Genomic DNA, 72,089 nt, shown 5'->3' with positions numbered 1-72,089 from the left:
TGCCGTTGTAAGATAAACAGGTTTCTGGTGGTAATCATGTTATCCCAAGTAACTAAAACACAATTCTCTCCACCATATATCATGAAACGTGACAGTTAAATTATTACCATTAAGAAAATATGCCGAAGAGCAATCTAAAACAGACTACAGGTGAAGAACAAACATTTTATGCTGGAATTTACAACATTTTAAGGTATTTCTTGTCAGCTGTATCACTGCCTTTCCCTGCAGCTCCCAACAGAATTTTTGCTTTCACTGTTGAACAAGATCTTTGACATCCACACCTTATTACGGGTCATTGCATGACCACCATGGACAGATGATAACACTGTCCCATTGGTTGATTGTGTACTTTCCGCTACATTTCCCCATCTAAGCCCCTACAATCATAGAATGACCCTTATTATCAAGTCTCACCTTCAAGTTCTTGCAGCTCTCCTCTCTTAAGTAACTTCACCATTCTTCATTGATGTTGAAATAACTCCACCAAGGCAGGTATCCAATCACCAAGTCACCCTTTATTTATACATGGAGAGTCCTTGACACTAATCCAGCTCCCTCAGAGCCAGCTCTCAGAGTGAACAGGATGTCCAACACTTCTGTTCTTATCTGTCAGCCAGGGCTCCCTGATTGGACCATGTTAACAGCCCCAACCAGGGAACTCATATTCTGAGTTCCACTTGGCTGACCTTGTTACACCAGTCACCTCTCCCTTAAAAAGACTAGAACTGAATTGAAAAAATACTTTTGATGAAATAAACTGTATAGCACGTTTGATGAATTTTAATGCTTTAGCCAAATAAAGGAAGAGGGAGGTCTACAGGGTGACCAGAGCTTTAATTATTCAGCAATTTTACTATTAAATATTTTTGAGGTCTTCCTGATTCAGACCAAATGTAAATCCTCTGGTATTTCTTGATGGAAAATCATTTTGTGAATGATATGACTCATTAGAATCTGCAAGCTTATTTATATTTTTAATATGTAACATAATTGCCCAACTTACTTGTACATCAATTAGGCTAAAAATCACAAAGAGATTGTGTGCTGGACTGCTGGAGAAAGTGCTGGAGAAACTCAACAGGTCTAGTAGCATCTGTTGACAGAGAAAGAGAGTTAACATTTCAAGTCCATCATGAAAGTTCTGAGAAAGAGTCTAAAATTCAAAATGTTGACTTTTTAAAATAATTTCACAGTATCATGATTGGTGAATTCAAATAGAGTAGATATTAAAACTGAAGGTTTGATCTAATTAAAATTAGACTCTGTCAAAGCTTTGATTCCAACAACATGTCTTAGTTTTTCCATACAAACATTCATGAGCTGAATTTCCACAAAGATATAACAAATAATATTTATGCTATTTTTCAGAGCTTCTATTAATTTTCTGCTAAAGTTACAGTCGACAAGCAGGACTACAACTTAAACATCTTAAATGTAAACTGAATTATTTCTAAAACATAGTTGCCTGTCCTATTCTAAGAAAGCATAGCTTTTATTTTATTCAAAACAATTAAAATATATTTTTAAAAGTTCACACAGTTTTATTCCACTGGCAGCTCATTCAATTTTTCTGATGCATTTTACATCTAAGGTCTTTCTCATGAATAAAAGCAGCTATGCAAAAACATAATGTGACAAAGCTCCACATGCACACAAAAGCCAGATTTAACTAAATATGTGCAATATTCTATAGAAGGTCATAACTTCTTAAAATTTATATACCAAGAATTCCAGTGCTTGGAGTGGAGACTGAGAAATTCCAGAGGCAATTATGGGTGGCTCTAACACTTACAGATCTACTTTCAGGAGGTAGGGTTGGGGAACTTCAAAGGCTATCCTGTGTGCCTACTCATAGTTCCAACAGAAAATACAAGTGCTGGGAGGTAGGGGTGTTCAAATGCACAAACTTGCAAATATTGTGCGTGCAAGCATGTGTTGTAATTAGTGCTTAGTATTTATTTCAGTTAGCAGGGAAAGCAAATAACATTTCATGTCAGCAAAAAGGAAATAGATGACTGAGCCTGAACATAGCTGGCTCTGTACTTCTCCTCTGTTCAAGCTTCAGTCCTGATAATTGTGGAGTAAAAATGTGAAATAAATAAAATGAAAGCAGAATGCATCATGGCAGCTTTTCTGAGAACAGATCTTTCTGTCCAACTCCCACCTTCTGTGGAAAACTGATCTCCCATTCCCTCGTTCCACTAAGACATTTCATGGAAGCTGAGGTGCAGGTCTTCAGAATGAGAAAAAATTCAAGCAGTGACCGATCACATCCTGAGGATAGCTGACATGAGTACAACAAATGAATTATTTCGGAAGTGCTGTTGATATATTGGTGAACACAGCAGCCTATTTGCCAAGAATAAAATTTTACATACCACAAGTGAAAGGATAACAAAGATAATCTATTTTTAGTGAAATTAACTGAGGAAGGAATCTTGACCTGATTACTCTCTGTTCTTTTACATAGTGCTAGGAGATCATTCGGCTGTGCAGGTAAATTGGATCCAACGTAAGTCGCCACTACACTACACAGATTAATGCTGGCTCACAAAGCCAGGGAGTACATGGACAGCTTTTGCATGGCATTTGTCATTAATATCATTGAGGACCCCTGTGTGGTAATGGGTGGAGGCACTGCTTGCCCTTAAGAATCGACAGAAGTCTATATAGCAACTGTGGACCAATTTCTCTCTCAAAGTAGATCAATGAGCTCTAAGCAGCTGATATGATGAGCAGATATCACACACTGGAAGCATTCTGCCTGTTATATTCTGAAAGGTAGAACAAAAGGTGTCCAGCCAGGGACAGTGCCTGACACAAGCGTTTGGCCCTTTACGTATGCAAACAAGAGCTGAAAACTTCTTTGAGGTCCATTTATAAAGGTTTTGTTATCAGCACAACCATTGAGAGAGAATTAATCAACATAGAGGACAACAAGCAGTGAGTAATAAGGACCAAAAAAAAGTGCTATGAAAACTCAGCTTAAAAAAATAATTATAGACACCTGAATTGGAGCTGGAAAGAACGCTAGTTTTCCAATTGGCTGTTTGTAATATGAGGAATTTGTAGGCCTCCATTTGGGCCCATTCCAATCATCCTTAGCCTCACGTCCAGGTCTCCTGATTGCTTCCCACCTCATGGCCAAGGCAATGCCGTGGACCAGATTCTAGGAGCAAATTACTGCAGATGCTGGAATCTGTGCTGAAAAAAAAACAAATGCTGGTGATCACAGTGGGTTAGACAGCACCCTTGGAGAGAGAGCAAGCTAATGTTTCAAGAGTAGATGACTCTTCAGCGCTCTGATGAAGAATCATCTAGATTCGAAACAGTAGATTGCTCCCTCTCCATGGATGCTGCCTGACTCACTGTGATCTCCAGCATTTGTCTTTCTTGGGCCAGAATCTAGTGTCCATTTGTAGACAAGCAGCCTGGTGATGCTCAGCATGTATCTGTAACTTGCAGGTCTCAGCTAAATGAGGCTTCAGGTAGCACTGAAACTAACTGAAGTTGTCCAATCACATTCCCTGCATTCAATTCAGCCAGTGTAACCTGGTCATTATCTTCAATATAGTCAATATCTTCAAAAATGTCAGCTCATCTTAATTCACCAAATTCATAGTGAAACTTAGAATCACAACCTCTAACTTTTATCTTCAACTTTGTGACTCAGAGGAAAATAGTCCACGTTCTTACAGCGATTTTCTTCACCAAGTCAGTTATTGCTTTCTCATGTTCTTAATGCTGATCATAGGGGAGATGATGAAACAGTGGTAATGTTATCTGACCAGAAATCCAGGCTAATGCTCTGGTTCAAATCCCACTACAGCAGATGGTGAAATTTGAATTCAATTATTAAAAAAAAATCTGGAGTTATAATTAGCCTAGTGGTGAGTATGTAGCCACTATTGATTGTCATAAAAACCCACCTGGTTCATGAATGTGCTTTGGGAAAGAGATCTGCCATCCTTACCATGTCTGGTCTTTATATGGCTCCAGACCCACAGCAATATGGTTCTCCCTTAACTGCCTTCTGGGAAAATAGAGAAGGGCAGTAAATGGTTGTCCAGCAACAAATTAAAACGAGTCATCCACAATTTTGACTAGTGGATCAAAAATCCAAGTACACTTTCATCTGCTTGTATCCTCCAGGCTTCGGTCATGTTGCAAGAAAATGCTGTGGCCCTTTAATGGCTGTAATTGCAAAGGTTGTGTCAAAATGCTAGATGGAATCTTCCAAGCCCCTCAATGCTGTAGGCATTGCTGATTATTGAGAAAATATGGTGAGATTGGCAGAAATGAGACTTCTCAACACTAAGAAAAAGAACAGTCTGATCCAACCACCAAATGTTGAACAGTGAGATGAGCATCTCACTAGGAAGCAGCGAGAGGCCTGTTTCCATGTTATTGTTTCCTATAATCTCATGCCATGAATACGCAGTTTCCGATTCTCCCATTGGATAGAAACTTTGCTGCAACCATGAATGCCAGAGCAGGTATCTTGTGGCTTCTTCTCTGGGATAGCAGTCATTAACATCTTAGGTCCTGCTCCATGACTAACGACTACCCAAATTCCCTATCCACTATTGCATCAGACACATACCTGCCTTTCGACACCCTCATGGCACATCTCTGATCCACTTACATTACTGTTCTGTTCTTCTATGCTGCACCTTCCATTACAATGATACTGTTGGGTCACTTTGAGCACAGGGACAAACCCCCAGCTCATGGATTTGACCAGGTTACACTAAGGACTCTTTGGTTGTTTTCTTAGCACTTACCACACCTATTTATGCTCATAACATCTCTGTTTTACTTTTTCACACTTCACTCAGAATTAAAACATTTACAATACTTCTGTGTTGCCTTGTCATTTAGCACAGACCCGAAGCCAGGCAGATTTCCAAAGTTGTCAGCAGTAATTAGTCAGAAGGGTGGACCTGTTGTACAACATTGTGCTGCATCAATGTTATATCTACACAGCGTACCAGCAATGTGCATGGCATATACACTGTATGTGCTGCAACCAAACAACCATGCCTCAAAGGCTAAGGGGATCAGTCTTCAGCCAGGCCAAAGGAGACAGGCATCAGTCAGGCGTCCCAGCGCAGGAAGTCAGGCAGGTTGTCCGTTATCAGTCCAGGAACATAGGCATGTTCAGTCAGCATCTAGTTGTGGTTAGGATCAGTGGGTTCATATCCCTACATTCCAGAGAGTGGGCTACATGATATTCAGGATGTGAAGTGTAACCACTCTGAGGAGTGATGGTAAGTCAGTCAGGAAGCTGTATACAGAACTGTCAGGGTATGGACCATAGTCAGTCAGTTCAGTGAAAATCAAGGAGTGTTATCAACGGATCCTATGTGGCTGTGAAGTTAGAGAAGTTAATTCTGGGGATTAGATGCAACAGTTAGATGCAGAGGGGATAGTAATTGTAAGGCGACAACTTAACATATAAGGGGGAAAACATAGTGCAGTGGAGGACATGGAGTAATGCAGCAGGGGACCATAGATGGTCATCCGTGGGAGGGCAGTAATTCACAAGGCTCCTCAGACAGCACCTTCCAAATCCATGTCACTTACATTTGGAAGGACAAATGCAGCAAATACACACCACCTGCAAGTTCCCCTCTAAGCCACTTAACATTCTCACTTGGCAAAATAGCACTGTTCCTTCAGTAACGTTGGGTCAAAATCTTGTGGTCTACCTACACCAAATGGACTTCAAAAATCCAAAAAGAAAGCTCACTACCACCACTTTCCCAAGGACATGTGTAATAAATGCTGGCCGATGATTCCCACATCCCATGAATGACTAATAAAGAAACAGTGCAGCACGATGGCTGTTAGGAATAAGCTGTAGGTCTGGGGCTCAGGGGGTGATGTTTGGAGATGAAACTGTAATTCAAAGAGTGTGTAGCAACATGTAGAGGCTCAGTACTGCAGCGCTCAATATAATGTTTAAGGAAGAAAGGAGCATAGAGATTGATGGGTCCCATTGTTTACTAGGCTGAGCCTGAACTCACTATACCAAGTGTGACCTACCTTACTTTCCATACTTACTCAAATTGTGAATGTACAATAGAGATGGAAAATGGCTATGGCCACAGACTGAGTGAGTGAAGCAGACTGTTTACTGTCTGAACTTGCAAGCTTGACTTGTGAGCAATGTGACACCCAGTAAGGAGTAATAGCATTAATCAGGCACTTTCATAGTACAGGCTAAAGTTATCTGTGGTTATAGTATCCTGTGTATAGTCAAATGCATAGTACCTAAAATGCCTGCACTGTAGGATACAAATCCTGGTCCCAGCCAATCTTGACCATGGTAGAGTTGTAGCATTGTTTAGTATGGAAACAAACCCTTCAGTCCAACTTGGCCATGCCAACCAGATATCCTACATAAATCTCGTCCCATTTGCCAGCATTTGGCCCATATCCCTCTAAACCCTTCCTATTTATGTGCCCATCCAGGTGCCTTTTAAATGTTGTAATTGTATCGTACTGCACGAGTTCCTCCGGCTGCTCATTCCATACACGCACAACCCTCTGTGTGAAAAAGATGCCCCTTGAGTCCTTTTTTATACCTTCACCTTCTCACCTTAAGGCTATGCCCTCTAGTTTTGGACTCCCTTACCCTGGGGAAAAGGCTTTGCCTATTTACCCTATCCATCCCCCTCATGCTTTTATAAATCTCTATAAAGTCACCCTCAATTCCATCATTCAAGGGAAAATAACCTCAGCCTATTCAGCCTCTCCCTATAGCTCAAACTCTCCAACCCTGGCAACATCCTTGTAAGTCTTTTCTGCATCTGTTCAAGTTTAACAACCTCTTTCTTATAGCAGAGAGATTAGAGTTGAATGCCATACTCCAAAAGTACCCTAACAAATGTCCTTTATGGCTGCAACATGACATCCCAACTCCTATATTCAATGTACTGACCAATAAAGGCAAGATTTTTAAAAATTCATTCATGGGATGAGGGCATTGCCGGCTAGGCAGCATTTACTGCCCACCCCTAATTGCCCAGAGCGCAGTTAAGAGTCAACCACATTGCTGTGGGTCTGGAGTCACACGTAGGCTAGGCTAAGTAAGGATGGCAGTTTCATTCCTAAAGGGCATTAGTGAACCAGATGGGTTTTTCCTGACAATTGACAATGGATTCATGGTCATCATTAGATTCTTAATTCCAGATATTTATTGAATTCAAACTCCACCATCTGCCACACCAGGATTTGAACCCAGGTCCCCTGAACTTTATCTGGGTCTCTGAATTAACAGTCCTGTGATATTACCACTAGGCTATTGCCTCCCCGCAAATGCCTTCTTCACTACCCTGTCTACCTGTGACTCCACCTTCAAGAAACTATGAATTTGCATCCCAATGTCTGTTTGTTCAGCAACACACCCCAGGATCCTGCCATTAAATGTACGAGTCCTGTCCTTATTTGCCTTACCAAACTACAACACTTCACATTTATCTGATATTGGTTCATCCAGACTGATCATTGTCATCTCTGTGAAGCAGAAGTAATCACTCGCAACATCAACACTGTCATCTGCAATTCACAAAGACTATTCGAGGAGACAATTCAAAATATCATAGGCTCCACAAAGACAAGGGCATGGAACTGATTTGTTCTCACTTTGAGCTGTACTTAGGGTGCTGTGAGGAATGGGGTTGGGTGTGGGCTTTAAGGTATCAGTAATCATATAGCACTTTCCATCTCCTATTGTAATCGTATGACATGGCTTATGCTGCATTCTTCAGAATAAGGTCCCTATGGCAAGGGCTCATGAGGAGGCATTTCATGGCCCTCTTTATGGAGCCTCTATGTCCCATTCAATGGTGGAATATAATCATCCACCATCTGTATGTGATGTAAACGCTGACATTTCACATTGGAGAGGACCTTTCCTGTTCCTGCCGCTCCCCACACAGGTTTATTCCAACCATGATCGATAGATCCAGACACAGCAGGGGTCATCATTGCTGTTGCTGAGATGCAACAAAAATGCAGAGAAGTTGAGGAGGAACAGATGTCCCAGCAAGCCCAGGACCAGAAGAGGTTACAGCTGTAAGTCACTTCAGGATGTGCTGAGGTTCAGAGTCTATAGTCCTGAATGCTGTTGTCTTCAAATGAGTGAAGCACAGTGTCACCAATGACTATGAATGTTCCAGGACTCTGCCAACAAACTATGCCAACTGCTGAAGGATTTGGTGGCCATCCTATCGTAGGGGTCTTCAAGGTGATAGTTGTGCTGTGCTTGTATGCAACTAGCAGTGTCCAAGGTTCCACTGGACCTTGTGGGACATCACTATCCTCAACGCACCATGGTATCCAGGCTGTTATCGATGCAATTTATGTCAAATCACTCGACTTCAACTTGTTTTCCACTGACGAGGTCAGTGTTGCAGCCTAGGCAATAGGCAGTAGTACATCCCAGACAGAGTATGCTGAATAATCCTAATATGCTGTGCTCTGAATATCTGGAGCAGGAAAGAGAAAATATGCTGGAGTCTGAAGGGCTGGGAGAACAACTACGACATTTTGAGGAGGAAGATGAGGATTAAGCAGGACTTTTTGCTTGATAAAGCACTGCAGGCTCAGGCAGAACAAGCCAGAGGGGACTTACTTGATACCCCCACTCCAAAAGTTTTCATTTGGGTGCAGTGATCACCCACTGACTGCGCATTTGTTCCTGCTTGAAAGGCAGGTGTGTCTGCTACTTTTGCAGTTTTTGTTTGCTTGCTGTTGCTGAATAAAAGTGAATATTTCAACCATTTGAATACTCTGCAGTATGTGATGGTCCCACATTGAACAATGCAAAGATTTTAGGCTGCAGTGGATATTAGCAAAAGAGTAGCATTCCCTTAGATAGGGTTCTAAGATGAGATGACACTAAGGAAGGTTAATCTGTGTTGTTTGGTTCTTAAATAGCAATACATTTACAAATTTGCATTAAAGTGTCGGCCAAGCCAATAATGGCCCCTCAGAAACATCTGTTTATTATCCCCACTCACTAGGTGCACTCCAGAAGAAGGCATTTGACGTGGTGTATGTCTGAGTTTTAAAAATGATGCCTATGCCGATAGCACAAGTGAAGCACCAGTGAGGGAAGCTGCAGTGAATGGCATGAGGAAACTCACTTGAGTTCATTGAGAGAAGCCCTCCATGAAATGCCTTGAAATTGATGTCTGGTAAAATTCAACCCAAATATGTTCTTCCCGCTTCATGGCACTAGACCAATGGAGAAATATTTTCTGTTCTCCAAGCTACCTGTACGACTAATTGCAGGTTCCACAAAGAGATTGCAGTGGGTTGGTTGCAGTTTCAAATTGGTGAAGAACAGCATGGAGTTTTGGATTTCTCATCCAGTAATATTACCAGTATTGCACTGCCTTCCCAACTGTAGGGAGAGAGAACTGATGAGCTAGAAAGTTAGCTTTATTTTTTTCCACAAGTCTAACTTGCTGAATTGTTATCGTATTTTCTGCTTGATTTGTAGCATTAATATTGTTTTCTTTTTGCTCTACAATTTCATTTGTTGTTATGTTAAACTATGAGTCATATCTGACAATGAAACACGACAAAGAAGCAAAAGTTAAACATATTCCATTAATGACTTTACCAGATGAATTGTGATAAACTTCTCTGCTTTATGTAACAGCGCCATCTCCTGATGGAACTAAGCACAGAATGTACATTTCGGAGCAAATTACTACATATTCTGGAATCTGTGCTCCATGGATGCTGTCTGACCCACTGTGATCTCCAGCATTGGGTGTTTCCAATCATATTTGTACATTTGATCACTACCTAGTTTTCATCTGTATTTATAACCTGATTGTGATTTTTAATATAGTACTTGGAGTGATTTTTCACAAGGCTTTTCTTTTAACTTTATTAGAAGCACAAAAAAAACGGACAAAACAAAATAAAGAACTGCAGATGCTGGCAATCAGAAACGAAAACAGAAGTTGCCGGTCAATGTCTGAAGAAGGATCACTGGACCAAAATTATTAACTCTGATTTCTTTCCACAGATGCTGCCAGATTTGCTGCATTTTCCAGAAATTCCTAATTTTGTAACAAAACCTTTGAAAAAGACATGAACATCACCAGTGAGAGAATCCATTTGCATTTCATGTTCAATAGTGGATCCCTCAGGGTTTACACACAGCAAGTCGGAATATTCGGTTGTCTTCGTTTCTTGCAATGTCTTTCTTCTGCTGTTCACTCACTTTCGCTTTATCCCTGTTTCTCCACTTTTTCTTTCTTCTCTAACTTCTCCTCTCTCTGTCTTCTTGTTTTGTTTAATTTCGATTTCTTTTCAGGTAGGAGTTCATGGGTCATGTGTCATGTTAAGAAAGGAAGGAGTCCACACGTTTTAGTCAAAGGTGGAGAATGCCTACTAGAGAGCATGGTATGTACAGGTCAGAAGATTATGGGTGAAGGGAGGGGTTTAGGCTGGAATGCAGGTCTACTTTCAGATAATGAGTCACAGGAGCAGAATTACTGAATAGCAGGTACAGAAAAGGGTCAAACCAGGGTTTTCTGAGAGACAGGTACAGGGGATGGGTGTGAGCACACGAGGTCCATGTTAAGAACTGGAAAGGCTAAAAGTATCTATTGGAAGATTCTGGCCTGCACATCCCTGGATACACTGGGCAATTTTGCATGGGTAATCCCCCTAAACTTCTCATCTTTGGACTGTGGAAGGAAACTGGAGCACCCAGAGGAAACCCACAGAGACACAGGGGGAATGTGCAAACTCCACACAGACAATCACCCAAGGCCAGAATCAAATCTGGGTCCCTGGTGCTGTGAGGCAGCAGTGCTAACCACTGTGCCATGGTGCAACAGCATTATTTTTTAAAAAGAGAATCAAAAATTAGGAAATGGGTTAAAGAGAATGGAACACCTCACAATAGTGCATTCCTGGATACCTATTATGGCGAGTGTGGTATAGTCGTACCTGACACATAGGAAGATGGTTGTGGTTGTTGAAGATCAGTCATCTCAGCTGCAGGACATCTCTGCAAGAGTTCCTCAGGGTAGTGTCCTCAGTCCAACCATTTTCAGTTGCTTCATCAATGACATCCCTCCATCATAAGGTCAGAAGTGGGGGTGTTCGCTGATGATTGCACAATGTTTAGCACCATTGTGACTCCTCCAGTACTGAAGCAGTCCGTGCCCAAACATGGCAAGACTTGAACAATATCCAGGCTTGAGCTGAAAAGTGAGAAGTAACATTCATGCAACAGAAGTACTGAGCATTGGCCATCTCCAATGAGAGACAATCTACCTTCCACCCCTTGACATTCAATGACATTACCATCACTGAATTCCCCACTATCAACATCTTAGGGAATTACCATTGATCAGAAATTGTACAGGACTAGCCATATAAACACAATGACAACAAGAAAAGGTCAAAGGCTAGGAATACTGCAATGGGTAGCTCACCTCATCACTCCCCAAAGCCTTTCTACCATCTATGTGGTACAAGTCAGGAGTGTGATGGAAAACTCCCTGCTTGCCTGGATGAATGCAGCTCCAACAACATTCAAGAAATCTGACACCATCCAGGACAAAGTAGCCCTCTTGATTGGCACCACATCCACAAATATCAATTAGCTCCAACACCAATGCACAATAGCAGTGTGTGTATCATCTGCAAGATAGTACTACAGAATTTCACCAACGATCCCTAGACAGCACTTTCCATATCTACAATCACTACCATTTGGAAGGACGTGGGCAGCAGGTACATGGGAACACCACCGTCTGCAAGTTCCCCTGCAAGTCACTCATCATCCTGTCTTGGAAATATATCACCGTTTCTTCAGTGTCTTTGGGTTGAAGTCCTGGAATTCCTCCCTGAGGGCATTGTGCTAGGAATGAACAATAACGCCTGTCCCAATTAGTGACACCCACATCCCATGAGGGAATATAAAAAATCACAGCATGATAGAAAAATAAGATCTGCATTTATATTGCACCTTTAATGTGAAAGACACTTTGTAGCAGTGTGATCAAACAATATTTGACACTTAACTAGATAAGACGTATTAGTCAGTTGCAAAAAAAGTTTAATCAAAGTGGTTTCATAACACATTTTCATAGTGAATATATTAGTTTCTGTTGTTTAGCCAGTGCAATAATGACCAACACTGGCAGTAAATATGGAGAAATCTGCAGCCCAGATACTTTTGCTTTTTTGGCGGATGAATGAACAGCAATAACATAGTCAGTAAAATACATTGAAGATACAATTGCATTTCTTTGGCTTCTACTCTAAAATTAAGTGGAATTTCCTGCATTCCCTTGCAACCAAACAAGAACATGCACCATAAGCAAAAGCAGTAGAGGCCACAATCTTGCTTTATTCTCAGTGCCATTTTGATGTATGAGCTGATGCAAACTGTTAACAACATGAAAAGTGATCCCTTTTCCCCAACTTGCATTGCCTGTCGGGTTGTCTTACAACAGTCACCTTAACACATTGCTATGGCAGAGTTTAGAAGGGTGTATAAATTCTTTTCTAGTCTTATTCTTCTACTTGCCATTCAAGATTCCTAATCCTTGCCATCCTTTTCCATCATCCCACAGGAACAGGCTGGTCCTGAACTCTGATCAAATTTGCCTTTAAAAGACTCTCCACTTTACCTTTAAACAGCTGCCCCTGATCCAAATTCTCCAGTGCCTGCTTAATATAGTTGTCATTAGCCTTCCCCCAACTTAGCTCTTTCAACCGAGCATTAGTCTTATCCTTTTCCATAACTATCTTAAAACATACAGATCACTGTTTGCAAAATGCTTCCCCCACTGAAACTTCGATCACCTGGCCGGGTTCATTCTCCTATACCAGGTCCAATATGGCTGAATAAGAACCAAAAGAACTGCGGATGCTATAAATCAGAAACTAAAATAGAAATTGCTGGAAAAGCTCAGCAGGTATGGCAGCATCTGTGCGGAGAAATCAGAGTTAACATTTCAGGTTGAGTAACCCCTCCTCAGAACTAATATGGCCCTTTCCCTAGTAAAAACTATCTATATATTGTTCTGGCTACATGCACCAAACATTTTCTGCCTTATCTAAGTCCCTGGAACTAAAGCAGTCCCTGTGAATAGTGGGGAAATAAAAAAACACCCAGTACAGCATTCCTGTTATTTTTACATCTTTTCATGATCTGCTTACATATCTGTTCTCAATTCCCTACTGGCTTTTGGGAGGTCTATAGCATAACCTCATCACTGTGTTTTCAACTTTATTATTCCTAACTTCTACCCATATTCCCTCATTGTGTGAACCCTCCAAGATGCCCTCTCTTAGCACAGCTGTGACATTCTCCTTAATCAGTAAAGCAACTCCTCCACCCCTTTTCCATCCCTCTCTATCAGGGCTGTAACATCTAAAGGCTGGAACGTTGAGCTGCCAGTCCTGCCCTTCTATCGACCAAGTTTCTGCAATGGCTACAACATCATGGCCCTGTGATCCAGGCTCTAAGTTCATCTACATTATCTTTATTCTCTTTGCATTAAAATAAATACTTTTCATACTGCTAGTCCCGCCGTTTTCTTACCTGGCCCTGCCTGTTCTTACAACTAGACTTAGTTGATTTAGCCCCTGTCTTCTCTTGAAACACACCACAAGCTGAACTTCTGCTCTAGTTTCCATTCTCCTGCCACATTAGTTTAAACCCTCCCTAACAAACTGGTGCCCCACCAGTTTAGATGCAACCAGTCCTTCTTGTACAGGTCCCACCTTCCCTGGAAGAGATTCCAAAGACCTAGATATCTGAATCCCTCCCACTTCCACAAATTCTTTAGCCACACATTCAACTGTATTTTCTTCCTACTTCTGGCCTCACTAGCACACGGCACAGGGAGTAATTCCAAGGGTATAAACCTAGAGGTCCTGTTTTCCAACACTCCTATCTAAATCCCTGATTTAACTTTACAGGACCTCACCTCTCTTTCTGCCTATGTCATCAGTACCAATGTTGTCTGGCTAGTCACCTTTCCCCTTCAGAACATCCTGTGTTTGCTCAAAGACATCCTTGACCCTGGCACCAGGGAGGCAACACACCATCCTGGAGTGTTGCTCACAGCCATGGAAATGCCTACCTGTGCCCCTGACTATAAAATGCCCTATCACTACTGCTCACCTACATTTCGACCCTCCTGCTGTACAACAGTGCCAGTCATGTTGCCTCTGATTCGGCTGCTGCGGTTTCTTTCTCCTGAGAGGCTTTCCTCCCAAAAATTTCCAAAACAGTGTACCTATTTGAGAGGGAATGGCTACAGGGGACTCCTGCATTGCCTGTCCACACTTACACATCTTCCTGGTGGTCACCCAACTCTTCTCTGTTTGTATAGCCCTTACTGGTGGTGTGACCAGCTCGCTAAAAGTGCTATTCACAACCTCCTCATGGATGCTCCATTGTGAGTCCATCTGCAGCTCCAGCCACTCCATGTGACCAATCAGGAGCTGCAGCTGAACATATTTCCTGTATAAGTGGTCACCATGGACACTGGAAGTGTCGCTGATTTCCCACATCTTGCAGGAGGAGCGTTCCTCGGAGCTGGGTTTTCCTGCCATTTCGAGCCTTATCAACTGCAGACGATAATCTGGGAACTAATTACTCAACCTTATCCATGACTCGCCAAAATCAATTTTCACATTCTCACTCTCTATTCGTAACAAACTGAAAATCACAATAATCAGTACTTTACACTCTATCGACCCCTGGACAGGACTCACTCAGTCTCTGGACCTGGTTCCTGAGCAGCCAAGCCTACGTCACTTTTTGAGCTGTGACATCACATCCGGAGCTGTACCTCTGGATACAGCTGCACTCCCGCTGCCACGTCTCAGACTAAGCTCAATCCAGGCCCAGGTATTTATCGCTGCAATATTCTCTTCTATCGCGCTTGGTATTGCTCTGGAGGTAGAAGGCAGCATTTAAAATTTAAATAGACGCCAAATACTGCAGATGCTGTGAAGCCGAAATAAAAACAGAAAATGCTGGAGAAACTCAGGTGTCCTTGAAATATTAAATCTACTTCTGTCTCCACAGATGCTGCCAGGCCTGCTGAGTTTTCCAGGATTTTCTGTTTTTATTTATAAAGTAAACTCTGGTGATCCTCAAAATAGGACAATTTTAAGCATTGTTATTCTATTCTTTAAAAATGTAACTGACGTTGAGAACCAACAAATCGCACAACAAAGGGACAGTCATCAAGGCCTATTGGAGTTAATTCCTGTGCCATATCCAGATGAAATTTCCAGGAGAGGTTAAGAAATCTATGATAATTATTGAAGTAACAAGATCAGAGAACTGACCAGAATTAGGATTGCATCTATGTGAAAGATAAAATTGATGCTACATCTCTTGTGATGAATATTCAGTCCCTACAACCCAAAACTTGCTTTATTTAACATTCATACGGGCAGATTTTATATCTTCACATTCTCAGCATGTGCTGGGTGCACAATGGCAAATTGCACATGCCAGCCTCTAAACTGATCATTTTCAGGTAAAGAAAATGACGGAAAAGAATAACTGGAGAAAATCTTTCTCTTTTGATTGATGATATCTTAGATGCTCTGCTTGAAGAAATGCATCCACTGTTCTTGCCCTTTGCACACATCCCTTTTTTGCCAAATGACTGAAGAGCAATTTTTTTTTTGTAGAGCACAATTGATAACTTGTGGCTATCTTTTGCATTCTACACAGAGTGAGTACATTTGGCAGGGTATCTTCCAGTTTGACAAGAACTATTCACATCTGAGGATATGGTACTAAGTTTCTTTCAGGAATCTGTTGAAATATTTGGGCAGGAAGAGTCTGAAAACATGTTGCCACTGAGGTATGCTTCCGTTCTTCATCTCAATTTTATCCTCTCTCTCAATACAACTATTAGACAAAGGAGTCATTCAGCCCATTGAGTCTGCTCCACCTTTCAATGAAATCATAGCTGATCTGATGATCTTCAAATCCACTTTCCTGCCTTTTCCTTATAACCCTTGATTCTCTTACTGATTTAAAATTTGTCTTAGTCCTGAATGTAGCTAAAGACCTAAGTATGTTACATGTTTCAATAAGATCACCTCTCGTTCTTCTAAATTCCAATGAATACAGACCCAAACTGCTCAAATTCTCCTCATGAAACAGTGCTTCCATACCGAGGATCCTACTCTGGATTTCTTCCAATGTCACTACATCTTTCCTTAGATAAAGGGCACAAAACTGTTCTCAGTGTTCCAGCTGTGGTCTGACTAGTGTTCTATAGTATAACTTCTCTATTTTTATGCTCCATTCCCTTTGAAATAAAGGCAAACACTCTATTTTCCTTCACTATTACTTTCTGAATTTGTACGCTAATATTTACTCTGACATTATTTATTAAAACCACCTCATTGTACATTACTAGAAACAAAGTAGTCAAATCTTTGTTGGATCCATAACATATTGTTCTAGAAAACGGTCTTGAACACACTCCAAGACTCTTCCTCTTGGCTACCTCTGACAATCTGGCTATCTCAATCTTCATAAAGGTTAAAGTTGCCCATGATTAATGTACTGCCTTTCTACATGGTCTTATTATCTCCTGACTTAATCACAATCCTACTGAATGGCTATGTTTAAGAGGCCATTAGACTGCTCCTATCAGTGTCTTCTTGTTGTTTCTTACCTCCACTCATACAGATTACATATCTTTTGATCCAAGAGCATTTCTAGTTGCAGTTTGTATTTCATCCCATACTAACAACACTACCCCAAGATAGAGTTGTAGAGTCACAGAACTGTACAACATGGAAACAGATCCTTTGGTCCAACACGTGCAGGCTGACCAGATATCCTAAATCAATCTAGTCCCATTTGCTAGTATTTGGCCCATATCCCTCTAAATCATTCCTATTCATATGCCCATCCAGATGCCTTTTAAATGTAATTATTGTACCAGCCTCCATCACTTCCTCCGGCAGCTTGTTCCAGACACGCACATCCTCTGCATGAAAAAGTTGCCCCTTAGGTGCTTTCTAAATCCTTAGCCTCTCACCTTAGACTAATGCCCTCTAGTTTTGGACTCCCCCAACCCGGGGAAGAGACCTTGACTATTCACCCTATCCATGCCCCTCATGATTTTATAAACCTGTATAAGTTCACCCCTCAGTCTCTGACGCTCCAGGGAAAATAGCCCCAGCCTATTCAGCCTCTCCCTGTAGCTCAAACCCTCCAAACCTGGCAACATCCTTTGTAAATCTTTTTTGAACCATTTCATCCTTCCTATAGCAGGGAGGCCAGAATTGCACACAGTATTCCAAAAGCGGCCTAACCAATGTCTTGTACAGCCGCAACGTGACCTCTCAACTTTTATACTCAATGCACCGACCAATAAAGGCAAACTTACCAAAAGCCTTTTTCACTATCCTATCTACCTGCGACTCCACTTTCAAGGAACTATGAATTTTCACTCCAAGCTGTCTTTGTTCAGCAACACTCCCTGGGACCTTACTATTGTGTGTGTAAGTCCTGCCCTGACTGCATTCCAAAATGCAGCACCTCACATTGATCTAAAATAAATTCCATCTGCCACTCCTCGGCCCATTGGCCCATCTGATCAAGATCCCGTTATACACTGAACCTTCTTTGCTGTCCACCACACCTCCAATTTTAGTGTCATCTACAAACTTACAAACTATACCTCTTAGGTTCGTAGCCATTTCATTGAAATAAATAATGAAAAGCAGTGGACCCAACACTGATCCTTGTGGCACACCACTGGTCACAGGTCTCCAGTCTGAAAAACAACCCTCCACCACTGCCCTCTATCTTCTACTGTTCCTTTTCATCATCCTATCTTTTCTGCCTGTCCTCCCAATAAGTCATTTAGCTCTGTACATACATTTCCCAGCTGTGATATTCTTGTAACTGTGTCTCCATAATAGTGACAAGATCATATCTGTTAACCTATATTTGTTCTGTTAATTCATTTATTTTAATTTGAATAGTACATGCATTCAAGTACAGAGCCATTAATTTTGCTACTTTACCATGTTTTGCCCACTGCGGCCCTATATATTACTGTTTTTATGCGCTTGTACAGTTTGTCTCTTCCTGTCCCACTTTGAATATCATTGTCCAAATTGCTGCCCTGCAATGCTTCTTTTGCTTTATAAGCCTATATATTTCTTCTCTCAAATGCTCCCCATTAGGTCTGCTCTACAGCCTTAGTTATTCGATTCACCAGGACACTGATCCCAGCATGGTTCAAGTAGAGTCCATCTCGTCGTAACAGGTCCCTTCTATCCCAGTGCTGATGCTACTGTCATTGAGTAGCAAAGAGGCATGCATTGCATAATGGCAGAAGAACTCACACTATTTTAGCATCTCATCTCTCTTTGTATTTAAACACTATGGAGACAGAGCCCAGGTTTAGCATCACAAGTGCAGTCTGCAAGCATAGAGGTCTGAAGGCAGTGAGCTCATGTTCCAAAAAGTAATCTTCATTAAAATCACATTTATTAGCACTTCAGGTATTCTGAGCTGAAAATGATCAAAACTGCCAAATGATTTTAAGATTATTGCTAATAGGATTTAAATTGTGAGCAATAAAAAGCTAAACTCATAAACCGATGAATGTAAATCATAATCCATTCTGAATCTGTCACAATAAGCATAAAACTAGCAAGCATTGCAAGCAGCAGACTGCTGTGTGATATTCCTTCCTATAAAACCATTCCCACAATAAGATTACTCATTTCTGAATGTTGGTTACAACCCTGTTCAAAAATCAGGGAGATATACCTTATGACTACAAGCCAATCACACTAACATTAGTGCTAAGCAAACTCTGGAGATCATTGTCAAGGAGAAAATTACCTCTCACATGGAGAAACTTGAGTCATTAAAGGAAAGCCAGCATAGATTTTTAAAGGCAAAACAATTCTGAAAACCTTAATTGAAATTTTTGTTCCAGTGACAAAGAGGCATATACTACAGGCATTGCAGGGACGGCACATTTAGTGAACCCAATTTGTTTTCTTTTATAGCAATCTGGGAACTTTCTACAAGTCTACAAATTACTAATATTTTAACCTCAGGAGTATTATCTAGGTTAAATACATATTCCCATATTTAGGCAGAAATGTTCAAAGTTCAATTTTCAGCTCAAAATTTCAACAGGGAACGCAATTGGTCAGAAGCTGGCAGAACAGGTTCCAGCCAAATTTCCATCTGCCTGCCTATTATGCCTGAACTAAGTAGAAACAGTGGCTCAGTGGGTAGTACTGCTGCCTCACAGTGCTAGGGATCTGGATTCAATTCCACCCTCAGCTGCCTATCTGTGTGGAGTTTGCATGTTCTCCTTTTGTCTGTGTGGGTTTCCTCCCACAGTCCAAAGATATGCAGGTTAGGTGGATTAGCTGTTGGAAATGCAGGGATGGTAGTGGGTCTGGGTGGGATGCTCTTTGGAGGGTCAGTGTGAACTTGATCAGTTGATTAGCCTGCTTCCGGACTGTAAGGATTCTATTAGGATGGGTGCAAAACAATCCTGCCGATCAGATTTCTAAACAAAGAGATTTTTTAAACAGTTCAAAGATAGCTTCAAACATCATAAAGTACATTTGTAAATTATATATACTGAATGCACTGGGATTATTTTTTAATCATGTAGTTAGGTAAAAACGTTTCTCATTATGTTAATCATTAAGTCTATTGTAAATAGTGCAGTTGATTATCTCAGAACAGCAGTACTCATGCTGACTCCATAATTACATACAAATGTGTGGTTTCATGAACTAAATGCTTTCACTTACTTGAATTGAGAAAAGCGTAAGATGGCAAACAAAAGCACAAATGCAACAACACAGGATTAAAGTGTTACTGAATGTTTGCAGTGTCATTGACTAACAAGGAAAAACAGATCAATGCAATGCAGTTATCATGTAGATAGGCACATTTATTGTCTTGCAAGTGCAGATCTAGGATTGTTTCATTATCAGTACCGGAATCCATTTTTAGTTACATTATAGTAAGTATCTGACTTTTTAATTGTTCAAGAATTGTTGATGCTTTATTCTGCACGAAGAGCTCTTGATTTACTGTACGCACATAAAATGTGCCTGACTGTTGAGATACTATAAAAGAACTATAAACCATTTTGAGGATCAAGTCATCTGAATCAAATAAACAGTTCATTGAAACAATTCATTTATCATTAATATTCAAAATTCTGCCTCTTTAGTTATATCAGAAAATATGATTTTGAGTAGAAACACAGTGTTGATTTTGAACTATATCATGAAACAACATTATAGTCAAGTCTTTTGAAGTAATTTGTTTTATAATATGTTTTTCTTTACAAATTCCGTCTTCAATATAATTGATTACAAAATTGATGTATAGTAAACATAAAATCCTTAAAATTTGATTTTATTACGCAGTTAATAGAAGAATGTAGTTTTCATACATGGTCAGTCTGATGTTTGTACCTTTCCCCTCTGTTCATTTTCAAGAGCGGACCCCAGTCAGGAGCAGGTTTGCACGATGCAATAAATTTCTGTGCAAAGAATAAGAAAATGCTTGATAATTGGTAGATAATTTTTATTGATCTTAGCACCTAACCAACAAAAAAATCCTGATCAGGTCATATTTTAATTTATTCAAACTGATTTCTCAATGACATTTGAACAATCAAATACCCATAAAAGGCTTTCTCTATTTTCACAAGTAACTCGACTGTTCCTGTCAAAGTTCTAGGTAATAATCTCAGGATTAGTGGTAATGATTCATTGGGCTCCATTCAGTACATTACTAACCACACAGTAAGACAGAGAATAAATTAAGAAATAGTGGGAGTTTATTAGAAAGGTATGGTAAAGTAGGGCTGAGTCAGCGCTGCATCATGAAGTGGAGTTCATGCCTGAAAAATCTGTTAGAATTATTTGATGAGCAAATTAGAGCCAGTTGGCATTATCTACTTGGATTTCCAGAAGGCATTTGACAAGGTACCGCACAGGAGGCTGCTAAATAAGATGGTGCTAGGGCAAGGTACTGGCATGGCTGAGGATTGGCTGACTGGTAGAAGGCAGAGAGTGGGGGAAAAGAGGTCTTTTTCAGGATGGCAGCTGGTGACTACTGGAATTCCTCAGGAGTCGTCGTTGAGGCCACAACTATTCACGTTATACATTAAGAATCTGGATGAAGGAACAGAGAGCATTGTTGATAAGATTGCAAGTGACACGAAGATAGATGGAGGGACAGAGGGTGTTGAGGAAGTGGGGAGACTGCGGAAGGACTTAGCCAGACTTGGAGAGTGGGCAAACATGTAGCAGACAGAACACAATGTGGGAAAGTTTAAGGTCATGTGCTTTGCTCAGAAGAATAGAGACATAGACTGTTTTCTAAATGGGAAAAGGTTTTGGAAATCTGAAGCACAAATGGTCTTAGGAGTCCTAGTTAAGGATTTTCCTAAGGTTCACATGCAGGTTCAGTTGGCAGTTAGGAAGGCAAATTTCAATAGGGACAGAATACAAGACAGGGAAGTACTGCTGGGGCCATATAAGACTCTGATCAGACTGCATTTTGAATATTGGGAGTAGTTTTGGGGCCCATATCTAAAGAAGGATGTGTTGGCGGTGGAGCGCATTCAGAGGAGTTTCACAAGAATGTTCCTGGGGATGGAGGGCATGTCATATGAGGAGCGGTTGGTTCTGTACATGATAGAGCTTAGAAGGATGAGGAGGTTCACATTAAAACTTACAGATTACAAAGAGGTCTGGATATACTGCATGTGGAGAAGATGTTTCCACTACTAAAAGATACCAGGTCCCGAGCACACGACCTCAGAGTGAAGGGAAGACCCTTTAGAAATGAGGTGAGGAGGAATTTCTTCACCCAGAGAGGAGTGAATCTGCCGCAGAGGCCTGTGGTGGCCAAGTCACTGAGTGTATTTAAGACAGAGATAGTAAGAGGGTCAAGGGTTATTGGAAAAGGTGAGGGTTGGGAAACATATTAGCCATGTTCAAATGGTGGAGCAGACTCGATGGGCTGAATGGTCTACTTATGGTCTTAATGTATGGTAATAATCATAGAGGACACAAATCTATATAAAAATTGGGGAAAAAAATCTGATGGGCAAAGGTTGTTTATAAAATTATTAGAAAACGTTTTTAGGATAGTTTCTTAGAACAACATATTTGGGAGCTAACCAGATAGCAGCCTATACTAGACCTAGTATCATGTAGTCAATAGGATAAATAAACATGGATAAATAAATAAATAAAAATAAAAAAGGATAAATAGGATAAATGTTGCTCCTAGGTAGACACTTATAGGACCAACATTTTAAACTTAATGAAGAGCAATTTTAAAGGTAAGGAAGCAGTACATGCTAACTGGCAAATTAGTTTAAAGGATAGGTCTGTAGTAATTCAGTGACAAATGTTCAAGAGGATATTTTAGAATACACATACTAAATACATTCCAATGAAAAATTCCAAGGAAAGAACCACCATCTGTAGTTAACTAAAAAAGTTAAAGATAGAATGGCAAATGGTATGTTGGCCTTCATTGCGAGATGTTTCGAGTACAGGAGCAGGGATGTGTTGTTGCAGTTGTACAGGGCCTTGGTGAGGCCACACCTAGAATACTGTGTGCAGTTTTGGCCTCCTTTTCTGAGGAAGGATGCTCTTGCTTTTCAGGAGTGCAGCGAAGGTTTACCAGGCTGATTCCGGAGATGGCAGAGGAAAGATTGACTAGGTTGGGATTGTTTTCGCTAGAGTTCCGACAAATGAGGGGGGGATCTCATAGAGACTTATAAAATTCTAACATGACTGGGCAGGGTAGATGCAGGGAGGATGTTCCTGATGGTGGATGCATCCAGAACCAGGGTTCACAGAATGAGGATTCAGGGTAGACGATTTAGGATGGAGATGAGGAGAAATTTCTTCACCCAAAGAGTGGTGAATCTGTGGAATTCATTACTAAAGGCAGTAATTGATGCAAAAACATTGAATGTATTCAAGAGGCGACTAGATATAGCATTTGGGGTGAATGGGATCAAAGGTTATGGGGAGAAAGCAGGGTTAGGCTACAGAGTTGGACGATCAGCCCTGATGGTGAAGAATGGTGGAGCAGGCTCGAATGGCCGAATGGGCTTCTCCTGCTCCTATCTTCTATATTTCTATGTTTAAACTTTTCGAAAATGTATTTAATTGTGCAAAGATTAGTAGTGAGATAGCAGATTGGAAAGAATATAAATAAAGAATAATAAATGACTAAAAGATAAATACAAAGGGAAATTTAGAATAGAAAAAAAAGCTAGCTAGAAATATAAAAAGTTTCTAACGGTATTTTTTAAAAAGCGTTTAAAAAGTGGGCATTGGTCCTACAGAATGTGAGACTGGAGAATCAAAACAGAAAATAAATTGCTGGCAGATGTAATGAACAGGTATTTTGCATCAATTTTTACTATACAGGATATAAGTGTTACCAGAAATAGTAATAAATTTTGAAATGGAAGGAAAGGAGGACCTCAACAAATTATAATCACCAGAAAAATGTTAGTTAGTAAACTGTTGGAGCTGTGGGCTGAGGTGTCAGTGAGTTCTGATGGATTTCATTCTACGGTCATAGAGGAAGTGGCTAATGAAACAGTTGATGTGCTTTAATTTTCAAAAGTTCACTGGATTCAGGAAAGGTTCCATTATATGGTCAATTCATGAACAAATCTCATTTGCTGAAAAAAGAAACCAGAAAGCAGGAAACTACAGCCAATTCACTTAAAATCTACCATAAGTAAATTCTTTGGTGTTTGCATCAAAAACATCACTGCAAAGCTCTTAGAAAAATTCAAGATAATCATGCAATGTCAATATCATTTTGTGAAAGGAACATCATTCCTAATATCATTTATTAGGTCGATCTAGGCTGTGGTGGTCTGTATCTACCTCACATAGGCTGCAGCAATTCAAAATGGCAGCTGCCCATGAGTTCTCAAGGACAATTAAGAATGGGCAATAAATGCGAGCCCTGCCAGCAACACCCAAATCCCATGATCAAATAAACTGAGAGCTGTAAAGTGAGATTATGCCCGCTAGCAGTTTTTAAACCGGCACAGTAAATGGGCCAAATGGTTTTCTTCTTCAGTGTCATTCATTTCTCAGATTCAATATGAATAGTTGTTTCATACTTAAGATAGTTATACGGTTACCTCATAAATGTTGGAGCCCTTAGCTTGGGTAATTTTCACAATTGCCAGAATTGGAATCCAAATAATACAGAGGAGAAATATACACCAGCCAAACAGCACTGTCCACATTGGGTACTCAAACGATCCATAGCGTGGTTGGTGAAATGTGATAGACGACCAGAGTAAGATTCCCTGTTTGAAATGATTCCACAAAGATTAGATGTAGAATAAGCGAGCACGTGCATTGAAACAACACCACAAGAGCCAGTATCCCGTCATTAAGTCACCCTTTATTTAGACATGCTTAGTACATGACACTGACCCAGCTAGTTCTAAGCTGGCTCCAAGATGAGCAGAAACCCTGACACTGCTGTTTTTATCTGGCAGCCAGGGCTCCCTGATTGGACCAAGTTAACAGCCTCAACCAGGGAACTCATATTCTCTGAGATCCACCAGGCTGATATTGATCCAACCACTACACATACACATTCTTTTTTGAATCTTAAATCATTAAATGACGTAAACTTTCTTACCGTTATCAGGCAAGGAGTAATTAAAAACCAACATATTCTCCACCACAGCCAGAAGTACCAGCTCTTTTTACCAATCATCATTTCAATGTCCTCAATGAATCTGTTTCCCCCTGTGAAAGATAAGAAGGAAAAGATAATCACCATCTTTCTTTTTCAGGTGACTGCTTACTTCGGTTGTGTGACCTCTTTGTATAACACAAACATACATGCAAGAAAACAGTTCATCAGGGCTGCTGGAAAAATAACAGTGTACTTGTACTGAATACTGTTCACAATGCTTGAACCAACCAGCAACTTATGAGGTAGAGATACCATGTAAATATCTGTAAGTTATGATGTTTCTTAAATTCCTGGTGATGTGCACTGCTAAAGTAAATTCATGAAACTGACATCTTAGGTTAACCACTGCATGAATTTCACAAAGTTGTTGCCTGTGCACATTAACAAAAACGTAATTGTCTATGGCATATTTAATTTAAACATGAGTAACCTTTTAACAATACAATCACTAATGATTACCAAAGAATGTCATGTCCAGAAAGTAAACAATTAATTGTTGGAATCTCATTTCTTCACATTATGAATAATTTTAAGAAAGATGGTAAACATTAAATTTTAAAACTTCTTTTTTACTCTTATCTTTTAAAATTTTATCTTCCTCTTAATTCAATTTTAATGCCCTCTCTGCATCTGATTTGACATTAAATTTGCTAGCTTCTATTGATCCTCCTTATCAGATGTTCCTGTTTATTTCTCCAAATTTAATCACATTGAAGGACATACACAGCTTGCTCTGTTGTTCAGGTTTCAGCTCTTGCCACAGTATCAAATGGTTCATATCAAACACACAAATGATACCTCATGTGACAGAGACAAAGGCAAACTGACTCTCCTCATTTTTTGCAAACTATCTGCAGCTTTTGAGACCGGTGTCGGCATCCTACTTTTCCAATACCTCCCCATCATAATTCAGCTGGATACGTTTGCATTCGGTTCCCTTATTACCTATCCAGTTGGAGTCAGCACATCACCTCCAATGATTTCTATTTCTGATTATACACTACTAGTTCTCATGTCAACAAAAGGCACATCTTTATATGCTTCACATTTCTCATCTCCAGGCAGTTCCCAAAAATATTATCCAAAAAACATGTCAGGTTCTACTTACACAATCATGACAACCAACTCTAACATACCATCACTTCTCTCCAAACTCCATAGCAACATTGAGTGCTGGATCAGCTAAAATTTCCTTTAACTAAATATTGGAAATACCAAAGTCATTGGAAATACCAAAGTCACTCTTGGCCTCAAACTCTACTCCCTAGCTATGAAACAATCCTTCTCCCAGGCAACTGTCTGACACTGAACCAAATTATTCTTGTTGACCTTCCAATCATATACCCATCGCAATGCTAAAACCACTTCTTTGAACCTTCATTGTATAGCCTCACTCTACTATTACCACATCTCATCTGCTGCTAATATCCTTATTCATGCAGTCCGAATGATCACATCTAGAAGGAACAATGCATTCCTGATCAAGTTCCATAGTTCAAACCTGAGGCAATCTAAAATATTGCCCTCCCCATATCCTAACTTACATCAAATTTAATTCCCCTATCATCCCTGTGGTCATTGATCAATATTGGTTCATGATTAGCACCGCCTTAACTTCAAAACTCTCAACCTTAATTTCAAATTCTTCAATATCCTTCTCCTTCATATTTCTATCCTATTTTACAGATATACAATATTCTTAAATGTAAGTACTCCTCACTTTTTGGCTTTTGAATTTCTAATTTTTATCAGTTGCCATGGTCCCACACTAAATTCCCACCTTAAACTTCTCTTTCTCTCTTTCTTCCTCCAAGGCATTCTTATAACCTACTTCTTTTGCCAAGCTTCTGGTCATCCTTCCCAAGATCTCTGTATATGGCTCAGTATTTTTGAAGAACATTGAGACATTTTGAATGTTAAAAGCACTCTATTAATATAAATTGTTGCTTTTAATATGTGCCAACAGCAACTCTGCAGATACTTCTGTTTTTTAAAATTTAGTTGTGCATGAATAAGTCTAACGGGACGATTCAGTGAGATAGTCTGTACCATCAATTTCTGGAAAACATTTTAGATTGTTTTGTCATTAGAAACCCTATAGTGTGGCAGCAGGCCATTCAGCCCATCAAGTGCACACTGACCCTCCGAACAGCATGCCACACAGGCCAATGCCCCTACCCTAATCCTGCATTTCCCACAGCTAACCCATTTAACCTACACATCCCTGGATACTATGGGCAATTTAGCATGTCTAATCCACCTAGCCTGCGCATCTTTGGACTGTGGGACGAAACTGGAGCAGCTGAAGGAAATCCACATAGACACGGGGAAGATGTGTAAACTCCACACAGACAGTGGCCTAAGGGAGGAATTGAACTTAGGTCCCTGACGTGAGCCACTATGCTGCCCTGAGAATTGTAAACTGATATTTAGCAGTCACCAAACTCAGTTGGCCTATCTATTTGATTTATTCCAGCCCTGCAGAGGTAAAAATAAATCTTTGCATTGCATGGTACTGCATTATACTTACCATAAATGAAGATTATACCAACAAGTTCCAACGCAGCTGTTATAAGTAGAGTCAAACCAGTAGAGTAATGATCAAATAAGTGCACCCAGTAAATACCAGCCTAAAAACGTAATATTGGCAAAAATGTTAAGAAAGTCACACTATTCAAAATATTATATACATTGTACTTTACCAAATAAAAAAAAATGCTCCTTTGGGCTATGCTGGAGAACCACTGGCACATGTTTATCAGTATTCTAATATTTTCATTCGGGTGTCAAATTATTTGCTGTGTTTCTCTTCTGACAGACAGCACAGCACTTATAAAGCTAAAATATTTAGCTTGATTGGTTTATTTCAAGTCAATTTTTGTCAACATCGTGGAGCACTTCCTCTAGCATTAAATTCCATCATGATTCTCAACTACTCATAGTTGATACATCAAACTATGCAGAAAAGCTGTTAAATTGTCAGAAACTGCTGGAGAGCTGTTAATATTTATAATTAATGCATTCAATAAGTATGGAAGAACCAATGATCTACAAGGGGAGGTGATGGCCTAGGCTATTAATCCAGAAACTCAGCTAATGTCCTGGGGACCTGGGTTGAATTTTGCTACAGCAGATGATGGAAGTTGAATTCGATAAAAAAAAAATCTGGAATTAAGAATCTACTGATGATCACGAAAGCATTGTCAATTGTCGGAAAAACCCAATTGATTCATTAATGTCTTTCAGGGAAGGAAACTGCCATCCACACTTGGCCTGGCCTACATGTGACTCAGACCCACAGCAATATGGTTGACTCTCAATTGCCCTCTGAAATGGCCTAGCAAACCAATCAATTGCTACTATGTCTCAAAGAAATGAAACCAGATGGATCACCTAGCATCAACCTAGGCACCAGAAAAGACAACAACAGAGACAGCTGTCGACCCTCCTCACTAACATCTGGAGGCTAGTGCCAAATTTGGGACAGCTGTCTCACAGACTAGTCAAGCAACAGCGTGACATAGTCATACCCATGGCATCATACCTTATAAACAATGTCCCAGACACCACTATCACCATCCCTGGATATGTCCTGTCCCACCGGCAGGACAGTCTCAGCAGAGGTAGCAGCACAGTGGCATATGGCCGGGAGGGAGTTGCCCTGGGAATCCTCAACATTGACTATGGACTCCATGAAGTCTCATGGCTTCAAGTTAAACATGGGCAAGGAAACTTTCTACTACTCGAGCTGGTTGGGTGCTAAAGAACATAGCTGCTAGATTGAGTCTGCGGCAGGTGGTGAGAGAAACAACAAGAGCGAAAAACATACTTGGCCTCATTCTTATCAATCTGCCTGCAACAGATTCATCTGTTCATGACAGTGTTAGTATGAGCGACCACCGTACAGTTCTTGTGGAGACAAATTCTCATCTTCATGTTGCGAATAACCTCCATGGTATTGTGTGGCACTGTCACCGTAGTAAATGGGACACACTCTGAACAGTTCTATCAACTCAAGACTTGGTATCCATGAGGTGCAGTGGACCATCAACAGCAGTAGAATTGTACTCCAACACAATCTGCAACCTCATGTCTCTGCATATCTTCCACTCAACCATCACCATCAAGCCAGGGGATCAACCCTGATTCAATGAAGAGTGCAGGAAGGCACGCCAGGAGCAGCAACAGGCATAACTGAAAATGAGGTGTCAACCTGATGAAGCCACCAAATAGGACTATCCAAAGAGTTTGGATGCCAAATAGCATAAGCAGCAAGTGATAGGTACAGCTAAGTGATCCCACCTCCAGTGGATCAGATCTGAGCTCTGCAATCCTGCCACATCTAGTCGTGAATGGTGGTAGACAGTTAAACAACTCACTGGAGGAGGAGGCTCCACAAACATCCCCATCCTCAATGATGGAAGAGCCCAGCACATCAGTGCAAAAGATAAGGCTGAAGAATTCATAGCAATCTTCAGCCAGAAGTGCTGAATGGTTGATTCATTTCAGCCTCTTCCAGTAGCCTCCAGCATTACAGATACCAGTCTTCATCAATTCGATTCTCTCCATGTGATATCAAGAAATATTTGGAGACAATAGATACTGCAAAGCTATGAGCCCTGACAACATTCCAGCAAGAGGATTGAAGACTTGTGCTCCAGAACTTGCTGCTTCCCAAGCCAAGCTATTCCAGTATACTACAATACTGGTATCTATCCAGCAATGTGGAAAATTGCCCAGGTATGTCTTTACACAAAAAGCAGGACAAATCCAACCCAGCCAATTACTGCTCCATCAGTCTACTCTCAATCATCATTAAATTGATGGAAGGTGTCATCAATATTGCTATCAAGCAGCACCTGCTCAGCAAAAACCTGCTCAGTGACACTCAGTTTGAGTTCCTCCAGGGCCACTCTGTCCCTGACCTCATTACAGCCCTGGTTAAAACATGAACAGAAGAGCTGAATTCCAGAGGTGATGTGAGAGTGACAGCCCTTGACATCAAGGCTGCCTTCGACTGAGTATGGAATCAAGGAGCCCTAGCAAATCTGGAATCAATTGGTACCAGGGGGAAAACTCTCCAGTGGTTAGAGTCATACCTGACACATAGGAAGATGGTTATGGTTGTTGGAGGTCGATCATCTCACCTTCAGGACATCTCTGCAGGAGTTCCTCAGGGCAAGCGTGCCTGGCCCAACTATCTTCAGCTGCCTTATCAATGACCTTCTCTCCATCATAGTCGGATGTTTGCTGATGACTGAACAATTTTCAGCACCATTTGCGACTCCTCAGACACTGAAGCAGTCCATGCTGAAATGCAACAAGATCTGGACAATATCCAGGCTTGGCCTCTTAAGTGGCAAGTGACATTTGCGCCACACAAATGCCAGGCTATGACCATCATGAATAAGAGACAATCTAATCATTGCCTTTGACATTCAATGGTGTTACCATCACTGAACCCCCCACTGTCAACATCCTGAGGGTTACCACTGACCAGAAGCTCAAGTGGACTCACCACATAAACACAGTGGCAACAAGAGCAGATCAGGGGCTGGGAATACTGCAGTGAGTAACTCAACTCCTGACTTCCCAAAGCCTGTCCATTGTCTACGAGGCACAAGTCAGGTGTGTGATGGAATATTCCCCACTTGCCTGGATGGGTGCAGCTCCAATAACACTCAAGAAGCTTGACACCATGCAGGACAAAGCAACTCGCTTGATTAGCACCACAACCACAAACGTCGACTCCCTACACCACCGACGCTCAGTAACAGCAGTGTGTGCTATCTACAAAATGTACTGCAGAAATTCACCAATGATTCTGAGACAGCACCTTCCAAACCTATGACCACTTCTATCTAGAAGGACATGGGCAGCAGATATATGGGAACACCATCACCTTCAAGTGCCCCTCCATGTCACCACCATCCTTACTTGGAAATATATCAACATTCCTTCACTGTCGCTGGCTTAAAATCCTGGAATTCCCTCCCTAATTGCATTGTGGGTCAACCCACAGGAGGTGGACTGCAGCGGTTCAAGAAGTCAGCTCACCACCACCTTCTCAAGGGCAACTAGGGGTGGGAAATAAATATTGGCCAGCCAGTGATGCCCACATCCCACAAATGAACTTTTAAAAAAGTGGTTTTATCCTAAAGTAGTTGTCATCGGCAGCAATCACTCTCTATTATGCACGTTTGCCCACCTAAACTATCAATCATTCAACTATAACTTTGTTTTATCTCTCCTTAATAATCATAGAGGTACCATTATATTACAGAATGTTTCATATCAGTCACCAATTAATGGGAAAAATATAGTGAAGCACATTTTCAGAGTTCTGCCAGAGTAGATGGAGAGAAATATTTCCTACTGATGATGCGGCTGAGAAGCAGAGGAAGGTGTTTTAAGATAACTGGCAAAAGAACCAAAAGCAATGTAAATTTCATATTTTCTACAGTCAGATCTTGGAATTGGGAATGCACTGCCTGAAGTTGTGTTGGGGGCAGCTTCAACCATGATTTTTGAAAGAGACCAGAACCATTAATGAGGAAAAGGAAGGGGAGTTGAACTATCGAAATTCCTCTTGGCCTCAATGGGTGAAATGAACTGCTTAATGCTGTAACCATTCTGTGGTTCTGTGATAATCTTTCAAAAATAATAGCAACTATCCATATTACAGATATTTCTACTTTAAATTAATTCTGAATCTGAAAATAATTTATATTTACTGTCTGGCATGGAATTTGCTACAACTTGCATAAAGAGGAATGGGTACTGACACTCAGCTTGTTTACTCAGTTGCAACACCATGTGGGACAGCTATAAATGCCATATATCTTACATGGATAGAATTAACATACCTGATTTCACTATGCAGGACATATTCATTGAACTATATAAATATTTGAGTTGATTTTCTATGAGCAAATTTTCTGCACTTAATCAATATTTTTCATTCTCTTCAAGTAAACATGTCCACAAATACTCCAGGGTAGAAATCACTGTTAATGATATTGCTAGATAAATAATTAACCCCACTAAATTAACGTTAAAAATTGAAGAAAGCACATTAGGTCTTGTACAATAACAATAGCTTTCTGCTCATATATCGAATGCATATTTAACGATTTCTAATTGCCCATTTCTTTCAGCTAATCTCAGCGGAACATGCAATAGATCTGAAATGGATCCCTGTGAATGCTGGCTAATAAAGGGGCACTGCCACACATTAGTTATGTAAGCCAACAGGTAGAAATCAAATTGTGGCAGATTAGCCTAAACGGCAACAGAAGCACTTTAGAAGAATGGACCCAGACTGATAGAAAATCTTGTTACATCTAATACTTAAATATATTCCCAAACAAGCATCTGTTCAAATTTTTCAGATATTTCTGGGTGTCAGTGGGACAGCAAGTTGGTAGGGTGGGTATTTATCAGGAGAGTTGAGTTGGGGACTGAGACTGTGAGGCCAGAGGAAGGGGAGGAGGGTTAAGGGAGAGCGATTGGTAGAATGATGTGCTGGTGGGAGGTCGTGGTGGGGGAGATGCCTCTGATGGTCACAGGTGACTTCTAACAGAGGTCCCCTATTGCCCAATATCAACTGCTCCAGTAAAGGCTGCCACAGTACCCTACTGGTATGGACTGTGGGAAAAGCAGTGACAGAGAGATAAGCATTGGGGCAGCTGGTTAGATAGATACTACATTTTACGAGTGCCTCCTCACCTATCAAAACTGCCAGTGAAGTGGAAGATGGGGGCAGCACGTAGACTCTGAAATTTATTTGCATGATGTAATACATAGATTGAGAAATAGTGGGGCCAAGTTTGCATCATGGAGGGCCTTCAAACATCTGCGGACCTGTCTCTGGCACCCTCTTGTGTTTCACCTCAATAGTGTCCATCAGATGTATTGTCTGATAGTATGGAGATTTTTACGTGCATGTGGACGACACCCCACACTTTTTCATCATTGCCTTTGTCAACTCTTCCACTGTGGCTAAATTATCAGATTGGCTTATCTGAAATCCAGTACTGGATGAACAGCAATTTCCTCCAATTAAACATCGAGAAAACCAAAGCCACTGTCTTTTGGTTTCCGCTCCAGGCTCCATTTCCTCACTGAGTGTATCCATCTGCTGTTAACAATGTGAAATTAATCTAGTCTGTTTGCAGCCTTGATCATAAATTTCTGATCTCATTTTGGTGCCATCATTGAGACTGCCCATTTCCAATTCATTAAATAACCTGACTTTATCCCTGCCTCAGCACATTTGGAGCTGAAACCCTCATTCATGCTATGTTACCTCTAAATTTGACAATTCCAACTTACTTCTTGCTGGTCTCCCATAATAAATAATAAATTGAAGATTATCTGATACTCTCCTGTCCCTACCTTCACTCAAAGCGGTGGATAGAGTTGTTAAGAAGGCATATGGTGTGTTCGCTTTCATTAATAGAGGGATTGAATTCAAGAGCCGTGAAGTTATGCTCCAGCTATACAAAAGCCTGGTTCGGCCACATCTGGAATATTGTGTCCAGTTCTGGTTGCCTCATTACAGGAAAGACGTGGAAGCGTTGGAAAAGGTACAGAGGAGATTTACCAGGATGTTGCCTGGAATGGAGGGAAGGTCTTACGAGGAAAGGTTGAGAGAGCTAGGGTTTTTCTCTTCAGAATGACGAAAGATGAGAGATGACTTGATAGAGGTGTACAAAATGATCAGAGGTATAGATAGAGTAGACAGCCAGAGACTTTTTCCTAGGGTGGAGGTAGCTGTTACGAGGGGGCATAGTTTTAAAGTGAGTGGAGGTAGACATAGGGGAGACCTCAGAGGTAGGTTCTTTACTCAGAGAGTGGTCGGGGCATGGAATGCATTGCTGGAGAGGGTAGTGGAGTCGGCCTCATTAGGGGCATTTAAGCAGCTATTAGATAGGCATATGGATGATAGTATAACGTAGCGGTGGAGGTTAGATAGACCTTAGGATTAGGATAAAAGTTCAGCACAACATCGTGGGCCGAAGGGCCTGTACTGTGCTGTACTGTTCTATGTTCTAAAGCAAGTCTAGTTACTTCACGTTCCATCTACTCATTGACCTTCATTGACTCCCTGACAAGCAGTATGATTGTTTCCAAAGTTTCATCCTTATTTTCAAACTTCTCCATGTTCTCATCTCCCTACCTCTGTAATCTCCTTCAGCTCCACAATACTTTAAGATATCTATGCTCCTCTAATTCTAGTCTCTTGTACATCTCAATTTTAATAACCCAACTTTGATGGATATGCCTTCAATTACCTAGACCCCAAGCTTTGGACTTCCCTCTGTACAGTTCTTTGCCTCTTTACCTCATTTTTCTCATTTGACTCTGACTCCAGCATCTGCAATTCTTGGTATCTTTGAGATCTTTCTCCATTAAGTCATCTCTTTGACCAAATGTTTGGTCCTCTGATCTAATATGTCCTCATTTAAATTAGTTTCTTATTTTGTGATGCAACTTGAGACCCTGCAGTACATTAAAGGCACTAGACATGTAAGTTTTGTTTTAATGACATATCAAGTTGATCATGAGCCTGAAAATTCTGATTACCATGTCATGAAAGATAACACCAAATGTTCGGGAGGCATTGTTGCAACAATATAAAATAAATAAAGTTTATTCAAAGGTTCTCCATCAGCAAAACCAGATATTAAACTATGTTACTTATAGCCAAAACACATGTGGTACAGTCAGTGACTAGGCAAACTGCAATCATACCAGCCTCCACTTGATTCCAGTTATATCGTAAATTGAAGATTATGCCCTAGAGAAGCAGAGATCAAGCTCTCATTACAACTTCCCAAAACCTATCTAAATTTCCCAGTGCAGTTGTAAATTAGTATGTGAATGAAGTCAAACTCAAAAATTGATCACTATTATCAGAATATTATAGTAGCCGATTCCACTTCAGTTCGAAAACATTTTGAACTGGCTCACAACTGAAAAATCACTAGCTACCATCAGTTCTGAGGAAGAGTCACTTGACCCAAAACGTTAACTCTGATTTCTCTTCACAGATGCTGCCAGAACCACTGAACGTTTCCAGCAATTTCTGTTTTTCTTGTGAAGAATCCCTGTGTGGTGATGGGGCAGCAGATGTTTGTATTCATTCTGAACGTATAATTCGTGCCCACGGTATGTGCTGTTTTCTATGTCATTTATCCTTTACTCATGTTTCACCTTAAGAAGTTCTTAATGCAAAGAGGTTCTCCAGTTTTCCTGAATTTGTTCAATGGGGATTTTTTATATTTTCTTTGGTTTTACCTGGGTGTGAACATTACTGAAGCTTGCTGTGAATGGTACAGGATTACAGCATTAAGAGGTATTGTAACCATTTATGCTCACTTTCCTCATTTATTGTTAAATAAAACATTCTCTGAAAGTGGATGATGCTGGGCATTTACTGCCTAGCCTAATTGCTCTGAGAAGGGGATGGTGTGCTTTCACCTTGAATCATAACTGTATTTATGCTGATGATGTTCCTATGATATTGTTAAGCAGAGGATTTTGCCTGCGTAATCCAATGTTTCTCTCTAATGTACACTTGTCTTTGTCAGTGACACACTTTGTTAGTTTTTTTTTCCCCATTTACAATGCATCATATCACCACAGAGGGTCTCAGCACATGTTTGTGTGATTATTACATCAGCTTTAACTTGTCATCACATAACTTGACCAAATAATATGCATATTATAATTGCATGAACAATTTGCTAATTAGTGGTCACTTAAGTACCTTTTCACTGTGTCACTGTTTTTCTCACAGCCTATGCTAGTAGGGTACTGTGGCAGCCTGTATTGGAGCAGTTGGTGTTGTAGCTCTATATATGAACTACACGGTTTATCAGCCATTGAAAAAGTACTAAAGAATAGCATGTATTTTTACAGGTGGACCTTGATCAGTTATACTTATCTTAATCTTAGCAAGTGAAATCTCAAGAATTGTACCTTTCAAAGTCACATTTTCATTATAGCAGATTAGGCTCACTTTTATAAAAATATTATGTTTTAATACACACTATTTATGATCATTATATTTTTGATTTTAAGAATGACGTTTTATTAAAATGATTGGATTCCATACCTGTGTTGCAAATATGAGACCAAGGAAATAGAATGATAGACAAAGGACGATTACCACAGAAAGGTATCTTGATTGCATAAAATTAGGCAGTGCATCTGCTATACTTGTTGTAATTGTTTCTGGTAAAAAAAAATCAAATATCAGTAATTGATTCATATTCTAGATCATATGTATATTTACTGCTCTTTCTATGTAATCTAAAACAATGCAAACTGGAAGACAGAATGAGTTGCCTTGCCAAAGCCCAGAGTTCATTCCTCAAAACATGAAAGAATAGTCAGTTTTCATTTTATTACATTGGGGTTTTCAACAAGGGAAAGTTTCCTGGAGTCTGCCAAAATATAACTAATGTGCAGAGTGTGGTCATTGTACAACTTGTACTTTGTACTTTCAAAATTACATTTTCTGGTTTTGATTTTTGACATTTTTTGAATTTTATATTTACTCACCTACTTGTCATGCTTCCTGTTCATAATGTGCAAGACTTTGAATTGAAAAGGCACTTTCCTCTCAAGAACGAGTTTGACAGGTAGAAGTACATTTCACATACCTCCCGGGGATTGACTGAAAGGGATGCCAATGTAGCAGAATGATCAAAAGAAGCTGATTTTGTGATGCATAAAGTTGGCGTGTTGAGCAGGGGAAAGAGGTCGGGTCACAAGAAGATCACTGTGAATAAATGACTGAGTGTGTCTATGCGAGTCACATAAGCCAGCAACCTCTAAGCTTCTCACCGTCTCTCAGATGTTTGTTTCAGCTTCACGGTTTGGGGTCCCCAAGCTCTTTTCACTTTTATTTATATTGTTGCTTATTCCTTTCCTTCTTTCTTTCTCAAGTATAAGTTGTATCATGTGGTCTCTAGAGTCTGCTTCTTCTGCCTATATTGAGATATTGTGATTTTTTTTTAACTCCTGCCTTCAGTTTGCCCAGACTGCTTGTGTTTTGATCCAGCTGCTAATGATACTGGGATAAGCCAGGTCCCAGAGTGAGACCTTGGCTTTTATTTTTGTTGCTTTTAACCATGATGATTGGTCACTGAACATATTCACAAGTAGCTGCTAATGTAATTTCCACAAAATAACATCAATGTTCATTGCACATAAAGGGAAAAAAATGAACTACTTTTCACCATGAAATGGTCTTGTTACTAACATCAGAAATGAAATTTCAATCCTTTTACCCTCAGCAACAATCTTACAAATAGTCAAACCTCAGTGAAGGGTCATCCTGTTACACTTTAAAGTTCCTCGTTCAGCTGGTGTGGTTCATTTGGTTTCTGCAACTTTCTTTTTCAGATCAAATGCAAGGGTTTTCTTTTACTCTTTCAAAAGATGTGAGTGTCACTAGCTAGCCCAGAATTTATTGCCTACTCCAAGATGCCCTTGTGAAGGTGATGGTGAGCTGCCTTTTTGAACTGCTGCAGTCTATGTGCTATAGGTTGGTGTAAAATGCCATTAGGGAGGGAGTTCCAGAATTTTTATCCGGCAACATTAAAGGAACGGTGAAATATTTCCAAGTCAGGATGGTGAATGGCTAAGAGGGGGACTTGACGTGCTGGAATTCCCATGTATTTGCTGCCTGTGTTCTTCTAGATAGTAGTGGTCATGGACAATGCTGTCTGAGGAGTCTCAGTTAATTATTATTGTGCACCTTCTGGATGATACAGACTACTGCTACTGTATGTTAGTGGTAGAGGGAATGGGTGTTTGTATGGTGCGAATCAAGTAGGCTGCTTTAGCCTATTTGGTGTAAAGTCTCAAGTATTCTTTCAGGCAAGTGGAGGATATTCAGTTATACTCATGACTTGCACCTTGCAAATGGGGGATAGGCTTTGGTCAGTCAGGAGGCAAGTTACTCGGCAAAGGATTGTTGGCATCTGCCCTTAGCCACTGTAATTATATGAATAATCCAGTTCAGTTTCTGGTCAATGGTAACCCCCAGGATGTTGACTGAGGGGCTTCAATGATCGCTACTCCTTAATGAACATCAAGGGGTTATGGTTCGATTCTCTCTTGTAAGAGATGGCCATTATCTGGCACTTGTGTGTTGTGTATGTTACTTGCTCTTCAGTAGCTTCTTTTCCATTCCAGCAGTTTTCTCTTTCTGGAGTTTTCTTCGAAACCACTCAGGATATTTTCCCCAGCTCTGGCATCTTTTTGGAGACTGCTAAACTAACAGCTCGTTTTCACTCTGACTTAGCAGCCTGTGCATTTATTTACTTCACGTGGATTGCGGGCATTTTAAAAAAGCAGCTCACCACCACCTTCTCAACAGCAATTAAGGATAGACAACAAATGCTGGTTTGACAGTAACACTCTGACCTGTGAAAGAATTGTTTTTAAAATTAGATATTAATGAGCCAATCAAGATGATTGCAACTTGGAGAGCTTGGTTGATGTTTCCACACATCTGCTGCCCATTCTCTTCTAGGCATTAAAGGTTTGGAAGGCATTATTGAAGGAACTTTGGAGATTTACTGCGATACATTTTGTGGATATACACACTACTGCACTGGCGTAGATAGTAAAGGCAGTGAACATTTAAGTTGGTGGATTAGGTGATGTTATCTGCGCTTTAGACCCTTGCATCAGTTTATGTATTAAAAACATTTTATCCAAGTGTTCTTGTTGATGACGCAGACAAAGGTACACAGAATTCTCTTTGCAGTCAACTTGATTTTATTAATAAAATATTCCTTGTTAAAACACTATGTAAGCATTTCCCAAATTCCCACAATATTTACTCTCTGTCTAGCTCTACCCATCTGAGAAATAATACCACTCACAATGATCCACATGTTTGAACCGGTTCCATTGGAATCTCCTCCTTCTCCAATGTAGGGTTGGCACTCTTCCATGAAGTTGGGTCAGGCAGATCTTCTCCCTGGTCTATTTGGATTGCTGCATTGTCTTAAGGCACAAGTCTTATTGTAAGTCTTCTCTGCAAGTCTTTGCTGAGGCCTCACTGAGGGGTGTATCCAGATATGTGTTGCTTTCTAATTTTGGGCCCATGGTCACTTGGACAGTGACAACTAACTGGCTGCTTTGTCCTGGATGGTGTTGAGCTTCTTGAGAGCATTCAAAGTTGCTCTCTGTTGGGCAAAGAATATTCCATCACAGAAGCTGCTGGAAGCATCTGTGAAGAGAAATCAGAGTTAATGTTTCGGGGTCCAGAGATGGTGGCTAGGAAAATGTCAGTTTATATGCACAAGTTAGAGTGGGGGGAGGGGATAAGGACAAAATGACAAGTGGGGATAGAGCCCAAAACAAGAAAAGACAGTTGGACAGACAAAGGAGTGGATAATGATTTGGCTAGGAGGGTGAATAGCTGTTAATGGAGACTGTTAGTGGCTAGCAATAGGCAGTGTGTAATGGCAGACTGTGTGCCAACAAGGCCTGGTGTGTGGGGTTGGACGCTAGGGGACGGGAGAGTTCAGGCCATAAAATTATTGAATTTGAACTATCTTCTCTCTTTTTGGGCTCGATCCCCACTGATCATTTACTCCTTAACCCCTTCCCCCACCCTATCTTCTGCATATAAACCAACATTTTCCTAGCTATCATCAGTTCTGAGGAAAGGTCACCAGACTCAAAATGTTAACTCTGATTTCTTTTCATAGATGCTGTCAGATCCACTGAGCTTTTCCAGAAACTTCTGTTTTTGTTTCTGATTTGCAGCATCTGCACTTCTTTCAGTTTTAATATTCCATCACATTCTTGCCATCTGCCTTGTAGACATTGGATTGACTTTGAGGAGATAGGAGGTGAGTTACTGCCACAAAATTCCCAGTCCCTGACCTGCTTTCATAGACAATGTACTGATATGGCTGATTATGTGAAGTTACTGGTATCACCCAAGATATTGATTGTGCAGAATTCAGCAATGGTGATGCCATTGCATATCAAAAGGAAATGGTCAGATTCTCTATGATAACAGATGGTCATTGTCTGGCACTTGTAAGTCACAAATATTAATTGTGGCTTATCTAGCCAAACTGTTAATGTTGGCAGAGGCTTGTTGCATGTGGGCATGGATTGCTTTAGTACCTGAGGAATTGCAATTTGTATTAAACGTTATGTGATCACCAGACAAGATTCCTACTTCTGATCTTGTATTTAACAGAAGATCATTGATGAAGTTTCTGAAAATGGTTGGGTCTAGACAATATCCTAAGGAATGCCTGCAGTGATATTCTGGGGCTGAGGTGATTGGCATCACAACCATCTTTTTTTTGTTCTTGGTATGACTTCAAGCAGTCACGAGTTTTCCCTGACTCCTATTGACACCAAAGTTGCTGAGGATCATTGCTGTTACACTTGACCAAGTCTGCTCAGTGTTAAGGGCAGTAACTCTTACCTCACCTCTGGAATTCAGCACCCTTCAGTACTACATCTGGGATGCTTTGAGGTCCCATAGCCTTTGCGGTATCTAGTGCTTCCAGTTGTTTCTTGAAATCATGGACTGGTGTTTGTGTTGCTGGGAAGCCCAGGAGAAGGTACATCCACACAGCATTTCAGCCTCAAAATAGTTACAAATATTTCAGCAAGTTTGCACTGGTGTTTTCAGTTCCACCATAATTGCAGATATTAATGGATCATCCTTCTCCAGATTATTTGTTCAGCTTTATTCATGGTCTGATGTGGCAGGTCCACAGAGAATCCAATTGATCTGCTGGCTGTAGGATCACTGAGTGCTCTCCACAGCATGCTGCTTCTGTTGAAGTAAAAGCTAAGTACTGCAGCTGCTGGAAATCTCAAACTAACACAGAAAGAGCTGGAGAAACCCAACAGATCTGGCAGCATCTGTGGAGAAGGAAATATTTCAAGTTCAATAAGACTTCTTCAGAATTCAATGTGCAATGCTGCTACCACTGTCTAGCATGCACACAGTCCTATGTTGTAGCTTCAAGGTTAATACCTCATGTTTACATGTGCTTGCTGCTGCTCCTGGTATGCTCTTTCACACTCTTCGCTGAACTAGGGTTGGTTCGCTGCTTTAAGGGAATGTTTGAGTAAAGCATGTTGTCATACCATGAGGCTGCAAATTGTTGGTGAATACAATTCTGCTGCTACTAATGGTCAATACCACCTCAGTGTTGCTGAACAGAGACCTTGGAGTGCAGGTCCATAGTTCCTTGAAAGTGGACTTGTAGGTAGATAGGATAGTGAAGACGACATTTGGTATGCTTGCCTTTATTGGTCAGAGCACTGAGAGTAGGAGTTGGTGGGTGGGGTTGGGGGGGGTTCATATTGTGGCTGTATAGGATTTTGGTTAGGCCACTATTGGAATACTGCATGTAATTCTGGTCTCCCTGCTATAGGAAGGATGTTATGAAACTTGAAAGGGTTCAGAAAAGATTCGCAAGGATGTTGCCAGGGTTAGAGGGTTTGAGCTATAGGGAGAGGCTGAATAGACTGAGACTATTTTCCCTGGAGCATTGGAGGCTGAGGGGTGAATTTATAGAGGTAATGGATACGATGAATAGATAAGATCTTTTCCCAGGGGTGGGGAAATCTAAAACTAGAGGGCATGGGCCTAAGGTGACAGGGGAAAAATTTATAAGGGATCAAAGGGACAGCCTTTTTATGCAGAGGGTGGTGCATGTATGGAATGAACTGCCAGGGGAAGTGATGGAGGCTGGTACAACATTTAAAAGGCATCTGGATGGGTACATGAATAGGAAGGATTTAGAGGGGCATTGACCAAATGCCGGCAAACAGGACTAGATTTATTTAGGATATCTGGGCGGCACGGATGAGTTGGACCAAAGGGTCTGTTTCCATGCTGTATATCTCTGTGTCTCAGGAATGTCCAGTTTGAGATGTTAGGGGAGGGGGTGAAACTTCGAAAGCAAAAGGTAAAGTCATCACGTACTTTTATTGTTTAAATCAAATTGCAATGCACTCTGGTTCAGTCCAAATATGTGTACAAAATAACAAATTGCAGCTATGAAGCACGTTTTTAAAATTGCCACTTTTTACAACTTAACCTGTAGAAATTCAAAGTGAACTTCATGAAAACCCTTACAAGGCCCATAGGGAAATGACTAATTAATCTCCTTATCGAGATTGTTGAGTGTGAGTTCCCTTGGTAACAGGAAATAGCCTGTCCAACTAGAACTCACAAACTGACCACTTGATAAAGCAGACCCACCCCCTCCAACTCCATTTTAATTTAGTCCCTTTCCTCTCTCCCTACCTCTCACTCATTTGTGATGGTTTGCATTGCTCATACCAGGCTTTGCTGTAAATAACTGATTGGCTACATTGGTGATTACTGGCTGTGGTTAATCATTTAAAACGAATGAAAAAAAGAGTCATGGTGATGGGAAAGTCGCTCAGTTGTGCATAACAGCACCTCAGAGTATATTAAAATAAAAAACAGGCCAACAGATAAAGAAAATAGAGCAGACCTACTGCCCTTAAATGCCTTCAGAGAGAGGTAGACACCGCGGGGGATACACAGTGTAATTTTCCCCTACAACTCCATTTTGATTTAGCCCCTTCCTGCTCTCCCTCCTGCCCTCTCTCACTTTTGATGGTTTATGAAATAACTCCACAGAGGCTGGTATCCAATCACCAAGTTACCCTTTATTTAAGTGGGGAGAGTCCTCAACCCTGATCCAGATCCCTCAGAATCAGCACAGCAAACAGGATGTCTGACACTTCTGTTCTATCTGTCAGTCAGGGCTCCCTGACTGAACCAGCTTAACAGCCCCAATCAGGGAACTCATACTCTGTGAGGTCCATATGGCTGACCTTGTTACAATCACGACAGTTTGCGCTGCCCATAATAAGCTTTGCATATAAATTTCTCATTGGCTGCACCAGTGATTACTGGTGATGACTAATACTCTTAAAAAAAGTCATGGAGATTTGCTGGGAAAGCCATTTGTTTGTGTATGATGACATTTCCAGGTAAAAACAAAAATAATGCAAACCCCCAAACCATTCAGTTATGTAAAGGAGCACTTCTGAGTAGAGATAAAATTAAAAAAAACAAAGTAAAGCAGTCCAGAGGGTTTGCGTGGCACAGTCATAACTTCCCTAATACTAGGCCAGAAGGCCTGGGTTTGAGTCCTACCTGCTCCAATATGTTTTTTTCTTACTCATGGGATGACTGCGTTGTCGGCTGGCCAGCATTTATTCCCCATTCCTAGTTGCCATTGAGAATGTGGTGGCGAGCTGCCTTCTTGAACCTCTACAGTACACATGCTGTAGGTTAACTCACGCTGCCCTTAGGGAGGGATTTCCAGGATTTTGACCCAGCGATAGGAAAGGAACAGTGATATATTTCCAACTCAGGAAGGTGAGTATGTGCATGCCGATCAAAGCACTGAAGTGGAATTTAGAGGTTGCTGTGTTCCAGCTGGCTTCTTAACTTTGAACTGCTCTGCTTTTGACCCCCACCACCCACACTCAAATCCATATGCTCCAAGATGTTAACATTCATCCTTATAGCTCCAGTTCTCTGGAAATGTATTGCCTGATCCCTCTGCTGTGCCTCCTTTCTCCCTTTTATTTCAACAATCTCTACTTTCTCTTCACCATGCATTTATTGCTCAAATATAATCCACCCCATTCTCTACACCCTGTTGATTCCTTCTCACAGTTATCATGTTTTCCATAAATATGAAGTGCTTTCAGACATCTTTCTGTGATTGACATGTTTACAGTTTGTTATGATATTTCTCAAATTGACCAATTTCCCAGTATACGCTATGCAATTGTTCTTTCAGATTTTATGTTCAATATTGAGATAAATCTATTTCCAATTGCATAAAATTTAGCATAACAATTTTAATGGGAGGAAAATACATTTTAACATTTGACGATAAATAAAGGCAAGACATGCTGTAAAAAGATTATTTAAGTTAAAAAATCACAAAACTGGATTATATAGTTTCCTTTCATAAAGATTGAAACAGGTAGACCAAAATGAAATGTTACTTTTCTTACCCATCATTGCAAACTGACTGTCAATTCCCAGCGTGAAAAGCATTAAGAAAAATATTACGGACCACAGTGATGATACTGGCAGGAGTCCAAGTGCTTCTGGGTTGGCAATAAAAACCAAACCTAAACCTAAACCATAAACAAAATGATATGGACTCATTAACAATACTTAGGGGGAGAAAGATGTAAACTGTTATTTATTTAAAACAGAAATCATAAGTGATATTTGCAACATCCAAGGGCCAGAGGCTATTTCCAAAAGAAGAGAAACTGGCCACCTTCCATGACATTTACTGACATTACCATCATTGAGTTTCCTACTGTCAATATCCTAGGGGTTGATTCTAACCAGCAAGTTAACTAAATAAGCCTTTAGAAACTGGCTACAAGAGCACGTCAGAGGCTAGGAATTCTGTGGCAAATAATTCATTTCTTGTCTTCCCCTCACCCGAAATATTGTTCACCATCAACAAGTCAGGATTGTAGTGAAGTACTATCCATTTGCCTAGATGAGAATATCTTCAATAAAATTCAAAAAGCTCAACATTTTCAAAGGCAAAGCAGCCTGCTTGATCAGCATCATATCGAACAATTTGAACATTCAATCCTTCACTATCACTGTAGAAATATGACAGTAGAGTGCAGTATCTGTACAATGCACTGTAGCAACTTGTCAAACCTCTTTTGACAACAGTTTCCAAAACCACTAGCTTTATCACACAAAAGAACAAGGTAAAATATGAATGGGAACATCACCACTCCACAAGTACCCCTCTAAGTCACTCACAAACCTGACTTGGAACTAACTTTCTTTCACTGGGTCCGAAAGCTGGAGTACTCTCCCAAAAAGTCGTGTCGATGCACTACACTATATGGGCTTTAGGGTTTAAGAAGGCAGTTCAAGCGCAATTATGCGCAATTTTGGGTGGAAAGTAAAAACTGATGCTTATATCTGTTGAAAGAATAAAAATAAACACCAATGCCCTTGCAATTTGTACCATTACTTTTCTTAGCGTACTTGGATATACCTCTTCTAGTCGTATGGACTAATCAAAGTTAAGTGCAGCTAACCTAGCCCATACCTCATATTAATAATTTTCTTTTTATCTCATCCAGTATCCTAACTTCACCCTTTTTTACTGAAAGACAGATGCAAAGTACCCATTTCTTTTTATATACACAATTTTTTCAAGCTTCATCTTACTTTCTCTTTCAACATCTAGTGAACTCTGGATTTTTGTCCCTTAAATGAATCTATCTTAACTGTACCAGAACTATTTCCATTGTTCCTTTGTAATTTTGTTTCAAGACTTTCAACTGTAATTTACCAGAGCTAGATCTGCCCTCACTTTAATGATGTTTACCCTCCTTCAATTGCATATTCTTATTCCACCTGCTCCTTTTTCTTTTCCAAAGCTAACCTAATCCTTTAATATCATGGTAATTCATCACTCATATATTTCCCCACTACCACCTGATCCACTTTGACCTACTTTAGTCCCTGGGCATCAGATCCAGCAATGTCTCCTTACTCACTAAACATAGAAATAAAGGAGCAAGAGTAGGTCATTTAGGCCTTACAGCCTGCTCCAACATTCTAGATCATCGCTGATCTATCCTAATGCCATACTCCTAAACTATCTGAAAATCTCTTAGCAATATTACTAAATCAAAATCTATCAATCTGCATCTTGAATTGACTTGATGTCTAAGCTTCCACAGCCCTCTTAGGGTTGAGAATTCCAAATATTCACCACTGTGTAAGCGAAGAACATCCTCCTCATCTTAATCCTAAATGGCTTGCCCTTTATTCTCAGACTGTGATTCTCAGACTCCGCTTCCAGATCCCACAGTCAGGAGAAACATAATTCCTGCATCAACTTTGTCTACCTCCAAGAATTTTGCCACTTTCTATACGACTGTTTCTCATTCTTCTAAATTCTAGAGAATGCAGACACAGTCCCCTCAGTCTCTTATCATAGGACAAACCCAGAAATCAGTTTGATGAACCTTTACTGCGCTTGTTCTATGACAAATATATCCTTCTTCAGGCAAACTGCACACAATATGCCAAGTCTGGCCTCATTATAATGTTTGATACAACTCAAGAAAGACTTCTTTGCTCTTGTATTAAAATCCTCATGTGATAAAAGCTAACATGCAATTTGCCTTCCAAATTGTTTGTTGCACCTGCATGATAGTTTTCAATGACTTAAGAACAAAGATATCAAGGTCACTTTGGAGATAACACTTTTCAATCTCCTTCCATCCATGAAAGGCTCCTGCACCTTTGTTTCCCCTACTAAAGTGGATGGCCTTAAAGTTAACAGATTAAATTCACAACTTACATATCAAACAAGCTTTGCATCATTCGCAAACTTGGATTCATTTCAGTTGGCCCCCAATCTAAATAATTGAATAGACTGTGAAGATCTGAGGCCCAAGCACTGATCCTTGTGGTATCCTACTGGTCAGAGCTTACCAACCCAAGAATGACTCACTTATTCCTTATCTCTACTTTTTGTCTGTTAACCAATCCTCAATTTGTGATAGTATACTCTAATCTGTCCAATTTCAAGTTTATTTACTAATCTCCTGGAGAACTTTATCAAAAGCTTTCTGAAAATCCAAAACATCACAATCACTAATTCTCCCTTATTGGCCCTGCAAGTCACATCCTCAAAATGGTCTATTAGGTTTCTCAAACATGATTTGTACTTTTTTTTTGGCCCCTGGCCCTTCCGTACTCTGACAAAAATGAGTCCAGGAATTCCACAGTGACTTGCATACAAATCCACAAGACCAGTCATGGATGATCTGCTTCACAGAGCAGGTTAACGTGTCAACATCTGTGAAGACACTAGCTATAATGAGCGTCTGCTTATTTTTCTGTTTCTGGCTGGATTTCCACAGGTACAAGATATTATTGGCCCCACACATATAGCAACTGTGCACACCTCCACATCAACCGGTGACAACTACAGACCAGAGTAAAACAGAAAATGCTGGAAAAACACAGACATCCAACTGGCATCCATGAAGAGGGAAACAAAGTTAACCTTTCAAGATAAGATTTTTTTGTCAGAACTTTATTTCTCTTTATTTTCAACTGATACTGCTGAACCCACTCAGTACGTTTGGCATCTGCAGTAGTTGCTTTCAAACCACAAGGTATTCCATTCGATTAAAGCTCAATTGGCATGCAAACCAAAGAAAAGTTTTATCTAGTTGTGCAACAGATTGTTCATGAGTAATCAGAATGATATCATAACGTAAAAATCCATGTTCCCTGGCTTCTTTGGGTCTACAAATAAATTTGAAAGGTGGCTTCTGTTACAACAGTAGGTTGGAACCTTGAAACACTGCGAATTTTAAGCCCTTCATTCCAAAATATTTTTTTTTTCAAAACTGTTACAAACACAAATGCAGGAGTAACTTCAGTGGTTGGCTTGCAAAAATTCTGTATGGGACGGATGAACACCTTCCACACCTTCGCTGGAGTTATGGTGGTCAAGTTAGGGAATTCTTGCAGAAACCTTTCCCCGCTCCACTCCAATCCAGTATATTGAAACTAAAAAAGTTACCTGACTCCACAATTTCTTGAACAGGCTTATTCTGTACATAAGCCATGTGCCCAAGGATAGCAAAGGTGGCAAATCCAGCAAACAGACTTGTACCACAATTAACAAAAGAAATAATGACTGCATCTTTGTAACAATCATTGTTGAATCTGTTGTAAGATGATAATGCAGTTATAGCTCCGAAGGCCACGGAAATAGAATAGAATATTTGTGTTGCTGCATCTTTCCAAACCTGATGAATGCAAGATACAATAAATTAGAATTGAAACAACATAGACATGCTCTTCCCTGTATGTCAGGACAAATTATTTTAATACATAATTAACAAATAGATTAATAATGCAGCTCATTCATCCTGAATGGACTATTCCTAATCATTACTGTCTTTGCAAATAGTAAGATACTTCATCTCAGCCTTTCATTGTTATAAACGCTTAAGACAAAAAGCCTGGAAATTTCTTGCTTTCAGTATTGATTTATCTGTGGTTCACCTGCTTAACTGTAGTGGTTGCACAGGATTTTAATAATGTGAATAGCAGAGAAATAAAAGGGTTGTTGTGGTTCGGCAGTAGCATCCCCATCTCTAAGCCAGGAGGCCTAGGTTCAGGTTCCACCTGTTTCAGATGTATATAGTATGAGCAGTTTGATTAAAAATATCCTGCAGGGAAATTAAAGGACTCTTGCAAATTTACTGTCCTTACCTTACAATCCAAGAGACCTGAGTTCAAGTCCCACCTGCACCAACGGGGTGTGTCATAACATCCTTGAGCAGGTTGATTAGAAAACACCTGATAGATAAGTAAAGTTGGACACATGTACCGTTTACTTCCAGCCCCTGACTCTCTTCAGCTTTCTTTCCTGCACACTGCTTGGTATTTTGTACCCTAGTTTCTGCTCCTGTAACTTTCTCTGAAAGTTTCCAAACTTAAAAACACAAGCTACTATCAAACTTCAGACTCCATCAGTTCTCATCCCCAGTCTTTGGAATCAAACAAATCGTAAGATCAAATTTAACACTACATATGAAGTATTGCAGAACAGGTAATAAAACCATGAGCAACAAATCCACGCTAATGGAGAGAAGAGATCAGAAGGAAACATTACAACTAACTGAGACTAAAGGTGTGCTACAGATTAAAATGTAACTAAGGTAAATCAGATTGACTAAAATGTGAAGTTTGCAAGTTATATATGCAAAAATAGCTCAGAAAAATAACACAAAATGTATAATTGTTTCAAAAGTGTTGATGAAATCTACAGATGATTTTGATATGCCTACCTCAGCTTCAGCCAATTTTGAGAGATCTGACTGCTTTCCAAGATAGTACTCAATTCCATTCCGGGCACCCTCCAGGGTAGCTCCTCGAATTATTAGCATAAATATAAGCAGATAAGGGCATGTTGCGGTAAAATAAACGACCTAACCAAGAAAAATAAATTCTTAAGCTTCCTTACCACACCGTTGATCTAATAGGTTGTATAAGATTTACAATTTTGAAAAGCGAATAGAATTATATTTCGAGCTAATATAATTGTTATCAATGCACAGACGTTAAATAGAACACTTCTATAGAGTTGAAAAGTTTACATAATGTCAAGGCTTAGAACAGAAAATGAAACATTAAGCAAATTTATGCACATATTCAAAAGACTATTTTAACAATTAACAAATCAGATTCAATGGGCCAAGTATAACAATCATATATCCAGTCTTTAAACCAATGACTTAAAATCAGGAGTTCATGTCAAATGGAGTCCTTTGTCACTTTCATTGGTTCATGATAAACATAGACATGTTTTACCTAACAACATGAGATCACACCAATATGGCTCGTTACTCCATTTGGATTTTCAAGTCCCCTTAAGCCTATGGTAACTCATTATTCCCCATTTAGTATTACCTATGCAGTATGAGACTACATCTAATGGTGTTTCAGTAGTAACTAAGCTTCTATTAGCATAAGCAAAAGTTCTGTAATTCTGCAATTCTAAAGAAGAGTCATATTAGACTCAAAACATTATCTCTATGTTTCTCCATAGATGTTGCCAGATTGGCTGAGTTTCTCCAGTATTCTCTGTTCTTGTAAACAAAGATTTATTGGGCATCACACGACACTATTACGAGCGCAGTGTTTTCCAAAATAAGAAGGTTTTGTTCATAAATGCATGAAGACTAACTTTCAAATTGAGGTGGGCAAGGGGCACAGGTCATCCTGGCATCAACAGCAGGTGCCCACGGTCACTGGCCAAGAGGGGATTGACACAGCAGAGACAGCCAGTGCTTAAAGTAATGTACACTAAAAGAGATAAGTGAGAAGATAAGTGTATGAGCAAGGGTGCAGGAACGAGCCATCATCTTCATGACAGAAGACCAACAGGTCCCTTGCATCAGCCCAAGTGATGAACAAAGACGGCTCTCACCAAAAGACTGCAAGACATTTGAGAACACTGCCTCTACTCCTCTATTTTACAGAATGATTTTGGGATCAATGGGACATTCTCAATTGTCAGGGTCGTGTACTTTATTTACCCAATTAGCTAAGGTATGTATCTAAACTGCTGTTTCTTAACTAACTCAACAAACAACTAGAGATTTGCTATAAATCGTCGACTGCCTATATTAGGTAACTGTGATTGTGAACCTCCAAAAAAGTTCTCCCAGCCATGAAACAGCTGTACCTTTTAGCACTTTATACAAAAACCACAAACTATAACATGATACAAGCCAGTGGCCTGGTCAAGAGAAAGAGAAGATAATCAAGATCCAAAAAAAATAGATAGTTTTGGCTTTCTTCATCATTGTCTCATACACACCACAGGCAGAGGAAACAGTTAGGGCAGAATGCACTGCATTTGAAAATTGCCAGCAGTTATTTTGTTTTAAATATAATCTCTCATGGGATGTTGGAATCACTGGCTAGGTGCCTTTCCAGACTCGTCAATACAGATCCCTTAAGTCTGATCACACCAAGCACCTGACTGACTGACTAGGGGTCTAACAGCATAACATCAGGAAATGAGAGATTTATAAGAAAACATATGGAAAGAAATTGAGAAGAGAGTTATAGACATTCAGAGGTAATAAACATTAGGTGGACAGGAGAGTACAATAAGTCAGGGAGGAAGGCAAAGGACTGGAGAACGACAGATAGAGTGAGACAGAAATCTTAAAGATACAGAACGAAACGGAACAGTTTTATCAATAAATTAGACATATTGGTGCAAGAATCTACACCTTCTTCGCAAAATTCTAATTCTGTTTTGCTAAATACATTTACCTTTGCTGAAGATCTGATTCCTTGACATAGCGCCACCACAGTTATCAACCAAGCCAGAAGGAAGCAGAGGGCTAAATACCAGACTATCCCACCGGTCTCATCAACTGAATTTGTACGTCGCAAAACTGCTTTACTAAGTAAAATGACAAACATCCAACTGTAAGGATATTGCCCATTACACATTTTCTAGCAAATATAAAGGCTTTGTGTTTGAAAGATAATTGCTTTTTTTTTAGATTTGTTCTTTTTATTCTTTTCTGATATTTGGGTGTTGCTGACCACTCATAATTACAGTTACACTGAGTAGCACACTACACAATTTCAAAGGGCAGTTAAAAGTCAACCACATTGATCTGTGTCTGCAGTCACATTAGAATAGACTGGGTAAGGATGGCAAATTTCATTTCCTCAAGGACATCAGAATGTGAGCTGGATTTTTGCAACATCAATTATTGTTTCATGTTCACCATTACAGAGACCTTTATGATCACAATTTATGAACTGAATTTCCATTTCATCATTTATCATTGTAGCATCTAAACTATTGCCGCTAGAGCGTTAGCCTAGGCCACCGAATTACTAGTCCAGTGCTATTTCAACTATGTCAACATTTCCCCTTGAATGTAATGTAATTGTTGTAAAATTAGCATAAGTTTGATTCTTGTTATTTAAAGAAAACCTTACATTTAACACATTAATATTGTTACTTCTATAAAACATGCCTGAATATAATACTATCATCACTCAAACCCCTCCTTCCTCTTTCCGATCTAAAAATCTCATAAATTACTCACCAAACAAACAGATTCCTAGCAAATTTTGGTTTAATTCCTTATAAAGGTTTTAATTAGTCTAAAGTTTGGCACTTTCTCTCATAATGCTCATGAAAGCAGCAGGTGAATTACTTTGAAAATGTTTCTTAGAGGAGCATTTTTTGATAGAGTTATCAAGTATTTTTAAACAGTAGAAATCACAATCAATTTGCTAATTTACATCTGTAAAATTGGTGGGCAACATAGTTCTGTCCAAATCACCCAATCCTTACTATTCTATCAATACAATATATTGACATAGAAATAAAGAAATGAAGCACATGTTCATTTTATTGTTTTGATTTTCAAATGCACTAATAATGAGACTTCTTTAAAACAAGATGAAAATTTGAAATGTAAAGTTGCACCATTCATAGGGGTTATATTTCTCAAAAACCTCAAATAATTAATCTGCAAAAGATAGAATGCAAATTTGCACAATGTGATGCATGCACAGTCTGCATACTTTCTACTTAAAGGAATGTTTCTGTTTTTCCTTTTTTAAAACCACAGATAGCAAAGACTGGACTCACAGATGAAATGGTATACAGTAACATTGGCATGAATAGGCAAGTTCACAAAAGATGGACAGGCAAACAGGACTTCACTCAGCAAAAGTTTTGCTGTATGAGTACAAAATTTTTTATTCAAAATATTTATTCAAAACCACTCTTTATTTTAACATTATTTCTTATTCATTCATGGGCTGAGGGTGTCGCTTCAGACTAGCATTTATTGTCCATCTCTAATTGCCCAAAGGGTAGTTAAGAGTCAACTACATTGCTGTGAGTCTGGAGTCAAATGTAGGATAGACCATGTGAGAATGGCAGTTTCCTTCCCTAAAGGACAGGAGTGAACCTGGTGGATTTTTCAAACAATCGATAATGCATTCAGGGTCATCATTAGACTCTTAATTCCACCATCTACTGTGGTGGGATTCAAACCCGGGTACCCAAAGCACTACACAAGCTTCTGGATTAACAGTCCTGTGATAATACCTCTAGGGTGTTGCCTCCACTTTTGCAATTAAAGTTTCATTACATTAAGTCATTTTGTTAGAGTTGTTTAAACGAAACCTTAAAAATTATTAAACAGCATATTAATTTTCTTAAGTCGCAAAAAAATGAAATTTCTCAATGCAGGTACTGAGCCATTTTACTTACACCCAGTATTGTTCACTCGAGCTTTGAGTTATGTAGATTTGAGTGTCATTTGTGCAAATTTCACCACGTTGTACTTGAATAGTTTCATTAGCCTGTGTAAAATTGCAGGGAAGATCTGTAGTAGGTATGATAAATAAATTTTATTTTATGTTATAATTAGTTAAAATGTTTAATTTAGCTTGATTATCGCTAAAAAAACCATATTTTGTCAAGCTTTTCAACTTAAGAAGAATTCTCAAGAATACCATTAAAAGGGAAAAACATTCATGTGTACCAGAAGTTATAGATATTGTTACAGGTTTCCTGCTCTTTGTGCATATATAATGCTTGGTTCAACTCAACTAAAAGTTGACAGCCATTTGCTTAATTTCTCTGAGAAATTCCCTAACCAATCAAAATCAATCTTCCTGGTTTGAAAGTTAAATAAATCCTGGCTTTTAACTGGCAATCATCATTATCTGCTGCACTCACTTGGCAGCACCTCTACCAATCAGGATCCAGTTGGCAACCAATCAGCAATCTCCTCTCTTACAGTATAGAACATTGGTATTACCCTTTATCAGTATTCTTGTGTATTGCCCTGATGATTAGAAAATGAAACGCTTTGATAAAATGTGTTTCTTTTGTCAATACGCAAGTTCTGTTTTACCAATTATCTTAATAAATTGCTTAACTTATATGAAGATTAGCCAATGCTAAAATAAGGTTTAATGTTTTCAAGCTTCCATCAATTAATTCTTCCCCTCCCTTTATTCCCAACTAGTGCTTCAGCTAACTTTGAATACCACATTGGAGTATTTTATATTCTCCAAAGAAGAAAGGCACCCTAGTTTTACACCCCATCTGCAAGATGCACCTCTAATAGTGCAGCATGCTGTCAGTACAGCATTGAATTAACAATGTGAATTATATGCTCAGGACTCTTAAGATGGCATTACAGACAAGATCCTCCAACTCAAATTATGTGAATATTAATAGAATTAAGGCTGATATCATCAGTAAAAAATGTATGTCCAATTTTCCATTTTCAACATCTTCTCTCCACAGATGTTGCCAGACCTGCCGAGCTTTTCCAGCAACTTCTGTAGATGCTGGAAATCAGAAGCTAAAACAGTTCTTTGGTTTTTCCAAATATCTCAAACTTGTTTTGTGTATTGATATGCCGGCCTTCACCATCAGGGAAGATATCAGTGGTGATAACTTATTATATATCATGATTGTTTTGCCACTAGAATAAAAAATATGGGTATCTAGACGTGTACAGATTAAATTTTCCACATTTGTAATATGTGTCATGTTGTAGATTTGCTGTTTCCTGTGCTGCTTTTCTACGTGTAATCCAATGATCTTATCATTTCCAGGTATTAAGTTGCAACGAGCCTGTTGAAAATAAGCTTATGCAGAACAAACCTTCCTTATGCACTATGAATTCTCAGAATATTCCAATCAATTGAAAATAGTATCAATTTAACCTCCACCTTCTCGGCATCTCACTTACATTGTATTAATTGTTTGGATCGACATGCAATCATGTACAAATGTCCTTTTTTGCCTACCTTAGTCAACCTTAATGCAGCATTTACATCCAAAGCATTAACACAAACAAGATTAAACTACACCCAGGGTGCAAAAGAGTGCCTAGCCATTGTCTGTGCCTGTGAACATTTTCATCAATGCTTACCTGGAAAAGACAATGTGACAGTGGAGTCTGATCACAAGCCACCTCAAAGCCTTTTCCTCAAATGCCAATCTGTTCTAATGAGTCATTAAAGAATGTTACTCCAGTTGTGGAGACCATCTGGATGTGACACACAAGCAAGGGAATGAGATGTACATTGCTGACATACTGTCAAAAGCAGCACTCCCAATGACAAATGTAGAGGGTGCAACAACAGAGTGCAAAATCTTCCAAATCTAACAATAAGCAGCAGCTAATCATACTCTGGAAGATGTCAATCCAGGATAAACATTGAATGCAAAAGATAAACAGTTTGCTCAAATCAAATGAACTACCCAACAAGCGATGCAAGAAATAGTGATGAAAGGATGGCACAAAAGCATCGAAGTCTCACTTTTGTCAGAACAGCATATTGGGTGAAAAGATAAATTGTCAGCACAAGGCGGCATATTGTACAAGGAAAATAGGATTAATGCCTCTAAGGAGCTGAAAGTAGTGATGGTAAACTCTATACATTCAAGCCACAAGGAACTGAGTCAAATCTAAGATAAATGATGTGCTCTCCTAGCCAAACATGAAGAATGAAATCAAGGACCACATTGGCCAGTGCAGGGCTTGTAATGAGTATCAAGCTGCGCGAGCCAGAGAACTGCTAATGACACATGATATCTGAGACAGACCATGGATGAAGCTATGAATAGACCTCTTCACACTGACAGGTCTGATTATTTGGTTGATGTAGTTTACTATTCTCACTATTGGGAGATGGACGCACTGACTCCAATGAACACCAGTGGGATTATGGAATGACTGAAAACAAACTTCAGACATTCCTAACATTGTGATGAGCAACAATGACCCTTAATTCACAAGTAAGTAATTAGGCTGCTTCATAAAGATTTTGGAAATTGAACACCACACGCCATCTCCTCAATATCCCCAGTCAAATGGAAAGACTGAGGCAGTAGTGAACATAACCAAACGAATCACAAGTAAGTCAAGCAAATCCAGTGCAGGTGTACATAAGGCAATTTTCGAGTGCAGAGACATAGATAGCGAAGGCATGGAAAGTAGTCCAGTACAAAAACTATTGCCACATGACATCTAAACTACCCCATCCAAAAGCAAAAAACATGACTGAAGACAGAAGTAGCAACAGGTGAGAGTGATGGGACAGAAAGCAAATATAATTCGACAAGAATATCAGAGTTGACCGGTAGAGAGACAAAATACCTTATATTCTTTCAACAAAAGTCAGCCAGAGTAACAATTAGAGCCTGCATGGAGTAGTTTTTACTTCAAATATACAGAACAGGAGTGAGTGTCCAGATACACTGTCACAACTGCAGCGTATATACACAACTGAAGAAGCTGTTCTTCAACTGCAAGTGGCTGAATCAGGAAAATATGAACTCACCATTCTGTACAACCCACAGATCAAACCAAGAGGGTCCACAACAACCCAACAACAGAAACTAAACAATAACAGATACAATGCAACATTAAATTACATGGCAATAACAGTCTTCCAGGGTAGAAACATCACACAGCTGAACAGTCAAAACTGTTAAGAGATCATTAAGTTTTAAAGAATTTGTATGCAGTGCACATACAGAGACTGATGAGAATAATGAACTGTCAATGCATGAGAACAGCCATATCTATCCTGGGTAAATTGACCAAATCAAAATGTCCATGATAATGCATTCTTTTTTGTATAAAAATGAGGAACATTTAGATTGAAATGAAAATATGTAAAAATGCCATTGTTTTGTGACCTGTACTATGAAGTACACACATCCTGCAATCACCTTACAGGCACTTCAATAAAGATTCCATTCTGACCAGACTATTGTCTTGCAAACACAGAACATTAACTATTACTGATGTACCTCTCAAGTACCTGTCTGGGTCCACTTGAGAGACAAAAGTTTCACTTTGGATAACGCAAAGAAATAAAAGCAAAATACTGGGGTTGCTGGAGAAGAAATCGTATCGGTCTCAAAATGTTAACTCTGTTTCTTTCTCCTCAGATGCTGCCAGATATATTCAGTTTCTTCAAAAACAAAATGTTAGTTTAACATGCCCATGATCATCAGATGTATTGGTAGAACAGTCAACATAAGATGTGCAATTCCTTTTGTTCAACCTCTTTCCAATTAGCTTTCTCTTTAGGCCATGACTGTAATTTCTCCAAAAGTTGAGACAGTTATTAATGCAGGAAGGCAAGAAATGCTCTTTGTTTGGCAGATAGCGTGGAGCAAACATTTGGGTCCATGAAATCCAGTTAAGAAAATAAATATCACATCAAACGATTTTTGGAATTATGTGTCCATGTATTAATCATTTATTAGATGCTGCAATTCTACCACTGATACGATTAATGCATTTAAGCATAATCTCCTTCAAATGCATCACTGTAATTAATTCCATAAAGCACATATCAAAGCATAAAAGGCTAAAAGAGATTTCAGGTTAGTTCTTCACGTAGTTCACTGTAAATATTGCAGAGAGGTCCCTATGACCCTGCATTTTATTTTTAAATTGAATCATTAAAAAGGTACATAGAACTAAAAGCTAATTATTCATAGATTTTATCTGCAAATTCCAACTCATTTCACCTGCCCTTATTTCTCCAGAAAAAAATACTTAGGCTCCTATTCAAAACTTATTGGATTAATTTGTTTCCTTTTGACATTAATAATCAAAATGGTTTATGATCCCTTAGTAGTAATAACATCAGTGGAATCTAGGTGTACAGGTCCACAGTTCCCCGAAAACAGCAACATGAGGGTGGCATGGTGGCTCAGTGGTTAGCACTGCTACCTCACTGTACTAGGGATCCAGGTACAATTCCAGCCTCAACTGACTGCGTGGAATTTGTACATTCTCTCCAAGTCTGTGTGGGTGCCCTGGTTTTTTCCCACAATCCAAAGATGTGCAGGTTAGGTGGATTGGCCAGGCTAAATCACCTATACCATGCAGGCTAGGCAGATTAGCCAATTAAATACAGGGTTATACGGTGGGTCTGTGTGGGATGCTCTTCAGAAGGTCAGTGTGGACTCAATGGGCCAAATGGCCTGTTTCCCCACTGGAGGGATTCTGTCGATAAGGTGGTCAAGAAAGCATATAGCACGCTTATCTTCACCAATCAGGAAAGTTATATTTCAGCTGTATTGAATTTTAGTTAGGTTACATTTACAATATTGCGTTCAGTTCTGGTCTTCATACTCCGAGGAAGATGTGGAAGTTTTGGAGTGGGTACAGAAATGGTTTACCAGGACATTGCCTGGTTTGGAGGTATTTACTACGAGGAGAGATTGGACAAACTTAGTTTGTTTTCAATTAAACATCAAAGGCTGAGGGGCAACCGAAAGAAGTTTACAAAATGATGAGAGGCACGGATACAATGGATAGTTGAGTCTACCCAGGGTCGAAACGTCAATTAGTAGGGGACATAGGTTTAAGGTAAACAGGGGGAAATTTAAAACAGATGTGAGAGACAAGTTTTTGTAAACAAAGTACCCTTTGTGCGTGGAATGCACTGCCAGAGGAGGTGGTGGAGGTGGATGCAAAAGCAATGTTTAAGGGATATCTTGACAGATACGTGAATAGGTGGGGAACAGAGGGACATGGATGTGGGCAGATGCATAAAGGATTTTAGTTTAAAAGGGTATCATGTGTTGGCACAGTTTTGGTGTGCCGAAGGGCCTGTTCCTATGCTGTACTGTTCTTTGCTCTTGTTTACTTATACCAATTATGGCCATTAGAACTATTACATTTTCTTCACTCAAACTGGGAAAAAGGTCATCTATTCAATTAGCAAATATTTTATTCAAATCAAAAAATATGTCATCAGAATACCTTTTAACTCATTGTTGCAGCTTTCATCAGCACCCCACGATTCAAAGCAGCCTGACCATGGCAAGGGATATTGGAAGGAAGCAATGAAATAGTACAAAATGTAGCCGATGATGCAGTTGTAGTAGAGGGCCACAAATGCTGACACAAAGACCATGGTGACACCCACACCTTAAAATGCACAGAGAAAAAGAAACTTAGGTTAGAAGTAATTTATTTGTTTGCACCAAATCTTTTCACACATATTTACTCAGTTAGAGAAATCAATTTTTCAGTTCAATGGAATTACTGTCATTTAATTTTTGTTTGCACAGTACCATTTTGTCAGTTTATCCAACTAATTATCCCTTGAACAAATAACTGCAAATCAATTTTTTTTTGTACAGCAAAACTGTATTAATTCTAACTGTTGGGTTTCAATAAGTAACTTCTACTGAAATATATCTTGATTATTCTTCTTTGTGACAAATTGGCTTGATGAGCTGTAGACACAGACAGTCACAAGGACTGTAGAACTCTGTCAACCATAAAAACCTGAATCAAATAAGGGGATAAATGGTCTCTTAAAATACCTAGTTTATAATATGTTCTGTAAGATAAGGAAAATAGTACAAGGTGGATGAGGGCGTGATATTGACAATATTAACTAACGACAGCAGCACATGGGAATAAGTGATTCAAAAAATCTACTACGTTAAAATTAGGAAGAGGAAAGATGAATGTCTCCAAAAGGCCATCAAATAGTGGGAACAAGTACATGTTCTGGTAAATTGCAGAAAGATGCAAGAGTATTAGCATAATGACAGTGGGGTCTTCATTTCTCCTTTAATATACTTGGAAGATAAACGTGTGGAAGGCCAAAAAGGAAGCACTGCTAAAGTACCGCCAACAAACAACTGCACCTCCCAGTCGCGAACCATTTCAACTCCCCCTCCCACTCCTTAGACGACATGTCCATCCTGGGCCTCCTGCATTGCCACAATGATGCCACCCAAAGGCTGCAGGAACAACAACTCATATTCCGCTTGGGAACCCTGCAGTCCAATGGTATCAATGTGGACTTCACAAGCTTCAAAATCTCCCCTCCCCCGATCGCATCCCAAAACCAGCCCAGTTTGGCCCCGCCTCCCTAACCTGTCCTTCCTCGCACCTATCCCCTCCTCCCACCTCAAGCCCCACCCTCAACTCCTACCTACCAGCCTCACCCCTTGACCTGTCCATCCTCTCTGGACTGACCTATCCCCCCCCAACTCCCCACCTACACTCACCTTTACTGGCTGCACCCCCGCCTCTTTGACCTGTCTGTCTCCTCTCCACCTATCTTCTCCTTTATCCATCTTCTATCCGCCTCCCCCTCTCTCCCTATTTATTTCAGAATCCCCTTCCCCTCCCCCATTTCTGAAGAAGGGTCTAGACCCGAAACGTCAGCTTTCCTGCTCCTCTGATGCTGCTTGGCCTGCTGTGTTCATCCAGCTCTACACCTGGTTATGTCAGATTCTCCATCATCTGCAGTTCCTACTATCTCTCTACCGCTAAATGTAAATCTGGGAATGAAGTAGTGTATGTTTCAGTGGGAAAGCAATTAGATAAAACTAATCAAATTCAGGTTTAGAATAGTCCTGAAAAAGGAGAAGGAACATTCAATTTTGAATGTACTTAATTAGAGAACAGTTGATGGCTAATTTCTGCAAGTCCAAAAGGGATCTGGCTCAGGTAGTTTGGAATAAAAATTGATAGGCATGTATTAGTTGCGTGGTTATGGCAGATAAAGTAGCAGAGTACTTATGTTACTGGACTAGTAATCCAGAGTCTAGGTTTAATAATCTTGAGATTATTGTATTTGAACCCACATAGCAAACTGCAAATTGAATTTAGTTAATTAAATACATTTGCAATTAAGAAGGTGTTATTAATGGACACTATGAAATCATCACCTTGGTGTAAAAATCCAAATGTTTTGTAAATGTGCTTTAACGAAGAAAGGAAATTTAACCTGTTTGGCTACATATGGTGCCAGAATCGCATCAATTTAGTTCACTGTCACTGCCCTCTGAAAAGGAAGAGCAATAAGGCAGTTCATTACCATTTTTGCAGTGCAATTCAGGAAGGAGATCAGGTGTTGCCTTCCCAGATATTGTGTCAATTATTGAGTGAATAAAAAAAGAACATGGGAGGTCTTCAATGTCACGGTTTGTGTATAGTCTAGATACCATAAGTGATGAAATCCAAAAAGAGAGCTTCCTAGATAATTAAATATTTAGAGGTTAAAGTCAATTAGAATTATGACTTATGGTACATGTCAGAAACTTGATTTAGAAGAGATCCAAACTGAATACAGGAGGACAGAGGAGAATTGGAGAAAGAAAATAAGTGGAATAATGAGTGTTCCTTTAGTGTCTAAGCTTTATAAAAAAAATCAAAATAGATTTGGTTTACTTGAAGATCTCTGGTGGGTTTATTTATAGCTAAACCAAACAGAGTAATCTCAAGATACATTGTTTGTCCAAGGTGCTACCGTGTATAAGGGCTGCATGCTCTGGTTGTATGACGACATCTAGTTACTTGGATTATCTGCATGTTGAGCTTCTTACAAGAATATCACTCCTAAAGTGAGGATACCATCTGCCCCTTTATCCCCAAAAATAGATCTTGTAATCTATAAGTGAAATTATGTAAACATGGGGTAATTGCAACAATATTTATGTAGAGATAGAGATAGTGATGTAAATTGTTAAGTACAGAGATAACGGAGTCAAGAATCATACAGTACAGAAACATACCTTTTGGTCCAACCAGTCCATGCCGAAAATAATCCCAAACCAAGTTAATCCCACCTGCCTGCTCCTGGCCCATACCCACCAAACCTTTCTTATCCAAGTACTTATCCAAATGTCTTTTAAAATTGTAACAGTACCCACATCTACCACTTCCTCAGGAAGTTCATTCCACACGCAAACCACCCTCGGTGTAAAGAAATCTGTCTCTTTTGTCTTTTTCAAATATTTCTCCTCTCACCTTAAAAATGTGCCCCCTCAGCTTGAAATCCCTCATCCGAGGGAAAAGACAACTACTGTTAACTCTACCTATACCCCTTATTATTTTATAAATTTCTATAAGATTGCCTCTCAACCTCCAGTGAAAATAGTCCAAGCCTATCCAGCCATTCTTCATGACTCAAACCTTCTACACCCGACAACATCCTAGTAAATCTCTTCTCAATCCTCTCCAGCTTAATAGTATCCTTCCAATAAGTGGATGACCAGAAGTGGACATAATGATAATGATAATAATAATAATGATAATGATTATAAAATTTACAAGTACAGAAACTTAAAAAAGTGAAGAAAAATATCATCTTGTTAGTTTAAAAGCAACATACCAGCATTTTTTCCTGGCTTCCATCTTAGCCAGCATTTCCCAACATCTCAGGGCATGCTCCACAGGAAATGACCACCTGCACCCACCATCCACAAAGGTGTCGGCAAAACATTAGCCTCACCATATCATCATGGCATATGTCAGACTCACTAATAACACAGTCCAGTGGTTTAGCACTGCGCTCTACAGCTCACTGAGCCCTTACTTTGTGAAGCTGTTGCCAGGCCATTTTGTGTTGAGACCGACACTTATCTCATGCATCAGAAAAGGGTGCATCTTGAGGCTCTTAGCTTTTTTTCCCTAGTGCTCAGCCAGTTTATGCTGCTCAGATGTTCACAGCACTGCTGCCTTTCCTTACCTTTTTACATAGACAGTAAGCTTATCATATTTACCAGCACGAACTAGTCAAGAAGATGGAAATGTTGATGTATGGTATGGTTCAATGTCAATGTCACACCTACAGCATGTGCCAGCAGGTTAGGCAAATATACTGCATGCATTTCAACCAAATGGTCTGAACGTTTAGGAGATGCAATCATTAGCCCAGTCAAGAAGAAATATGGTCAGTTATGTCCTTTCTCAGTCAAGAAAAGTGGTGAGTGTCCTGGATGTGTCAGTAGGAAGTGCAGATCGCAGGCCGTTCAGGGGAATAGGGTGGGTGAGAATCATTAAAAGGAAGATGCAGCACATAATATCGAGAGTGGTCAAGCATTAGCCTTGAAATTAATACTTAGCCAAATTTGGAGAAAATTCAGAAACAAAACAGAAGTTGCTGGAAAAATTCAGTCAGTCTGGCAGCTTCTGTGAAGAGAATTGAGAGTTAACGTTTCAGGTCCAGCGACCCTTCTCAGAATGGGAAAACTCAGGCCTTGCAGAAACAAATCCGTGACTAAGGTCAATTTATTTTCATTTATAGTAATAGATCATGAAGCTGACAGATTTTCATGATGACGTTGGTGTTCTGTGCATCATGATGGCTGGTGGCTCTGGCATGGATTGCACGCCCTCACCAACTTTTCAATATCACCATTGATCCCTGGTCTTAGATAATAGTGTATGCCAGTCATCCAAGGCTGACTGGACAGCACAGGTACTTAGTTTTCCTTTAAAACTAACCCCTTCTTCAGATACCAAGTTCATCCCTGCAGGGCAAAAGCATCTCAGTGTCTGGCACCTCTTCTATCACATCAGGCCACACCTCAATAATACCTTTCCACAGTGCCTTTTGTTGTAGGTTGTTACAGTTTCTGATTGAAGTTTGTCACAGTCAATAGACCACAGTGCAATAGATCAATTTTGAACGCACCTTTCAAATCCATTAGATCCAATGGAACATCTGCATCATTGTTCATAGTTGGCAACTTGCTTTGTGTATCTGAGGTCTATGTAGTGATGCCATCTGGTAGTGCCATTGCCTTCCACATCATTCACCTCACACTTAAACTTTGTCTGCATGTGGACACTGTGCTTAATGGCCAAGTGACAGAACTGCATATTCTCTGAGATCCAATATGGCATCAACCTTGAACTTTCATATGGCATCAAACCTGTCAGAGTACAATTGTTGTAAATGCTGAATTAACTCTATGCGAGCATTCTCATTCTCTTCTGCTGCCATGGATATCTTGGGGATTTGATGAATACTCACAGTATTGAGAACCATAGACGCTGACAGCACTGCAATTTCTGGTCTGTTTATGTCTGCCAAGTAAATACTTGCTGTTTCTATGCTAAATTGGCATAGCCTCTGTGTTAACATTTAGTAACCAGCAATCCGTCCTTTTTTTTAACCAGGCATATGGGCATCTGACGTCCATTCGTGGCAGAGATTTCCAGAATGAGAAGTCAGTGTTGTAATCAGTGTGCTGACTCTGATCACCACATGTGGAACGGCTGATCACGTGTGCAGCCATGCAGCAGAGAGTGAACATTGTTAGCAATATAGTATTACTGTCTGAAAAACTGAACCCTGTTGCGTTAAAATAAAGCTTTGATTTTTTGTTCTGTGGACGTAATTTGACTTTTGATTTAGAAAGCTCAAAGCTTGAACTCATGGAGTTCAAAATAGCCTTTCCAAGAAAGCATCTGATTTGAGATAAATGACTTGCAAGCTGCCTGGGGAAATAATTGCTCAACCATTTTCAAAGTTGATTCACTATGCATACAGACAAATGGTGGGGACTACAGCAAATTGAGTTCAGAAGAAAAGTTCTGTTCCAGCAGAAAGGTAGCTTGTAGTTTGTGGAAGTCTTCAGGCTATCAGAGCTGGAAAGAAATTTTAAACTATCTTTAGTGTTACAGCGAGAAAATTCAGTCATACAAGGTGTAGCTTGTGTGTTTAAGAGAGTAACAGAGAGTATCTCATTGGGGGAATGTAATGCAGGGAAGTGCTCGTGGCCTTGGGTCAGCTGATCAAAAAAAAGGTGCCATTTGGAGAATACTTCACTAAAGCTGGGTGTCTGTAAATGATATTGCTCAGAGTAAGGGTTGAATCTTTCTTTTTCCTGTTTATGAGTTGCCTCACAAGGTAAGTGAACATGATGTAGGGGGTGACATATTAGTATGGATAAATAATTAGGTGGCCACCAGCAAACATAGAGAGTAGGGATAAATGCATCTTTTTCAGGTTGGCAAACTGTAACTAATGGAGTGCCACAAGTGTTCAGTGTGGGGGCCTCAACTATTTAAGATATCACTCAAATTTGGCAGGTCAAGTATAATATGGGAAAATGAAAACTTGTCTACTTTGGCAGAAAGAACAGAAAGCAGTATATTTTTGAAAGAAAGAGATTACAGAATCTGATGCTTCAGAATGATCTGAGTACCCTGATACAGGAATTACAAAAAAAAATGCAATTGATTAGGAAGGTACATTGAATATTAGGGAATACGAAAGGTGAGCAGTTTTAGTGTAGCTGTACACTGCATTGGTAAAACTGCACCTGGAGCACTATGTACAATTTTTATCCCTTTATTTGGAAAAAAAAGATAGAATATTATTAGAAACAGTTCATTAGGGGTTTGTTTGACTCATTCCTGGGATTAATGGCTGAACTTAAGAAAGATTGAAAAGCTTGGGCCTATATATATAGGTAGAATGAGAGGTGATCTGTGCACGTTCTTGAGGGTACTTAATAGGATCTTAATAGTTAATGATTAATACTTAATCAAAGATATCAAGGGTTTTGGAGGATAAATAGACAATAACCAGATCAGGCAGGATCTTACTGAGTAGTGAAGTAGGCTTGAAGAGACAGATGGTCTTCTCCTGCTCCTACTGTCCCTAACCAGAGAGCACAGATTTAACATGATCGGCAAAAGAATCAGAAATAACAAAGGAAGAAAAATTACAAAGCACGTTATAATGGTCCACAATACAATGACACTCTCAAAAGGAATCAAATAACTCTTTCAAAAAGCACAATGAGTTTTTTTTTGGCAAGAAGAGAAAAAGGCTAGATCAGCTGAATGGTATCCTCCTTCCATGCTGTACTTTCTAAGGTTATCTGACAATGACAAAAGCTTTGGTCCAAAGTGCTGTACTATGGGCGAGGAAAAAATGGACAAAAGAAGGTTACTGAATAGATTGTATTCAATCAGTGAATGAAGAACTAAGACTACAAAGCTGAAACAAAAAATAAATCTCTGTACATAGGACTATAATTTTAAGTCATTCTGCAGTAAACTAACTAATCAATGTGATGCGTATGATAACCAGCAAACAATCATTCCACTAACAATACTATTTTGGCTGGTCTTCTGTTTAATTTATAGGACCACTGACAAAGATGTAGGACATAACACAGAAACTCAGCCATTTTTCTGAACTTTCACTGTGAAAACTATGGACCAACAAGGGAAGAGATCTGACAGAAGTTCAATAGATGGATTGCAATGCACAGACCTATTTACATACCCTGCTTGCACAGCAAGAATCTAATAACATTGAATTGACTTCATACAGAACATATTACACTTATACAAGCAGTAACACAGTTTAAATGTTCTGATAACAATATTGCTACAACCGAACTAAGAGTATCCATAGAAAGCATTGCGTTCATTTTTTGAAAAATGTCATGAAAATGTTCAGCATGAAAATATATATTTGCCGCTGTTTTGTATTTCAGTTTGTGGACAATATTTCATTATATTTAACAATAACAGTAAAACAAAATATTGAAATTTTAAGACAAATTGAAATCACCAGATGTTTCCTTTCTACATTGTTAACCATCCTTAGAATCACCCTTTCTCCAAAAAGTAGAGCAAAAGTAAACACTTAAAAAGAGTTGCTGTTGCTTTTTAAAACCCAGTTAAAGACGTGTTGCAGAAAACTGTGCAGTTTTCTACTGGATAGACTCAAAACTATCACAGATAATTAACGCAGGCCAGAATTGAAGTTAACAGAAATATAGGGGAATTAAACTCTTAGCATCTTAGTGCAACTGTTACGTTATGCAATTTAAATCCATCCTTCTTTCAGGGATTTTTATTGGACAAAGCAACCAGCCTACTAACCATCATTTGATTTTGGATAGAACTAACACTCTGCATTCAGCAGCAGTTTACTCAGCTCACCACACTTCCCTTAGGGGCATCTCAAATAATTGGCAGTAAATTGTTCAAAAATCCTCATGCTATTATAGCATAGGAGGGAAAAAAAGGCTTCCACTTGAATATTTAAATAGATCACAACAAAGAGCTAACAAAGTAATATCTACCTTTAATTTTCAATACACTGTATGTTAACTTGAAATGAACTTCTGATCTTTTTATCAGCAATTTAAAAATTAGGATGTTCATCCAGCATGCAAGGGCAAATACTTCAGTTTTATTGGCATAAATCCATAAATAAATGTTTCAAAATCAAGAAATTATCACAGTTTTAAATATAGTTGTACACATTCATTGCTGAATTTAAATTTCCTCCAGTTTCCTGCAATGCAGAGATGGATCCCTGTCGTTATCTGTTGCTGAAGATGCTATGTTCTTGTTACCCAACTGAACATATACAATAAAAACTATTTCAGATGATGCCTGATTAATTTTATTTGCAAAAAAAAGACAAAGAATTTTTGTATGTATTCAGCAGGAAATCTAATTAGCACTTCCAATTGTTCATATTGAAGTAACTTTTAAATAGTAAAAGTTAACACACAATTTACAATGATAAAATGTGGCATGTTGCTACATAAGACCAACCTTGTAGGATTGGCACAGCTTTCCACACTAAAACTGGTCCCAAGCTGGAAAACTGTCCAAGTGAACACTCCAAGAAAAAAACTGGCATTCCTGTGAATGCCAGCATGGCTACATAAGGAACAAGAAAAGCACCTATACAATCAATTAAAAAAAATGAACCAGATCAGACAGATAGTGTGAATAGGTTTACTATTTTACTTTAAAATATAGACTAGAGGTATCATCTCTATGTTAAACATGAATATATTCCTGTCAATACAACAGTACAAATCAAATTCAACATAAAGATGATGCTTCATACAATTTTTAGTCAATGAAAGACAAGCGCAAGCAATTTGTTGTCCTGTACCGTTACGGGTTTTCAAATTTTAAGTCCGTTTTTTTTTGCATGACATCTTTGCACTTAAATGTTTTTAAAAGAATTGCTAACATCCATAAAAATGGTCTACTTCATTAATTCAAGTAATCTACATAAAATTAAGTATGTAGTTGTGTTAAAAAATAAAAAAAACTCAGAAATGGCATTAAACATAATTTCAAAACTAAAAGCAATTTCAATGAGCTTTAAGTATGTCAGTACAAAGTTTATAGTAACACTTTCTTTCATAATAAAAATCACTATTATTTCAGTTATCAGTACATATTAAAAACCCAGGTAATCTGCACAGTACAGTTGAATGTTAAAAATGTAACACTGTTTAATACTGGTGACAAAATTAACATCAATCCTATTGATTTTACCCTGTCTACATTCTGCTTAAATTCTACACATTGAGGCATTCAAGAATTTAAAGCTGCTTTTGAAGTTCTCCTAGCATGAATATACATGAGTCAAAAGGACTCATTAATATTTGGACAGGGTCAGAAAGAAAGGAGGAAAGTGATGGAGCTGAAGCAAGATTATGACTGTGTTTTACGATAGCTTAATACTTTATAAATCAATTTTCCTGCCCATTTAATTTGAACATAATTGTCTATGACCCTTTTCTACATCAGTTTTATTACAGCACCTCCTCCATTTTTGTAAGTTAGATAAGGGAACCGCCAGATGTTCCCCAGTCCCACAGCATAACCTATCATTGACAGCAAGTAATCGGTTTGAGAAGTCCAGACATCTCGCCACGCGCCTTCAAATGCTTCAAGTTTAGATGACTCACTGGAACTCTGAAAGAAGTGTGAGAAAGAAAATTGATCAGGTCACGCAAGCTCGGCTTTTCTACAAAATAGCTCAAAACAATTATTACCATTCCAATGAAAAATGTCATAACGGGAATTGTTAAATCTGTGTCTGACTCTACAGATGCTGCAAGAATTGCAGTGTGCTGCCTGCATTTTCTGTTTTTATTTAATGTTTGCAATAGTTGAAGTATTCTGCTTTCTTATTGCCTTCATGTACCCTCTTAAGGAAATTCCACAATCGATAAGCCATAGGATCAATTCTATGTACTCCAAAGGGAGCAACATCATATTGAATACCTGCACATAACTGTAATATTCAACTGAGGAGAGCCTAAGCTGCTAATGGGAAAGTTAAAGCAATAGAAAAAAAAGGACTGAAAATATGTGCAGTGCTAACACTGAGGTCTTGCAGTTATGTCAGAAATCATGATGGCTAAAGACTTCCAAATGACTCAAAGATTATGAAGGAGCAGAAGAGTGGAATATAATTGAGATATTAAGCAGATACTGAAGATAATGGTCCACTTTTTCCAGTAAAAATAAATCAGCCTATCTGCATTCACCATTATCAAAAAGTACATTGAAAAACTAATTCTAGCAATTCCATATGCACAGGTAAACATGAAATCAGGAAGTCACTGTTGTCTTTCAGAAGTTTCGCTATTGCAGTATCATCTTGAAATAAGAAGGCATGAAGCTGTAGTATTTGCGTGACAGATTTCTAATAAACTTGTAACAAAAAATTGGATTTGTCAATTCTGGTGTAAGTTTTATTGATGTGTTTAGTTTCAATTACTAACAAGCAATTTCTCTGGGCCTGAAAATGAATATGATGTGTACAATGTTCATTCTTTTATTTTAGTTGTTCAGGAAATTTCCAAAATAAGAATGAAGTACATTCTGAGAACATTTTGTAGCAACAGAATTTTTCCTGTCAAAAAGAGACAGGAGGGAAAGATAATCAGGAGAGTTGGCTTCAGGGACATTCCCACTGCTTTCTGTCACCACAGGAATTAGATTCTAAATGACCCTTAAAATAAACACTTAAGGACGTCTTCATGCCACCACCACAATTAACTCTATTCCCAGCAGACTATTCTCAGCCAGTGAAGAGCAGTATGCCTGTCAGTTTTATGACAGCATCAATCTGAGGATGACGAGGGCATGAATAGGCAGGTGGGCAGCAGGAGTGAGCACTGTAAACCACTCCTTGCCCTTGCTCTGACTCCGATCTCCTGATACGACCTTATCCACGATCCCTCTCGCAAAATTATCTCCTGTGCTCGATGCTCCTGGACTTCGGTTGCTGGATCGTTAGCAGCTGTGGTTCACACTGTCTGCTGGCCTCTGATTGGCTGGACAGGATATCACTGTTCCCGGAAGTGACCTTGCTGGAAAGCCCACCATGTGACCACTTAAGCCTAAGATCCAACTGTTGATGCAGGACATTCTATATCTTTAAATGAGACCCTTAAGGGGTTGATAAACAACCAAAGACCTTAGATACACTTAGAACAAGAAGTTGAAACATATCTTTGTTGTCTATATTCTAATTTTTCTTCCTTTTTATTTAGTTTTCTAAACATTATTTGCCATTGAATTAACCGCTTTAAAACACACTTCCTGGTTGCAACTCTATACCTCAGCAAAGATTCTTTAATTTTATTTGGCAAAGATTTATAAAGTTCCTTTCTCAGTTCATAGAAAGGAAGCAAGTATTCATGTTATGCAGACACAAGTGTAGTTCTACATGGATCTGAGTTGGCTTGATTGCTCTGCACTATCTTTGTTTATGAATGTGTTGAGACGAAATCTAGATTTGTTAATGATGCCAATACGGGTAGTGTTATGACCAGATACTGGGAAGAGGTTCCCAAGTTATTACAGTTCCGATGGGATACTCCAAATTTTCAAGCTCCCAGATATGGGAGAATGAATTGCATTTCCTTTTCTATTGACCTGCACCCCCGGTTGGTCACAATAAGGTTAATTTATAAAGAATCCACTCCCTTGTAATGCCTTCCTCTTAGAACAGAGGAGTTTATGGCTTAAAAGTAGGTAATTTAAACAGGCTCTCTTATGTTAACGAAGAGTGAGTTTCTTAGTTACTAAAGTGAGAAGAAATAATAACACCACACACATACATATAGAATAGAAATGAGAAATGAGTCCTAAAAAAGATACAAGTCAAAAGATTACAGGTCAGTTTCTAAGACTGGATAATACAAACAATGCAGTACAGATCTTAAAATCATTTGGGTTATAAGAATGGAAAGATCTGGGCCCAAGTTTTAGCTGTCATCTTACATCCTTCATTACGACAAAGCTGCAGATATCCTGGAGTCCAGTGAATAGTTGTTGTTCCAAGTTGCTTTTCATTAATCAGTTTATGAGTTTAAGAGAGATGGTGAGAAGAGCGTACAGTATACTTGCTGATATCAGTCTATGCTGCTTTCTTTCTCTTTTGTTGCCGAATGGCTTCTGTTGGTAGGTCATTTTCTGGGTTTGGGTGCATATTATGGCCTACAGCAGTCCAGATTGAAATGAACAAACTTGATTTGCTTCTTTCAAACCAGTATGCTGCAGCCAACTGTACCACCTACCAAGTGCTACATTGGCTAAGATCAGCTAGTTTAGCGTAGATTGGGAATAGGACTTTTATTGTGATATCAGCTGCATGATGTAACATTTCATTAGTACCCAAAGTGCCATTGAGATAATGGCTCAATTCTACTTGATTATCAACTTGGGGACTGACTGTATAGATGTTTTTACAGGTCATACTTGAGGTTAAAAGTTTTGGAAAGATAATGACCTCAATAATTTCCAAAGTAGTATGTTTCCTGCCTGTAGTCAAGTGGCATCTTTTAAATCTGACTACTTGAGTGACTCTCCCAGTGACTAGTTGGTTTGCTGAGTTGACGAACAAACTATGAAGGTTGCAAGTTTAATCCAAGCTTGTGCCAAGTTTTTTGGTGACGATAGCCATTACAGGATAGAGAAACAGTTAGTGTTTGTTGGAAGGAGCACTTTGAGGATGTCCTTGACATGGGTGCTCTCAATTAGATTCCAAAGCATACTACCACTTCAGTGCAACCTCAGCCCGACAGCACTTGGCTTGCTTGCCTTCATCGGTCAGAGCATTGAATATAGGATTTGGAAGTCATGCTGAGGCTGTACAGGACATTGGTGAGGCCACTTTTAGAATACTGTGTGCAATTCTGGTCATCCTTCTATAGGAAGGATGTTGTTAAATTTGAGAGGGTGCAGGAAAGACTAACAAGGATGTTGCAGGGACTGAATGGTTTGAGTTACAGGGAGAGGCTGTATAGGTTTGGGCTGTATTTCCCTGGAGCTTCAGAGGCTGAGGGATGACCTTATAGAGGTTTATAAAATCGTGAGAGGCATAGATAGGATGAATAGCCAAGGTCTTTTTCCTACGGTTAAGTGAGTCCAAAACTAGAAAACATGTTTAAGTTGCACGGGGAAAGATTTAAACGGGATCTGAGGGGCAATTTTTTCACACAGAGGATGGCGCATGTATGAAATGAGCTGCCAGAGGAAGTGGTAGAGGTGGTACAATTACAACATTTAAAAGGCATTTGGACAGATATATGAGTAGGAAGGGTTCAGAGGGATATGGGCCAAAAACTGGCAATTGGGACTAGGTCAGATTCAGATGCTTGGACGGCGTGGACAAGTTGGACAAAAGCATCTGTTTCTGTGCTGTATGACTCTATGACTACCTATATGGACTTTGCACTTTCTCCCCGTGTCTTGTGAGTTTCTGCTGGGTGCTCCAGTTTCCTCAGACAGTCCAAAGATGTGCAGGTTAGGTGGACTGGTATGGGAAGTTGCCCCACAGTGTCTAGGCATGTGCAGGTTAGTTGGGTTAATCATTGTAAATATGGCATAGGGTGGGGGTTGGGTTTTCAGAATGTCAGTGCAGACTTGATGGGGTTCATGGCCTCAAGGGATTCTAAGACATGAAGAATGGGGAAAAGCACACTGAAGTAGATGATCAGCCATGATCTATTTTTCCCTGGCGCAGTGCGGACCCCCAAGGTCT

The 72,089-nt window shown here is 39.5% G+C and overlaps 1 protein-coding gene across 1 annotated transcript; it reads right to left on the bottom strand.

The window, feature by feature from the left end:
• Window positions 1-20,486: 20,486 nt before the first annotated feature.
• LOC109919927 (sodium- and chloride-dependent neutral and basic amino acid transporter B(0+)-like) lies at window positions 20,487-62,988 on the bottom strand. Its single transcript, XM_020519962.2, has 12 exons — window positions 62,943-62,988; window positions 58,262-58,429; window positions 52,720-52,834; window positions 50,745-50,877; window positions 48,746-48,886; window positions 47,470-47,698; window positions 43,889-44,014; window positions 35,931-36,049; window positions 27,339-27,438; window positions 24,749-24,858; window positions 24,237-24,407; window positions 20,487-20,582 (listed from the first exon to the last, which is right to left on the bottom strand). The coding sequence occupies exons 1-12, from the start codon at window positions 62,986-62,988 to the stop codon at window positions 20,487-20,489; spliced, it is 1,554 nt and encodes a 517-aa protein (XP_020375551.2).
• Between the last annotated feature and the right edge of the window lie 9,101 nt (window positions 62,989-72,089).

This window comes from Rhincodon typus, chromosome 19 (genome assembly GCF_021869965.1).
Source record: "Rhincodon typus isolate 14 chromosome 19, sRhiTyp1.1, whole genome shotgun sequence".
Lineage (NCBI taxonomy): Eukaryota > Metazoa > Chordata > Chondrichthyes > Orectolobiformes > Rhincodontidae > Rhincodon > Rhincodon typus.
Note: the sequence above shows the minus strand (reverse complement) of the source record. Positions and strands in the feature narration are given on the sequence as shown.

Excerpts from the sequence above, each read along its gene's own strand:
- LOC109919927 (XM_020519962.2), bottom strand. The coding sequence starts at position 62,988 with ATGAACAATGATGCAGATGTTCCATTGGATCTAATGGATTTGAAAG. Across the intron at positions 58,430-62,942 it reads GGATCTAATGGATTTGAAAG|GTGTGGGTGTCACCATGGTC; the intron begins GTGCGTTCAAAA and ends GTGCATTTTAAG. Across the intron at positions 24,859-27,338 it reads TGGTATAATCTTCATTTATG|GGGGAAACAGATTCATTGAG; the intron begins GTAAGTATAATG and ends TATCTTTCACAG.